This window comes from Triticum aestivum, chromosome 3D, assembly GCF_018294505.1.
Source record: "Triticum aestivum cultivar Chinese Spring chromosome 3D, IWGSC CS RefSeq v2.1, whole genome shotgun sequence".
In the NCBI taxonomy this organism is placed as follows: domain Eukaryota; kingdom Viridiplantae; phylum Streptophyta; class Magnoliopsida; order Poales; family Poaceae; genus Triticum; species Triticum aestivum.
The window spans coordinates 606616422-606688510 of NC_057802.1; the positions used below are offsets into that span (position 1 = coordinate 606616422).

The following is a 72089-nucleotide window of genomic DNA, read 5'->3' on the forward strand; positions in this document are numbered from 1 at the left end:
GGCTCAGAAGATCGTCGAACTGAAGAACAAGATTGACCATGAGAAAGCTCAATTCAAGAGGAACATGGCCAAGCTCAGTGTGGCTGATGTTCAAAGCTTCAAGCAGATGTTGCATGACCTCAAGGAGGAGTTTCACAAGAAACGTGAAGAAGCAAAAGGTTCAAGAGAGCGGATGAAACTCTCCGCAAGAAAATGTTTCCAAGTTCACAATGAGGCCGAAAAGCGCAAGGCACTTGGGCGTCCTGGCATTGACCCCAAGATGGCTGCCAAATAGAAGAAGCCTGCTGTGGCCGAAGCTGAAACATCAGGGCGGGAAGCACCTCGCATTGTCTTCCCTACCAGCATGACAGGCTCGAAGCCTAAGGTCCCCACAGCAGCTTCAGAACTGAAGAAGACAAGGGCAGCTGAGGCCGAAGCCAGAAAGCGCAAGCACAAGAATGCCCCTGATGATGCTCCGTCAACCAAGAAGCTGAAGACAAAGTCTTCGCGGAAAAATCGTGCTGTTGCCACAGAGCCACTTGTTGTCGAGCCCATCTCAGTTGCTCGTCCTGCTTCCACAAACCAAGAGCGTCAGCTAGTAGTTCATGAGCCTGCTACCACAGAGGCTCCTGAAGCTGAAGACATTCCAGCTGTCGACCCCATCACAGCTGAAGACATTGGCCATCACGACAATGTAGATGATGATGAAGTCCTTCCTCAGATGGAGCACCAACCGGTATCATTGCCTGTTCTCACGAACAGCAAACTCATCAGCATTGGTCGTCCCCTCACGCCAATTGCTCAGGATGCATCGTGGGCAGATCACCCCCAACAAGACACACCAAGCCAAGACACACCCAGTACTCCCCCTCCTCAAGTCACCACTCCGGTATTTGACGATGACAATTACATGGTGCAGACCACCACATCTCCAAAGGCATCGCCCACATTCCGCAGGCTTCGCAAAGGCCCTAGGCTACAGGTCGCCATGCCGAGCGTTCCAGAAGGAGAAGTGCAACACAACTTAGTAGCACATCAAGTGTTTCCTGACGTCACTCCAACTGCGAATGTCTCTGAGTCTGAAGCAACAGCTGCTGAAGACATTCCGGCTGCATCAGCCGATGACAACCAAGAACTGCGTCATGAAGAAGAGAGAGTTGCCACACCCCCCATCACTCAAGAAAATGTTCTTGAGGAGAACGTGTCTGTGCCCGACCCTCCAGCTACTCAAGTGGAGGTTGAAAACACTGAGGCGGCCACAAACAACACTACTGAAGCCAATGACGTTGTCATGGCTGAAGCTAATGTGGTGCCTGAAGTGAATATGGCGCCTGAAGCTAATGTTCCGCCTGAAGCCAGTGTGCAATTTGAAGCCCATGTCAATGATAATGCTCCTGTACCGCCTCCAAGGCCTCACACCATTGAGCAAGCATTTGATCGCGGCCAACTTGTCACTATCCGATGGCCTATTCTGGTTCCTCCGCCTGCTTGATGACCCACAAGTATAGGAGATCTATCGTAGTCCTTCCGATAAGTAAGAGTGTCAAACCCAACGAGGAGCAGAAGGAAATGATAAGCGGTTTTCAGCAAGGTATTCTCTGCAAGCACTGAGATTATAGGTAACAGATAGTTTTGTGATAAGATAATTTGTAACGAGCAACAAGTAACAAAAGTAAATAAAGTGCAGCAAGGTGGCCCAATCCTTTTTGTAGCAAAGGACAAGCCTGGACAAACTCTTATATAGAGAAAAGCGCTCCCGAGGACACATGGGGATTATCGTCAAGCTAGTTTTCATCACGTTCATATGATTCGCGTTCGGTACTTTGATAATTTGATATGTGGGTGGACCGGTGCTTGGGTAATGTCCTTACTTGGACAAGCATCCCACTTATGATTAACCCCTATTGCAAGCATCCGCAACTACAAAGGAAGTATTAAGGTAAACCTAACCATAGCATGAAACATATGGATCCAAATCAGCCCCTTACGAAGCAATGCATAAACTAGGGTTTAAGCTTCTGTCACTCTAGCAACCCATCATCTACTTATTATTTCCCGATGCCTTCCTCTAGGCCCAAATAATGGTGAAGTTGTTGGGGAACGTAGCAGAAATTCAAAATTTTCTACGCATCACCAAGATCAATCTATGGAGTAATCTAGCAACGAGGGGAAGGGGAGTGAATCTACATACCCTTGTAGATCGCGATGCGGAAGCGTTGCAAGAACGCGGATGAGGGAGTCGTACTCGTAGCGATTCAGATCGCGGTTGATTCCGATCTAAGCACCGAAAGTACGGTGCCTCCGCGTTCAACACACGTGCAGCCCGGTGACGTCTCCCACGCCTTGATCCAGCAAGGAGAGAGGGAGAGGTTGGGGAAGACTCCATCCAGCAGCAACACGACGGCATGGTGGTGGTGGAGGAGCGTGGCAATCCCGCAGGGCTTCGCCAAGCACCGCGGGAGAGGAGGAGGAGGGAGAGGGGTAGGGCATCACCAAAAGGAGACTTTCTCGTGTGTGTATGGCAGCCCAAACCTCAAGTATATATAGGGGGGAAGGGGGCTGCGCCCCCCTTAGGGTTTCCACCCCCAAGAGGAGGCGGCCAGCCCTAGATCCCATCAAGGGGGGCGGCCAAGGGGAGGAGAGGGGGAGGCGCCCCACTAGATGGGCCCTAAGGCCCATCTGGACCTAGGGTTTGCCCCCTCCCACTCTCCCATGCGCCTTGGGCCTTGGTGGGGGGGCGCACCAGCCCACCTGGGGCTGGTCCCCTCCCACACTTGGCCCACGCAGCCTTCTGGGGCTGGTGGCCCCACTTGGTGGACCCCCGGGACCCTCCCGGTGGTCCCGGTACATTACCGATTTCACCCGAAACTTTTCCGGTGACCAAAACAGGACTTCCCATATATAAATCTTTACCTCCGGACAATTCCGGAACTCCTCGTGACGTCCGGGATCTCATCCGGGACTCCGAACAACATTCGGTAACCACGTACATGCTTTCCCTATAACCCTAGCGTCATCGAACCTTAAGCGTGTAGACCCTACGGGTTCGGGAACCATGCAGACATGACCGAGACGTTCTCCGGTCAATAACCAACAGCGGGATCTGGATACCCATGTTGGCTCCCACATGTTCCACGATGATCTCATCGGATGAACCACGATGTCGGGGATTCAATCAATCCCGTATTCAATTCCCTTTGTCTAACGGTATGTTACTTGACCGAGATTCGATCGTCGGTATCCCTATACCTTGTTCAATCTCGTTACCGGCAAGTCTCTTTACTCGTTCCGTAACTCACATCATCCCGTGATCAACTCCTTGGTCACACTGTGCACATTATGATGATGTCCTACCGAGTGGGCCCAGAGATACCTCTCCGTTTACACGGAGTGACAAATCCCAGTCTCGATTCATGCCAACCCAACAGACACTTTCGGAGATACCCGTAGTGCACCTTTATAGCCACCCAGTTACGTTGTGACGTTTGGTACACCCAAAGCATTCCTACGGTATCCGGGAGTTGCACAATCTCATGGTCTAAGGAAGTGATACTTGACATTAGAAAAGCTCTGAGCAAACGAACTACACGATCTTGTGCTAGGCTTAGGATTGGGTCTTGTCCATCAAATCATTCTCCTAATGATGTGATCCCGTTATCAACGACATCCAATGTCCATGGTCAGGAAACCGTAACCATCTTTTGATCAACGAGCTAGTCTCCTAGAGGCTTACTAGGGACATGGTGTTGTCTATGTATCCACACATGTATCTGAGTTTCCTATCAATACAATTCTAGCATGGATAATAAACGATTATCATGAACAAGGAAATATAATAATAACCTATTTATTATTGCCTCTAGGGCATATTTCCAACAGTCTCCCACTTGCACTAGAGTCAATAATCTAGTTCACATCACCATGTGATTAACACTGACAGGTCACATCACCATGTGACCAACACCCAAGAGTTTACTAGAGTCAACAATCTAGTTCACATCTCTATGTGATTAAAACTCAATGAGTTCTGGTTTGATCATGTTATGCTTGTGAGAGAGGTTATTTTGTCAACGGGTCTGAACCTTTCAGATCCGTGTGTGCTTTACGAATATCTATGTCATCTTGTGGATGCTACCACGCGCTATTTGGAGCCATTTCAAGTAATTGCTCTACTATACGAATCCGGTTTACTACTCAGAGTCATCCGGATTAGTGTCAAAGTTCGCATCGATGTAACCCTTTACGACGAACTCCTTTTCACCTCCATAATCGAGAAAATTCCTTAGTCCACTAGGTACTAAGGATATGTTCGACCGCTGTCATGTGATCCATTCCCGGATCACTATTGTACCCCTTGACCAACTCATGGCAAGGCACACTTCATGTGCGGTACACAGCATAGCATACTGTAGAGCCTACGTCTGAAGCATAGGGGACGACCTTCGTCCTTTCTCTTTCTTCTGCTGTGGTCAGGTCTTGAGTCCTACTCAATACTCACACCTTGTAACACAGCCAAGAACTCCTTCTTTGCTGATCTATTTGAACTCTTTCAAAATCATGTCAAGGTGTGCGTTCTTTGAAAGTATCATCAAGCGTCTTGATCTATCTCTATAGATCTTGATGCCCAATGTGTAAGCAGCTTTATCCAGGTCTTCCTTTGAAAAACTCCTTTCAAACAACCCTTTATGCTTTCCAGAAATTTTACATCATTTCGGATCAACAATATGTCATTCACATATACTTATCAGAAATGTTGTAGTGCTCCCACTCACTTTATTGTAAATACAAGTTTCTAATAAACTTTGTATAAATCCAAAATCTTTGATCATCTCATCAAAGTGTACATTCCAACTCCGAGATGCTTACTCCAGTCCTTAGAAGGATCGCTGGAGCTAGCATACCTTTTAGCATCCTTAGGATCGACAAAACCTTTCTGATTGTATCACATACAACCTTTCCTTACGAAAACTGGTAAGGAAACTTGTTTTGACATCCATCTGCTAGATTTCACAAATGCAGATAATGCTAACATGATTCCGACGGACTTAAGCACCGCTACGGATGAGAAAATCTCATCGTAGTCAACTCCTTGAACTTGTGGAAATACTCTTTGCCACAAGTCGAGCTTCATAGACGGCAACATTACCGTCCATGTCCGTATTCTTCTTAAAGATCCATTTACCTCAACAGCCTTACGACCATCAAGTAGTGCTCTCAAAGTCTATACTTTGTTTTCATACATGGATCCTCTCGGATTTTATGGCTTCTAACCATTTGTCGGAATATGGGCCCACCATCGCTTCTCCATAGCTCGTAGGTTCAGTATTGTCCAACAACATGATATCTCAGACAGGATCACGTACCACTCCGAAGTAGCACGCATCCTCGTCGTCCTACGAGGTTTGGTGGTGACTTGATCCGAAGTTTCATGATCACTATCATAAGCTTCCACTTCAACTGGTGTAGGTGCCACAGGAACAACTTCATGTGCCCTGCTACACACTAGTTGAAGTGACGGTTCAATAACCTTATCAAGTCTCCACCATCCTCCCACTCAATTCTTTCGAGAGAAACTTTTCCTCGAGAAAGGACTCGTTTCTAGAAGCAATTACTTTTGCTTCCAGATCTGAAATAGGAGGTATACCCAACTGTTTTGGGTTTTCTATGAAGATGCATTTATCCGCTTTGGGTTCGAGCTTATCAGCCTGAAACTTTTTCTCATAAGCATCGCAGCCCCAAACTTTTAAGAAACGACAACTTAGGTGTCTCTAAACGGTGTCGTCTCAACGGAATTGCGTGGTGCCCCTTTTAAAGTGAATGCGGGTGTCTCTAATGCCTAACCCATAAACGATAGTGGTAATTTGATAAGAAACATCATGGTATGCACCATATCCAATAGGGTGCAGTCATGATGTTCGGACACACCATCACACTATGGTGTTCCAGGCGGTATTAATTGTGAAACACTTTCCACAATGTCTTAATTGTGTGCCAAACTCGTAACTCAGATATCTCTATGATCATATCATAGACATTTTATCCTCTTGTCACGACAATCTTCGACTTCACTCTGAAATTACTTGAACCTTTCAATAATTCAGACTTGTGTTTCATTAAGTAAATATTCTCAGCATCTACTCAAATTATCTGTGAAGTAAGAACATAATGATATCCACTGCATGCCTCAGAACTCATTGGACTGCATACATCAAAATGTATTACTTCCAATAAGTTGCTCTCTTGTTCCATCTTACTGAAAACGAGGACTTTCAGTCATCTCGCCCATGTGGTATGATTTGCATGTCTCAAGTGATTTGAAATCAAGTGAGTCCAAGCGATCCATCTGCATGGAGTTTCTTCATGCATATATACCAATAGACATGGTTCGCATGTCTCAATCTTTTCAAAAACGATTGAGTCCAAAGATCCATCTACATGGAGCTTCTTCATGCGTTCTATACCAATATGACTCAAATTGCAGTGCCATAAGTATCTGGAACTATCATTACTATTTTACATCTTTTGGCACGAACATGTGTATCACTACAATCGAGATTCATTTTAGGTGCAAGACCATTGAAAGTATTATTCAAATAAGCAGAGTAACCATTATTCTCCTTAAATGAATAACCGTATTGCGATAAACATAATCCAATCATGCTCAACGCAAACACCAAATCTCGATGGTAGAGGGAGCATGCGATGCTTGATCACATCAACCTTGGAAACACTTCCAACACATATCGTCATCTCACCTTTAGCTAGTCTCCGTTTATTCCGCAGCTTTTATTTCGAGTTACTAACACATAGCAACCGAACCGGTATCTAATACCCTGGTGCTGCTGGGAGTACTAGTAAAGTACACATTCATATGACGTATATCCAATATACTTCTGTCGACCTTGCCTGTCTTCTCATCTACCAAGTATCTAGGGTAGTACTGCTTCAGTGACCGTTCCTCTTATTACAGAAGCACTTAGTCTCGGGTTTGGGTTCAACCTTGGGATTCTTCACTAGAGCAGCAAACGACTTGCTGTTTCATGAATTATCCCTTTTGCCCTTGCCCTTCTTAAACTAGTGGTTCTACTAACCATCAACAATTGATGCTCCTTCTTGATTTCTACTCTCGCGGTGTCAAACATCGCGAATAGCTCAAGGATCATCATAACTATCCTTGATATGTTATAGTTCATCACGAAGCTCTACTAGCTTGGTGGCAGTGACTATGGAGAACTATCGCTATCTCATCTGGGAGATTAACTCCCACTCGATTCAAGCGATTGTGGCATTCAGACAATCTGAGCACACGCTCAACGATTGAGATTTTCTCCCTTAGTTTGCAGGCTTAAGAAACTTGTCAGAGGTCTCATACCTCTTGACGTGGGCACTAGTCTGAAATCCCAATTTCAGTCTTTGGAACATCTGACATGTTCTGCGACGTTTCAAAACGTCTTGGGTGCCACAATTCTAAACCGCACTGAACTATCACGTAGTTATCAAAACGTGTATGTCAGATGTTTCGCAACATCTACAGACGACGCTGAGGTTCAGCACACCGAGCGGTGCATTAAGGACATAAGCCTTCTGTGTAGTAATGAGGACAATCCTCAGTTTACGGACCCAGTCCGCATAATTGCTACTACCAACTTTCAACTAAATTTTCTCTAGGAACATATCTAAACCAGTAGAACTTAAAGCGCAAGACATAATTCGCAAAGACCTTTTGACTATGTTCATGATAATGAAGTTCGTCTGATTAATGAACTCCCACTCAGATAGACATCCCTCTAGTCATCTAAGTGATACATGATCCGAGTCAAACTAGGCCGTGTCCGATCATCACGTGAGACGGACTAGTCATCATCGGTGAACATCTCCATGTTGATCGTATCTGCTATACGACTCATGTTCGACTTTTCGGTCTCTTGTGTTCCGAGGCCATGTCTGTACATGCTAGGCTCGTCAAGTCAACCTAAGTGTATTGCGTGTGTGCCGAGGCCATGTCTGTACATGCTAGGCTCGTCAACACCCGTTGTATTCGAACGTAAGAATCTATCACACCCGATCATCACGTGGTGCTTCGAAACGACGAACCTTCGCAACGGTGCACAGTTAGGGTGAACACTTTCTTGAAATTTTAGTGAGGGATCATCTTACTTACTACCGTCGTTCTAAGAAAATAAGATGCATAACATGATAAACATCACATGCAATCAAATAGTGACATGATATGGCCAATATCATTTTGCTCCTTTGATCTCCATCTTCGGGGCACCATGATCATCTTTGTCACCGGCATGACACCATGATCTCCATCATCATGATCTCCATCATTGTGTCTTCTTGAAGTTGTCACGCCAACGGTTACTTCTACTTCTATGGCTAACGCGCTTAGCAATAAAGTAAAGTAACTTACATGGCGTTATTCAATGACACGCAGGTCATACAAAAAATAAAGACAACTCCTATGGCTCCTGCCGGTTGTCATACTCATCGACATGCAAGTCGTGATCCCTATTACAAGAATATGATCAATCTCATACATCACATATATCATTCATCATATCTTCTGGCCATATCACATCACATAGCACTTGCTGCAAAAACAAGTTAGACGTCCTCTAATTGTTGTTGCAAGTTTTTACGTGGTTTGTATAGGTTTCTAGCAAGAACGTTTCTTACCTACGTAAGACCACAACGTGATATGCCAATTTCTATTTACCCTTCATAAGGACCCTTTTCATCGAATCCGTTCCGACTAAAGTGGGAGAGACAGACACCCGCTAGCCACCTTATGCAACTAGTGCATGTTAGTCGGTGGAACCTGTCTCACGTAAGCGTACGTGTAAGGTCGGTCCGGGCCGCTTCATCCCACAATGCCGCCGAAACAAGATAAGACTAGTAGCGGCAAGAAGAATTGACAACATCGACACCCACAACTTCTTTGTGTTCTACTCGTGCATAGAAACTACGCATAGACCTAGCTCATGATGCCACTGTTGGGGAACGTAGAAGAAATTCAAAATTTTCTACGCATCACCAAGATCAATCTATGGAGTAATCTAGCAACGAGGGGAAGGGGAGTGAATCTACATACCCTTGTAGATCGCGATGCGGAAGCGTTGCAAGAACGCGGATGAGGGAGTCGTACTCGTAGCGATTCAGATCGCGGTTGATTCCGATCTAAGCACCGAAAGTACGGTGCCTCCGCGTTCAACACACGTGCAGCCCGGTGACGTCTCCCACGCCTTGATCCAGCAAGGAGAGAGGGAGAGGTTGGGGAAGACTCCATCCAGCAGCAACACGACGGCATGGTGGTGGTGGAGGAGCGTGGCAATCCCGCAGGGCTTCGCCAAGCACCGCGGGAGAGGAGGAGGAGGGAGAGGGGTAGGGCTGCACCGAAAGAGAGACGTTCTCATGTGTGTATGGCAGCCCAAACCTCAAGTATATATAGGGGGGAAGGGGGCTGCGCCCCCCTTAGGGTTTCCACCCCCAAGAGGAGGCAGCCAGCCCTAGATCCCATCAAGGGGGGCGGCCAAGGGGAGGAGAGGGGGAGGCGCCCCACTAGATGGGCCCTAAGGCCCATCTGGACCTAGGGTTTGCCCCCTCCCACTCTCCCATGAGCCTTGGGCCTTGGTGGGGGGGCGCACCAGCCCACCTGGGGCTGGTCCCCTCCCACACTTGGCCCACGCAGCCTTCTGGGGCTGGTGGCCCCACTTGGTGGACCCCCGGGACCCTCCCGGTGGTCCCGGTACATTACCGATTTCACCCGAAACTTTTCCGGTGACCAAAACAGGACTTCCCATATATAAATCTTTACCTCCGGACCATTCCGGAACTCCTCGTGACGTCCGGGATCTCATCCGGGACTCCGAACAACATTCGGTAACCACGTACATGCTTTCCCTATAACCCTAGCGTCATCGAACCTTAAGCGTGTAGACCCTACGGGTTCGGGAACCATGCAGACATGACCGAGACGTTCTCCGGTCAATAACCAACAGCGGGATCTGGATACCCATGTTGGCTCCCACATGTTCCACGATGATCTCATCGGATGAACCACGATGTCGGGGATTCAATCAATCCCGTATTCAATTCCCTTTGTCTAACGGTATGTTACTTGCCCGAGATTCGATCGTCGGTATCCCTATACCTTGTTCAATCTCGTTACCGGCAAGTCTCTTTACTCGTTCCGTAACTCACATCATCCCGTGATCAACTCCTTGGTCACACTGTGCACATTATGATGATGTCCTACCGAGTGGGCCCAGAGATACCTCTCCGTTCACACGGAGTGACAAATCCCAGTCTCGATTCGTGCCAACCCAACAGACACTTTCGGAGATACCCGTAGTGCACCTTTATAGCCACCCAGTTACGTTGTGACGTTTGGTACACCCAAAGCATTCCTACGGTATCCGGGAGTTGCACAATCTCATGGTCTAAGGAAGTGATACTTGACATTAGAAAAGCTCTGAGCAAACGAACTACACGATCTTGTGCTAGGCTTAGGATTGGGTCTTGTCCATCAAATCATTCTCCTAATGATGTGATCCCGTTATCAACGACATCCAATGTCCATGGTCAGGAAACCGTAACCATCTTTTGATCAACGAGCTAGTCTCCTAGAGGCTTACTAGGGACATGGTGTTGTCTATGTATCCACACATGTATCTGAGTTTCCTATCAATACAATTCTAGCATGGATAATAAACGATTATCATGAACAAGGAAATATAATAATAACCTATTTATTATTGCCTCTAGGGCATATTTCCAACAGAAGTGTCATGTAGTTGACGTTCACATAACACCACTAGAGGAGAGACAACATACATCTCATCAAAATATCGAACGAATACCAAATTCACATGACTACTAATAGCAAGACTTCTCCCATGTCCTCAGGAACAAACGTAACTACTCACAAAGCATATTCATGTTCATAATCAGAGCAGTATTAATATGCATATAGGATCTGAACATATGATCTTCCACCAAATAAACCAACTAGCATCAACTACAAGGAGTAATCAACACTACTAGCAACCTACAGGTACCAATCCCAGACTTAGAGACAAGAATTGGATACAAGAGATGAACTAGGGTTTGAGAGGAGATGGTGCTGGTGAAGATGTTGATGGAGATTGGCCCTCTCCCGATGAGAGGAGCGTTGGTGATGACGATGGCGATGATTTCCCCCTCCCGGAGGGAAGTGTCCCCGGCAGAACAGCTCCGCCAGAGCCCTAGATTGGTTCCGCCAAGGTTCCGCCTCGTGGCGGCGGAGTCTCGTCCCGAAAGCTTGCTTATGATTTTTCTTCGGACGAAAGACTTCATATAGCAGAAAATGGACACCAGAGGGCCACCAGGGGGCCCACGAGGCAAGGGGCGCGCCCAGGGGGTATGGCGCGCCCCTCACCCTCGTGGCCAGGGTGTGGGCCCCCTCTGGTATTTCTTTTGCTCAATATTTTTTATTATTTCCAAAAATAACTTTCGTGGAGTTTTAGGACTTTTGGAGTTGTGCAGAATAGGTCTCTAATATTTGCTCCTTTTCCAGCCCAGAATTCCAGCTACCGGCATTCCCCCTCCTTATGTAAACCTTGTAAAATAAGAGAGAATAGGCATAAGTATTGTGACATAATGTGTAATAACAGCCCATAATGCAATAAATATCAATATAAAAGCATGATGCAAAATGGACGTATCAACTCCCCCAAGCTTAGACCTCGCTTATCCTCAAGCGGAAGCCGATAACGATAAATATGTCCACATGTTTAGAGGTAGAGGTGTCGATAAAATAAAATACAGACATGAGGGCATCATGATAATTCTTATAACAGAAACATATATGGATAAAGTCATATGATTTCTTATGCTCAAGTAACAATCTATTCACAATGCAAATTATGAATCAGAAACTTCATTGAGAACTAACAAACTATAATCTTAGTCATTGAAGCAATTGCAATTTATCATAACCTGAGAAAGAGTCTATGTCAGAGCTTTTCAGCAAGTCCACATACTCAACTATCATTTAGTATTTCACCATTGCTAACACTCACGCAATACTTGTGGTTACGGAGTTTTAATTGGACACAGAGAAAGATAGGGGCTTATAGTTTCGCCTCCCAACCTTTTACCTCAAGGGTAATGTCAACAATAATAGCTCATGCTAACTTACATCCAATTAGATATATCTATCAGGATCTTTCCAACATACTGTGCTTGCCAAAGGATAAAATGTAAAAAGAAAGGTAAAGATCACCATGACTCTTGCATAAGGTAGAAGATAAACGTAAAAGATAGGCCCTTCGCAGAGGGAAGCAGAGGTTGCCATGCGCTTTCAGGGTTGGATGCACAAAATCTTAATGCGAAAGAACGTCACTTTATATTGCCACTTGTGATATGAACCTTTATTATGCAGTCTGTCGCTTTTATTTCTTCCATATCACAAGATCGTATAAAGCTTATTTCCTCCACACTAATCAATCATACATATTTAGAGAGCAATTTTTATTGCTTGCACCGATGACAACTTACTTGAAGGATCTTACTCAATCCATAGGTAGATATGGTGGACTCTCATGGCAAAACTGGGTTTAAGGGTATCTGGAAGCACAAGTAGTATCTCTACTTGGTGCAAAGAATTTGGCTAGCATGAGGGGGAAAGACAAACCGAACAGGTTGGATGATCCATGACAATATACTTTATCTCAGATATAAGAAAACATAACCCATTACGTTGTCTTCCTTGTCCAACATCAACTCTTTAGCATTTCATACTTTAATGAGTGCTCACAATCATAAAAGATGTCCAAGATAGTATATTTATATGTGAAACCTCTCTTTCTTTATTACTTCCTATTAATTGCAACGATGACCAAAGCTATGTTTGTCAACTCTCAACAACTTTTAATCATCATACTCTTTCTATGTGAAGTCATTACTCTCCATAAGATCAATACGATCTCTTTGTTTCTTTTTATTCTTTTCTCCCCCTTTTTTTTCCTTTATTCACTCAAGATCATAACAAGATAATCAAGCCCTTGACTCAACACTAATCTTTATTATATAGCTCACGGACTCGATTACATAGAGGGATCATAAAGCAAAACGCAAAACTAGATCATACCAAAAGCTTTATTCTACTAGATCAAGATACCACTAAAAGGATCGAACTAAGAAAAAACGGTAAAGATAGGAGTGTGATGGTGATACGATACCGGGGCACCTCCCCCAAGCTTGGCAGTTGCCAAGGGGAGTGCCCATAGCCATGTGATTATGTCTCCTTTGCTGGTGAAGAAGGTGGTGGAGTTGTTGATGATGTGGGCTTGTCATCCATCTTCCAAGGCATAGGCTCACCATCATAGAAGGATGATCGAGTCTCTGGGATCCTCAAATCTGTAGCCAAACTCATCCTCTTGAATCTATATTCATACTCACAGTTTTGGTTTTGCAGGTCATAGATTTGGGCTTGGAGGTGCTCGATCTTCTCGTGAAGCTTGAATATGGTATCCCCAATGTTCTTGGCATCCAGCTTGTGGTTGTTGGTTAACTCCGCGATCATCATGTGGTTGGAGTTGAGTCCACGTTCCACCATCCCCTGGCACTTGAAAACTTGTTGCTCCATTGCTTCGAGCCTCGTCTCCACGCTTCTGGTCCCTTTCGGTCCCTCAACATCGCGGATGTGCAGCAACCCATCACGCATCTCAATGGTTTGAGGGTGTTGCAGCACCTCCGCGAGGTAAGGGTTGATGACCTTCTCGAAGAACTTGTCCTTAGGGGCACTTGGAGACGTCATGATGATCTAGATCTTTCAGAAAAACAGCTCGAAACGAAAATAGAAGATATTTGCGTGATACAGGTGGCAAAACCTTCGGGAGAATATATAATGAATTTTTACCGACCAAAGTACGTATCGTGCAAGAAAACGGAGTCCGGAGAGCGCACGAGGTGCCCACGAGGCAGGGGGCGCGCCCAGGGGGGTAGGGCGCGCCCTCCACCCTCGTGGAGCCCTCGTGTCCTTCCCGGACTGCTTCTTATTTTTCTATTTTTCTAAATATTCCAAAACGGAGAAAATTGCCATTAGAACTGTTTTGGAGTCGGTTTACTTACCGTACCACATACCTGTTCCTTTTTGGAGTCTGAAACGTTCTGGAAAGTGTCTCTTATGTACTCCTCTGGGGTCACGGTTTCAATAACATTGGTTTGACATTTATAGGATTACCTGAGATATAATGTTTGATTCTTTGACCGTTCACCACCTTCGGATTTGTGCCCTCGAAGTTGTTGATTTTTATGGCACCGGAACGATAGACCTCCTCGATAACGTAAGGGCCTTCCAATTTAGAGAGAAGTTTTCCTGCAAAAAATCTTAAACGAGAGTTGTATAGCAATACATAATCACCTACATTAAACTCACGCTTTTGTATTCTTTTGTCATGCCATCTTTTAACTTTTTCTTTAAACAGCTTGGCATTTTCATAGGCTTGGGTTCTCCATTCATCAAGTGAGCTAATGTCAAATAACCTCTTCTCACCGGCAAGTTTGAAATCATAATTGAGTTCTTTAATAGCCCAATAAGCCTTATGTTCTAGTTCGAGAGGTAAGTGACATGCTTTTCCATAAACCATTTTATATGGAGACATACCCATAGGATTTTTATATGCAGTTCTATAGGCCCATAATGCATCATCAAGTTTCTTGGACCAATTCTTTCTAGATCTATTAACAGTCTTTTGCAAGATTAATTTTAGCTCTCTGTTACTCAATTCTACTTGACCACTAGACTGAGGGTGATAAGGAGATGCAATTCTATGATTAACATCATATTTAGCAAGCATTTTACGGAAAGCACCATGAATAAAATGTGAACCACCATCAGTCATTAAGTATCTAGGGACTCCAAACCTTGGAAAAATAACTTCTTTAAGCATTTTAATTGAGGTGTTATGGTCAACACTACTAGTTGGAATAGCTTCTACCCACTTAGTAACGTAATCAACAGCAACTAGAATATGTGTATATCCATTAGAGGCGGGAAACGGTCCCATATAATCAAAGCCCCAAACATCAAATGGTTCAATAACAAGTGAATAATTCATAGGCATTTCTTGACGTCTACTAATATTACCAATTCTTGACATTCATCACAAGATAAGACAAACTTACGGGCATCCTTGAAGAGAGTAGGCCAATAAAACCTGGATTGCAATACCTTATGTGCGGTTCTATCTCCAGCGTGATGCCCTCCATAAGCCTCGGAGCGACACTTGCGTAGGATTTGTTCCTGTTCATGCTCAGGTACACAACGTCTAATAACACCATCTACTCCTTCTTTATAAAGATGTCGGTCATCCCAGAAGTAATGTCTCAAATCATAGAAAAACTTATTCTTTTGTTGGTATGTGAAACTAGGTGGTATAAATTTAGCAACAATGTAATTAGCATAATCAGCATACCATGGAGCAGTACGAGAAGCATTTATGACATTTAATTGCTCATCAGGATAGCTATCATCAATAGGTAGTGGGTCATCAAGAACATTTTCTAACCTAGACAAGTTGTCTGCAACGGGGTTCTCAGCTCCCTTTCTATCAATAATATGCAAATCAAATTCTTGTAGCAAGAGAACCCATCTAATAAGTCTAGGTTTAGCATCTTTCTTTTCCATAAGATATTTAATAGCAGCATGATCAGTGTGAATAGTTACTTTAGAATCAACAATATAAGGTCTGAACTTATCACAAGCAAATACAACTGCTAAGAATTATTTTTCAGTAGTAGCATAATTTCTCTGGGCATTGTCTAGAGTTTTACTAGCATATTGAATAACATTTAATTTCTTATCAACTCTTTGCCCTAGAACAACACCTACAGCATAATCACTAGCATCACACATAATTTCCAAAGGTAAGTTCCAATCAGGTGGCTGAACAATAGGTGCAGAGATCAGTGCTTTCTTAAGTATTTCAAATGCTTCTACACAATCATCATCAAGGACAAATGGTATATCTTTTTGCAATAAATTAGTCAGAGGCCGAGAAATTTTTGAGAAGTCCTTAATGAACCTCCTATAAAAGCCGGCATGACCAAGGAAACTTCTTATACCTTTGATGTCTTTGGGACACGGCATCTTTTCAATAGCATCAACCTTAGCTTTATCAACTTCAATACCTTTTTCAGAAATTTTATGCCCCAAGACAATACCTTCATTAACCATAAAGTGGCACTTTTCCCAATTCAAGACAAGATTAGTTTCTTCACATCTCTGCAAAACTCGATCAAGGTTGCTCAAGCAATCATCAAAAGAGGATCCATAAACGGAGAAATCGTCCATGAAAACCTCACGAATCTTTTCACAAAAGTCAGAGAATATAGCCATCATGCATCTTTGAAAGGTAGCAGGTGCATTACATAAACCAAAAGGCATACGTCTATAAGCAAAAGTACCGAAAGGGCAAGTAAAAGTGGTCTTAGCTTGATCATCAGCTCACACAGGTATTTGAGAGAAACCAGAATAACCATCTAGAAAGCAAAAATGTGTATGTTTAGATAATCTTTCTAGCATTTGATCAATAAAAGGTAAGGGGTAATGATCTTTTTTAGTAGCTTTATTTAATTTGCGGAAATCAATTACCATCCTATAACCTGTAATAATTCTTTGCGGAATTAATTCATCTTTATCATTAGGAACGACAGTAATACCTCCCTTCTTAGGAACACAATGGACAGGACTTACCCACTCACTATCAGCAACGGGATAAGTTATACCTGCTTCAAGGAGCTTTAGTATTTCCTTTCTTACCACTTCTTTCATCTTAGGATTCAACCATCGTTGATGATCAATAACTGGTTTGGCGTCTTTCTCCAAATTTATTTTGTGTTGACATAGAGTGGGACTAATGCCCTTGAGATCATCAAGAGTATATCCAATAGCAGCACGATGCTTCTTCAGAGTTTTCAATATTTTTTCTTCCTCCTTCTCTGAAAGGTTAGCACTAATAATAATAGGATATATCTTCTTTTCATCAAGATAAGCATATTTAAGAGTATGAGGTAATGGTTTAAGTTCAAACATGGGATCACCCTTGGGTGGAGGAGGATCCCCTAGGATTTCAACAGGCAAGTTGTTTTTCAGAATAGGTCCTTGTTTAAAGAACACTTCATCAATTTCCCTTCTTTCATTCATAAACATCTCATTTTCATGGTCTAGCAAATATTGGTCTAAAGGATCACTAGGAGGCACGGCAATAGAAGCAAGACCAATAATTTCATCTTTACTAGGCAATTCCTCTTCACGGTGTTGTCTACGAAACTTAGAAAAGTTAAACTCATGAGACATATATCACCCAAACCAATAGTAACAACATCCTTTTCGCAGTCTATCTTAGCATTAACAGTGTTCAAGAAGGGTCTACCAAATATAATGGGACAAAAGCTATCTTGTGGGGAACCAAGAACAAGAAAATCAGCAGGATATTTAGTTTTCCCACACAAGACTTCAACATCTCTAACAATTCCCATTGGTGAAATAGTATCTCTATTGGCAAGCTTAATGGTATAACATCAATATCTTCTAACTCAGCGGGTGCAATATCATGCATAATTTCTTTGTGTAAGTCAATAGGTATTGCACTAGCACTAGCACCCATATCACATAAGCCATGATAACAATGATCTCCTATTTTAACAGAAATAACAGGCATGCCTACCACAGGTCTATGTTTATCTTTAGCACAAGGTTTAGCAATTCTAGCAGTTTCATCACAGAAATAAATAACATGCCCATCAATATTATCAGCCAAGAGATCTTTAACAATAGCAATATTAGGTTCAACTTTAACTTGCTCAGGAGGTGTATAAGTTCTAATATTGCTTTTACGAACCACAGTCGAAGCTTTAGCATGATCCTTTATTCTAACAGGGAAAGGTGGTTTCTCAACATAAGCAGTAGGAACAATAGGATCATTATAAGTGATAGTCTTTTCTTCAACTTTAATAGGGGCAGCTACTTTTAATTCTATGGGAGGATGATATTTAAACCACTTCTCCTTAGGGAGATCAACATGAGTAGAAAAAGATTCACAGAGAGAAGCTACTATCTCAGAGTCAAGTCCATATTTAGTGCTAAATTTACGGAAAACATCGGTATCCATAAAAGATTTAACACAATCAAACTTAGGTGTCATACCTGACTCCTTACCTTCGTCGAGGTCCTAATCTTCAGAGTTGAGTTCAATTCTTTCCAATAAATCCCATTTGAATTCAATAGTCTTCATCATAAAAGAGCCAGCACAAGAAGTATCGAGCATGGTGTGATTGTTATCAGAAAGCCGAGCATAAATTTTTTGAATAATCATTTCTCTTGAGAGCTCATGATTGGGGCATGAATATAACATTGACTTAAGCCTCCCCCAAGCTTGAGCGATGCTTTCTCCTTCGCGAGGCCAAAAATTATATATATAATTACGATCACGATGAACAAGATGCATAGGATAAAACTTCTGATGAAATTCCAATTTCAATCGTTTGTAGTTCCATGATCCCATATCATCACATAGCCTATACCATGTCAATGCGTCTCCCTTCAAAGATAAAGGGAAGACCTTCTTCTTAATAACATCATCGGGCATACCTGCAAGCTTAAATAATCCACAAACCTCATCCACATATATTAGGTGCTCATCAGGATGTAATGTTCCATCTCCTGCAAAAGGATTAGATAGCAGTTTTTCTACCATACCCGAAGGAATTTCAAAGTAGACATTTTCATTTTCAGTAGGTTCGGTAGGTTGAGGAGCAACTCTTTGCTCTACTGGTCGGGGCGAAGATACCCCGAACAAGCCCCTCACAGGATTACTTTCCATAGTAACAAGTGCCAGTGAATTTCAGCACACTATATAAATTTTTCCTTACCAAATTCCACCTACCAAAGGCGCTTCACTCCCCGGCAACGGCGCCAGAAAAGAGTCTTGATGACCCACAAGTATAGGGGATCTATCGTAGTCCTTTCGATAAGTAAGAGTGTCGAACCCAACGAGGAGCAGAAGGAAATGATAAGCGGTTTTCAGCAAGGTATTCTCTGCAAGCACTGAAATTATAGGTAACAGATAGTTTTGTGATAAGATAATTTGTAACGAGCAACAAGTAACAAAAGTAAATAAAGTGCAGCAAGGTGGCCCAATCCTTTTTGTAGCAAAGGACAAGCCTGGACAAACTCGGATATAGAGAAAAGCGCTCCCGAGGACACATGGGGGTTATCGTCAAGCTAGTTTTCATCACGTTCATATGATTCGCGTTCGGTACTCTGATAATTTGATATGTGGGTGGACCAGTGCTTGGGTGATGTCCTTACTTGGACAAGCATCCCACTTATGATTAACCCCCATTGCAAACATCCGCAACTACAAAAGAAGTATTAAGGTAAACCTAACCATAGCATGAAACATATGGATCCAAATCAGCCCCTTACGAAGCAACGGATAAACTAGGGTTTAAGCTTCTGTCACTCTAGCAACCCATCATCTACTTATTACTTCCCAATGCCTTCCTCTAGGCCCAAATAATGGTGAAGTGTCATGTAGTCGACGTTCACATAACACCACTAGAGGAGAGACAACATACATCTCATCAAAATATCGAACGAATACCAAATTCACATGACTACTAATAGCAAGACTTCTCCCATGTCCTCAGGAACAAACGTAACTACTCACAAAGCATATTCATGTTCATAATCAGAGGATTATTAATATGCATATAGGATCTGAACATATGATCTTCCACCAAATAAACCAACTAGCATCAACTACAAGGAGTAATCAACACTACTAGCAACCTACAGGTACCAATCCCAGACTTAGAGACAAGAATTGGATACAAGAGATGAACTAGGGTTTGAGAGGACATGGTGCTGGTGAAGATGTTGATGGAGATTGGCCCTCTCCCGATGAGAGGAGCGTTGGTGATGACGATGGCGATGATTTCCCCCTCCCGGAGGGAAGTGTCCCCGGTAGAACAGCTCCGCCAGAGCCCTAGATTGGTTCCGCCAAGGTTCCGCCTCGTGGCGGCGGAGTCTCGTCCCGAAAGCTTCCTTACGATTTTTCTTCGGACGAAAGACTTCATATAGAAGAAGATAGACAGCGGAGGGCCACCAGGGGGCCCACGAGGCAGGGGGCGTGCCCAGGGGGTAGGGCGCGCCCCCTACCCTCGTGGCTAGGGTGTGGGCCCCCTCTGGTATTTCTTCCACTCAATATTTTTTATTATTTCCAAAAATAACTTTCGTGGAGTTTCAGGACTTTTGGAGTTGTGCAGAATAGGTCTCTAATATTTGCTCCTTTTCCAGCCCAGAATTCCAGCTGCCGGCATTCCCCCTCCTTATGTAAACCTTGTAAAATAAGAGAGAATAGGCATAAGTATTGTGACATAATGTGTAATAATAGCCCATAATGCAATAAATATCAATATAAAAGCATGATGCAAAATGGACGTATCACTGCTCCCAGACCACAATGTGGAGCACAGGCCTCAGGTCCAGAAGCCAAAGCCCCAACTGCCGAGATTTCCTGGTGCTACAACTTCGCGAGGATCATTCAATGTCAATATAGCTTCAGGGCTCACAATACCTTCTTTGACAGTGCAAAAAACCCTTACTCAAGGCCAAGAATCTCATCTGATTGCTTCTGGAGCTATCAGCAGCGCAGCTATTACTCATGCATCTTTTACAGGCAAGGGCGAATCTTTCCTCACATGCGTCTGGATTGTGAAGCCATTGCTGGTCTGCCCTGCTTGGAAGAAGCTCTAGACTGCTTCAGAGATGCTGGACTTCTGCAGTTTGTCACTGACAAAGAGCATTGGAATGAGGAGCTTCTGCTACAATTCTATGCCACTCTTCACATTCGTGGCCACAACAGGGATCCGAAGACTTGGGTCCTAGAGTGGATGACAAGTGATGTACACCATGAAACCAAAGCCCAAGATATCATTGAGCTTACTTCCCTGCCCACTCCAGGTGAACTCTCTGAACCTGGTTGTCAGCTACACCGCAATGCATTAGAGAGCATATTTCAGAAGCCTGAGCCCAACATGAGTCAGATGCTCAGCATGATGAAGCCACTGCCACGAGATGCTGAATATTCAAAGGAATTCTTTGTCGAAGACTTAGAGTATCTGCCCAGCACCATTTATCATATTATAAGGCGAACTCTATGGCCTGTCAAAGGACATTCTCCTGCAGCCAAGCTTGAAGGCGCAATGAAGACATTGGTTTTCTATATCCTCAATGGCATCAGCTTCAATGCTCAAGATTTCTTCATCAGGCAACTTGCTGCATCTGGAATTGATCTCTTTGGCCTGAAGTTTTATGCTCCATGGGTGATGCGCTTAATCAAGCTTCACTCTTCTATCAACTATCAGCCCTCTGCGTGCAACCATCTTATCTTCTTGCCAGAGGTTGATATGTCTGTCGAAGCTATCTACCCTGAACCTGCCAAGGAGCCAATATATCTTCACAATGTCGATCGCCAAAGCTTCACGCAACCCATTGAAGGAGTTCTTGCTGCAACTCGTGTTTATCCTCTGGCTGGTAACACACATGCACCTCATCGTGCAACTACTGAAGCCACTGAAAGCACCATTTCTCAAAGGCCTCGGAAGCGATCTCGCGTACTCTATGACCGAGAGCTTCTCGTGGCCTTGCATCAGAAACAGGATAAGCACCATGACTGGCTGAAGCGTCAGATGCAGAGCCTCTTGGTGGATGTTAATCACATTCGCAATCTTGCCACCAAGAATGCCTTCGTATCACATGAAGCCTGTCAGAGGTCATGGAAGAGTCTGACTTTGCTAAGCTCCGAAGATGATATTCGCAAAGATGGCTTCACTGAGCGCTACAAGTTTGATTCCACGCCTCCCCGCAATGCCGTCTTGCGTCGTACTCCTTCCTTAGAAGACTCAGAGTATTCATCCTCGGCTGCCACAGCTAATGCAAGAGTCGTTGATGACAAAGACGATGCCACTTCTCCAATCACTACTTCGCCGCGTCTCAACACTGCACCAGGCCCCTCTACACACCGGACTCCAACGTTGACCCTGCACTTTCTTCTTCTCCCGAAGGGAACGAGTAGATGCTCTATGTCTTCAAACCTTTTTGGTCCTTACTGACAAAAGGGGGAGAAGCATATGAGTTGATAGTCTTCAAGCGGGTCCATATGGGTGCGGGTCCATATGGGTGGTTGTTTTATATTTTGTCAAGTGGTTACAACTCTCGTTTTTGATACATTTGGTTCTTTTGGGTTGTAACACTTAAACTTGATGGTCGCCTGCTACTTTGCTTTCTTCTATGATGCGATGATAAATTCCGCATGAAGTCATTCCGCAGACGTCCATTTTTCATTATGCATGTCATTATCCTCATTATATATCCATATGCATGATGAATTGTCTTCTTAAGTTGAAGAGGATCTCCACAAGCAAAACTTGCCATGTGCATTTGCATTCAAAAGCAAAATACTTATATGCACATCTTCAGGGGAAGCCTTTTGCTACTTATGAAGACAATACCTTAATCCTCACAATTTTACATACTTTTATCCCCGTTGAAAACTTCAACCAGTTTGTCATCAATCACCAAAAAGGGGGAGATTGTAAGTGCATCTAGTGCCACCCCTAGTTGGTTTCTGGAGTATTGACGACAAACTTGGTTGAGGGACTAATGTGTTTGTGAGAATTGCTGGAGAACACATGTAGTAGTCCCTCTTTGATTCGATTTACCTACCGGAGATGACCCCTAAAAATGTGTGAAGAATTGAAGACAATGGTGGTGTGTGAAGACATTCACAACAAAGATTATGACTTGAGAAGACATTCACGTGAAGACTATGGAGTGCGAAGACATAGCCGTTTCGTAGTTTCCTTTTTCTTCTTTGTTGAGTCATAGGAACCACCGCACTGTTAAGTGGGGTCCAAGTGAACAAAGTCAGAGTGACTGAAGTGATGCTCAACCAAATCCTATGTCTTCGATCGAAGACAATGAGAGCAAATCTTATCCAGAGCTAGATAGTTTTACTTGTAGCCCAAGTCAAGCTGCCGCGTGTGTTTGAAATCTGACCGTTAGACAGTTCCTTAGTGGCCCAGGGTCATTTCGGACAAATCAGGTCGGGTTGCATCCTAGCTATAAATAGCCCACCCCCTACACCATAAATTGGTGGCTGCTCAGAGTTAGTGCACGGCTTTTGTCATTTGAGAGCAACCCACCTCCGAAGCATTTGAGAGAGAGATCCTTGCGAGGACAAAGCCCAAAACACCCAAAGCCAAAGAGTGTTAGGCATCACTGAAGTATTTCTGTCCGCGTGATCTGAAGACTTATTACACTTGAGGACTGTGAATCCTCCAGCCGGTTAGCCGTCGCGTTCTGAGCATCCAAGAGTCATTGTGGATTGCCGGTGAACGAAGTCTGTGAAGGTTTCGAAGTCTACCTTGAAGACTTACCAGAGTGATTTGGCGAGGACTAAGTGTCCTTAGCTCAAGGGGAATAAGGTGAAGACGCGGTCTTTTGAGTTGAATCTCAGCCTCCCTAACCAGACGTACAGTTGTCACAGCAACTGGAACTGGTCCAACAAATCCTTGTCCTCACCAAGCAACTGGTTCTATCTCCTCCCTCACTTATTTACAGTTTGTCTTCGTGAAGTCATTTGCCTGCTTGTCTGATCTGTTTGACTTCACTGTGTGACAACTATTATTGTTTGTCTTCACACTATCTTCCATCCTGATCTATTCTACCTAGCTGCTAATAGTCTTCGTGCTTTCACTTCTTTGCTTACTTGGCTATGGCTTGTCTAGTGTAGTCTACCTTTCGCTGCATGTCAATAGGCTCATTTGTACTGTTTGTCTTCGAAACTCCCATGTTTTGAAGACTCTCATAAAAATCGCCTATTCACCCCCCCCCCCTCTAGTCAATAACTAGCACTTTCAGCTAGGCAATCCTCACGACCCATTTGTTATTCCTATGAATTACCCCATTAATCAATATAGTGTCCTTTATCGCTAAAAAACACTAGCTTTTTCAACCATAAGAGAGTAATGTACTAGTTAATTGTCTAAAAAAGTTAATTATCTAAAGAAGTTAGTTGTCTATGCATTGCCACGAGGCATATATATTGCATTAGTGATTTAATATCAATTTTATCACACTAGTCATCAGCCCGTGCCGCTGCACGAGCTAGAAATTTTAGGTGTTGCTTAAATATTTATATCATTTATTACTTGTGAAAATTTACATTAATAGAAACATATTGAAATTAAGTTCAGGATTACACATTGAAATATACCTCCAAAGCATGAGTGGTAAGCTATACCGAAAAAAATTAAGTTTAGAATTACACATGTGAAATATACCTCCAAAGCATGAGTGGTAAGCTATATCAACAAAAAATAAGTTTAGGATTACACATGTGAAATATATCTCCAAAGCATGTAATATTTTATATTCCTTTACTAGTAAAAGTCTCTGTGGTCAACATGTATCTAATAGGATCCAATGCATATTTGTATCAAATATTTGTCACGTGATGTTTTCTCTTATTGATATTCAAAATACAGTACATATTATACATGGCATAAATCAATGCTAGTAGGAATGATTAGCTTAACAAATAGAGATGATACCTAGAGCAAAGAAATTGTACATACAATGACCGCTTGTTTTTTGAACCATAACTAAAAAATGTTCAACATGCAACATCTTAAGTTATGAATAAATGGGATAACCAAAAGTTCCATCCAATTGGGTTCGGTTGGTGGACCATGGACTTTATATATGTAATACTACCATTCAAAACAAAAGGCATTAAAATTGATGTTGAAATGTTGAAGCACTGTCACAATTCCAATGCAGTCCTACAGACATCACCAACTGAACATCTCTCATCACTAACCACAAAGCCATGTGCAAACTTTCCTCTCAACCCAGATTAGAGGTCGAGTAGTTGTACTATTGTTTCCATCAAAAGATATTTTTATAATTGTTGTGTTTTTATGGGAGAGATACAGGGAGCAAAAGAAGGACCTGCATATGGTGTTCATTGACTTAGAGAAGGCCTACGATAAGATACATCGAAATGTCATGTGGTGGGCCTTGGAGAAACACAAAGTCCCAGAAAGTACATTACCCTCATCAAGAAGATGTACGATAATGTTGTGACAAGTGTTCGGACAAGTGATGGCGTGATGACTTCCCGATTAAAATAGGACTGCACCAAGGGCCATCTTTGAGCCCTTATCTTTTCACTCTGGTGATGGATGAGGTCACAAGGGATATAGAAGGAGATATCCCATGGCGTATGCTCTTTGCGGATGATGTGGTGCTAGTCGATGATAGTCAGACGGAAGTCAATAGGAAGTTAGAGCTTTGGAGACAAACCTTGCAAGCCAAAGGTTTTAGACTTAGAAGAACTAAGACAAAGTACATGGGGTGCGGTTTTCAGTACTACTAGGCACGAGGAGGAGGAGGAGGAGGAGGAGGATGTTAGCCTTGACGGGCAGGTGGTGCCTCGGAAGGACACCTTTAGATGTTTGGGGTCTATTCTGCAGAAGGATGGGGATATATATGAAGATGTGAATCATCGAATCAAAGCCGGATGGATGAAGCGGCGCCAAGCTTATGGCATTCTTGTGACAAGAGAGTGCCACAAAAGCTAAAAGGCAAGTTCTATAGGACGGCGGTTTGACCCACAATGTTGTATGGCGCTAAGTGTTGGCTGACTAAACGACGATATGTTCAACAGTTAGGTGTGGCGGAGATGCGCATGTTGAGATGGATATGTGGCCACGCAAGGAAGGACCGAATCCGAAATGATGATATACGAGATAGAGTTGGGGTATAGCGCCGATTCAAGAGAAGCTTGTCCAACATCGTCTGAGATGGTTTGGGCATATTCAGCACAGGCCCCCAGAAGCGGCAGTGCATAGAGGACGACTAAAGTGTGTCGATAATGTCAAGAGAGGTCGGGGTAGACTAAACTTGACATGGGAGGAGTCCGTAAAGAGGGGTCTGAAGGAGTGGAGTATCACCATAGTACTAGCCATGGACAGGGGTGCATGGAAGCTTTGCTATCCATGTGCCAGAACCATGAGTCGGTTGCGAGATTTTATGGGTTTCACCTCTAGCCTACCCCAACTTGTTTGGGACTAAAGGCTTTGTTGTTGTTGTTGTTGTTGATGTCGTTGTTTTTGTGTTTTTTAGTTCACAATCATTCATGTGACAATACATATACAAACTTTTACCAACGAAGACAACTAAATTGAATACAACTAAGCAATAGGTAACGTTAACATTTTGAGCATCTAACGCAGGACATTAGAAAGTGATGCAATTACAAATTTACAAAACCTAAACTCTGTGAAATGCACTTTTACCGATCTATAGAAGGAATGCACTCATTAATAGAAAACTAAAAAATTATCCAAGAACGAACTAATTAGTTGGAGACAATAAAGTTGAAGGTTTACTATTACAAAAGACCATTTGCAATCCAAATGGATTATGGCCATGAAAACTTGTTAGGCAAGTGAAAGGGTCTCTATTGACCATATTCATCAATTATGATTTTCACGGAGTAACACCGGTTTATTCCACCATTATCTAACAGCACCTCTAGGCTCTTCTCCTTCATATGTAGCATCCTCTCACAATGAGTAAGCATTGACTTTTCAAAGTGGTTTGAACATGAAATGATGGTTCTCATATAATAACATCATATATAGAGAGAAACTTTGTAGCCAGCACCAATAGTCCATCAAGAACACACCAGCTTCTAGATTCACTCGTCCATGATCCAGTTGCAGAAGGATCTAGAAAAATGGTTGCAAATGTCATACGGAAGTTTCCTTCTAAAACATGATACTCATGTTGGGGGAACATATATTTAGAATGCATTTTTGGCACTTGGCATAATCTATCTATCTATCTATACCTATACTAATTAGACACTCATTATAAATTTCCACGTTGATTAGAAAGTACGAGCCGTTCATCTGGTGGGACTGTGTTATTACAATGTAGATTAACTCATATAATTCCTAGTTGAATTTTCATTCAAATTAGAGACTCCCAAAAAATTCCTACATTGATTAGAAAATATGAGCCATTCATCGGGTGGGACTGAGTTATTATGATGTAGATTAACTCATATAATTCATAGCTGAATTTTGTTCAGAAGTGCAACAAAAAAATTGATCATAAAGGCCCAAAGTCCTTTTCCACAAAATCCAGCCTGGAATTTCGGTAAAGCAAAAAATCCTCAGGAGGCCTACAACTATTCAAGGTTGTAGAAGAAATTGAAACGAAAGGAGACAAAAGAAAAAAAAAAGTCAAAAGAGATATCCCTTCCTTTCCACGTAAAAAGCAATCTCTCTGCATGGATTCTCTACTCCCCACTTCATGTAGAAGAAAAAGAAGTCAAAAGAGAAACGATTCACCCATCTCAATCGATCTCAAAATCTGGCTACTCAACCATCCCTTCCTCTCCACGTAAAAAACAACAAAAAGCAATCTCTCGACTTGGATTTTCTACTGCCCCCTCTCTCTATCTATCCCTTGTGGAAATAAATTCATTTATCTCAATCTAGAACAAGCATTGTGTTATAGATTATCTACTCTTTCTCTCTCCCCCTCTCTGTGTCCCTTTCCCTCCATGGAAAATAAATCCATGTCTCTCAAAGTGGAGAAAGCATTGCAGCGTGGATCTTTTAATGTCTCCTCTTAGCCCATGGAAATCAAATCCATGTCTATCAAACTGGAGCAAGCAAGTTTGGGCATGGATATGGTATCCTGAACGATACTGATTCATTTTTTTTCTATCATGTCCTTTGACAGTGTTGTTCTATCCAGGATTCAATCACCACTCTTTTCATGTATAATCTTGGGATACTGCATGGAGATCTGGTCGTAGCACAACTATGCCCATCAGTTGATCTTCACTCTTTAAAAGTTTGTGTTCTTTACTTCAATTACATGTCAAATTTGGTTGCTTTTTTATGTTCCTTTTTACAACCAAACTGCAATCCTATTTGTTTAGTTGACCGACTTTGTTTTGCTCAAGCTTTGCAAATACAGGTCAAATCTAGGCCGTTATAATTAGGGCCATGATATAATTAGCGCTAATTAGTTATATCCAGTTTGCTTTCTTTTCAGCAATTTAAGCTTTAAAACAATTAATTTCATATAATACACTCAGTGGGATTAGCCATGAGAGGGATTCCTAGAAAGTGTAGGTTAGAGTAATTAGGCTATGGTATGCCATTAACCTCAACTAACATGATACTACTTGATGAAGAGGTATTTCTTATCAGTAAAAGTGTACAATTTTCTAAAATATCATAGAACTTTTTTTCATACACACTAAACATTTTTTCTAATATATGGTGAACATACTTTTAATATACACTGATTTTTTTAAAAGTTCACTATACATTAAAATAGAGAGAATATCACATGAAAATCAAGTTTCAGAGAAAACTTCGTCGAACCCATGTTTGTAAGTAAAAATAATAATCTTCTCTCTCAAAAAGTATAAAAAAATCTAAAAATATACTCGATGTTAAGAGGGTGATGTTTCATTGCCATACAAAATTACAAGTTAAACACATTACCATTTACGAGCTATGAAAAGAACAAATTCAACAATGACTAGCAATGTTTATTGTTCTACACAGTTCAATGCTGATTTTTCTTTTTTGGTATATCATAAATGATAACTTTTTTGAATTTGGGAATTTCACATGGCAATAGAACACCATACTCTCAAATTATGTAGTTTTATTGAGGTTTGTCTGAAACTTCAAGACATCGTTTCCACGTGGTTTTCATCACTTTGCACCAAAACTTCTTTGTGATACTCCCTCCACTAAAAAAATATACACGAAAATGTTCATGTATATTAAAAATAGTCATTCCGCATTAAGAAAAAATCGTTTTGTATTGAAAAGTTCTCATCATATATTAAAATAAAAAATTCTTCATACACTAAAAAAGTTCACTATTTATAAAAAAATGTTCATATTATATTTATTTTTAGGGGAAATGTTCATATTATATTATATCCCTCCCTTAAATAATACAAGATGTTGTTACAACCGATATATGCATAAGATGTCATTAAACCTGATTATTTGTAATTGGTTGTCCTAACATCTTATATTATGTGATGGAAGGAGTATTGAAAAGAATGATTATAGTATATAAATCTATAAGAAGGGGAAAAGCAAAAAAAGAAGAAGGAAAACTAAACCTGAAGAATAAAAAGAAAAAAGAAAGGAAAAATAATAAAAAAGAGAAGAAGCAAACAGAAAAAAAGAGAAGAAACAAACAGAAAACCGAGACACAAAACGAGAGTGGCGTTTTGGCACATGGGAGCACGCGCTCCTGGTTTTTAAAATGTGCTTTAAACATATTTTGAAATGTCAGAAAATTTCAAACAAAAACTTGACGTGTACATCTCGATATTGTACATGCTCACAAAGTTGTGTCGCGAAAAACCGACAACTTATGTGTCGCGTGTGAGAAAGACAAAATCCGGTGTTAAAAAGCTTTTCACAAGACATCCATTTGTCTTTTTTACACAAGTCACAAAAATGACGGTTTTCTCCGAAACTTGACGTGCACACACATATAATGTCAAATTTTTGTTTGGAATTTTTTCACACTTTGAAAAAAAAATCGCGTGCAGGAGGACGAACGGATTTCCGGACACAAAACCCACAACAGAAAGAATGAAAAAACAACAACAAGCGAGCGAACAAACGCAAGACACGCGATCCACACCGTTGATTGAGGGGGGACGTGTGCATGGAGCCCCGACAGCGGTGGGCCGGGCTGGGCTCCCCACAACGCCAAGGACCAAACAAAATCCACGAGCACACAGCCACACCTCGCTCACCACCGTTCAGACTACGGAGCGAAGAGGGCTCCCGAAATCTCGGCGGCGGCGGCGGCGGCGGAGGCGGCATTGGTACCTGGCGCCTCCGGGTAAGCTGCCCCTACTCTCTCACCCGGTCTGCACGTGCCGATCATCACTCCTGGACTGATTTGGAGCAGCATACGCAGCCTATCAGGAACAGGCCGGCTCCCAAGTTCGTCGTCGTCGTCGTCGTCGGCAGCGGCGGCGGCGGCAGTCGCTGGAACATCGAGGTAGGGCATCGCGGCCTTTGGTCCTCCTCTACACTTGCTGGATCTTCCATTTGCTTCACTTTGTGTGTAACCCTAGCTAGGTGACGGGGCTGTATCGGGACCGGTGAGGACGACGGCAGCTAGGCCAGCGACTTTCGGCAATTCTCAGGTATAATAATCCCTACCTGGAGGTTGGCGTGGTCCTATTCGATGTTCGGCTTGCTAATTTACCGGGAATGCATGTGATTTGGGGCTTGCGATTTGTGAACTCTGAAGCCAATTTTGCTACAGATCTCAAAAGACAACTTGTTTGGCAATTGTGTGAAGGTCTTAGCTTAGCCTAGGTTTGTGTTTGTGCTTCACTTGCTGTACCAGAGTACCTTTTCAACTACGGAGTTGGGCAGTTTCCCCCTGCCTTACGAGTTACCAAGCCTGACTAATGTGGAGGAACATGCGAAAACTTGTTGTTGCTTCAGATTAGTCAATGCTTGAATTAATTGGAGGGCACAGTAAGCTGACTGTGAATGCGCAGTGTGGTTTCACATTTACTACTAGCAGTGGTAGGAGTACTACCACTCCATTTTCCTTTGTTGGCATGCGCGTTCCGCATTAAACACACACACGCCCATCTCTCCATGTTTATTTATTTTTAGGGATGTTGGCATGCAAACCAGCATTAAAGACACACACACACACACATCCTCTGATATGCTAGTAACTTTATACTCTACTCTACACATTGCAGACATGGCATCATCCACTGATACAGATATGCTGGAAGAGAATGTGCCCGCCAAGACAACTACTGTTCAAGTGAAATGGTGTGGCAATGATTATGATGTGGTGGTACAATCTGATGCCGATGTTGGAGAGCTAAAGCGACGTGTCGAACAAGATACAGAACTTCCTTCCAAGAGGCAAAGACATATAAACACTCAGACAAATGATGAATTGGCTGATAATTATCGTGTTTCTCTGTTGGACAGTCCACCCACGACGTTTCTCATTGGGTAATGTTTTTTTTCTCATTGTCCTTGTAAATGCACAAGGATTCAAGTGTCAGTCATGTACGCATTTTTTACATGTTTCTAATAAATATATGTTGTACTACTCCCACTTCTTTTTATCGGCTGAAGCATAATGCAATTTTTTTTATCATATCTCATTTGTTGTCAAATTCTGAGTTCGTAGCATGATATCATCTAAACACTAGATATTTCTCATGTAGATTCCTGTATATTCCTATTAGTTTAAAAATACAATGTTTCCTGTATATTCCTATTAGTTTAAAAATACAATCTCATACCTCACTACAAACATTTCGAATCCAGGTTGAACAAACCGGACCTTTCACTCTACTCGCGGTATTTTTCTTATGACAACGCAAACCGCAGCTGCTCTGTCAAGGCCATTAAGCTAGCGAAGAAAAAAGACTTCCTTTCTGATTTTCATGAGATGCCTACTGCCTTCTTCAGAGGAACCTACACTCTAGGGAGTTTCACCACTGATTGCCTCTTGAAGTGGTATGATACTAAAGACAAAGTTCTTTCTTCGCTCCGACTGATGAGCACCTGGAGGCACCCAAATGTGGTGGTGTTGCAGAATATCTACAAGCTGCACCCAGATTATCGTCTTGTAATATCCACCAGCTCTTTTGATGGTACCTTAAATGGATGGCTCAAGCATGGTGAAAAGAACAAGATTGAAGAGAACAGGATTTTAAATATGGATGGAAAATTCACCCCTGTTTTCAGCAGAATCACACTGTAAGTATTTTCAGCAGAATCACACCTTCAATCTTATAATAGGATCTGGGTTGGCGACGGTCCATTCACTTCGATCGTTACTATGTTTTGAATTACTTACAATTGGCGTATTATTATCTAAAACATATATACTGCTATATATAGTGGGTATTTATGTCTTAAATTACTAAGAATCGTTACCGTAACTATTATATATAGATGGGCTGGATATATTCTACAACCATTCTTTAGACATACTCTACAACTAGAAACCCACCGAACCAGCATATGCCATCATCCATCTCACCTCATCCATATGCGGAGCGGAACCTGCATGGCGCAAAGGGAGGCAACAATAGCGATGTGAGGCACACAGTTTAGTGGCATGACACAGTTTTCAAACTGCTATTAGGCCGTAACGAATTTGAAAAAACATTCTACATGAAAATTGCGCCTAATCGATTTATTCCCAATGTTATATCATTTATGTCATTCCCACAAACCATTCCATCTATATACAACTGGTTGTTGTACAACCAGCCCTTTGTTTCTGTTTCACAAGAAATTTTCAAACCATATTTTGGAATTATGCAAGTGAATACCGTTAGAAAGATATTGATTAGGCGCAACTTTTTCATGCAGCATATTTTTCAAAATTTAAGGTTCAAGAGCAGTTCTAAAAATTGTGCAATTCATATCAAATGACATGGAGCGCATTTTTATCAAAATGTTCAAACCACTTATCGAAATGATGCAAACAAAATACCGTTGGAAAGATATTTACTAGATGTAACTTTTCTTTTTGTATGGAACACTTCATTCAAATTCCTTGTGATTTAAGAGAAGTTTAAAAAATGGTTAGATTCGAGTGTTATTTTTGGGCGAACCCCCAATGAACATGTGAACTGTCCCTACGAATAACTAGATTGCCGAAAGTTAACTAACTTCTCACATAGTATAAGGCCAACTTCAGCATGAACAACGTGAATTGCCGAACAAAAAATATTTTTCCCAACATTTTTGTGAACTTCCCGAACGAACGAACAGAACTTCCCGATTCATAAGTACTCCTTGTGTGAGGAAGTGAACTTCTTGACAAACGACAAGCTTCCCACAAGCGGAGAAATTAACTTCTCATCTATATCACTAATTTTTGCAACTCTTTGACGAATGTTTTTATTTCCAAATGTGTGGAATGTCGCTAATGATATGACGACAGGGTTGAGAACTAACTGTCCACGTGTCAACTGCCGCGGGATGGGGGTGGAGCCTTGGAGGTGAACCAGCAAATTGGCTTGGCAAAAAATGAACCATCACGAGGCAACTAGCAGACCTCCTGCAACAAAATATGCGAACTTCTCGCAAAGCAGAAACTACACAAAAATAAACAGGGATAGAAAATCAAACATCGACAATCTGCGGAGCATTCTCATTGTAGATGGTGGGTGTTGCAACATGTGGTAGGAGAGTGATCCTGCTCCACACTCCGCCCTGCTAGCTGTGGCCATGGACATCAGTTAGGGGACGTCATCGTGTGTGGAGCGAATTTAAAAGTTGTGCATGGGCGTCCGTGTGCTTGATGATCACCAGCCTGCCGAGGAGAGCAGAGGAGGGGGACTCGCCTAATGGACCTTTCTGACCGTACCAAGGTGGAAGACCTCCTCTAGCTGAAGCAGTGCCGTAGACGAACATCGTTGGCTGCCTTTGACCGAGGAGAAGGTGGCGGCGCGGGGTGGCTGGTCGAGGCTAGGTGTGGCGGCGGCGCGGTTCCTATGTGGCTGCACGGGAAGGTGGATTGGATTGGAGGGTAGATAGGGCTGATGCAAAACTATGGCGATGAGGTGTGATGGGGAGGGGAGGGTGTGGCGGCGCGGTGGCCTTGGGGTGATAGGGGCACAATGCTGGGAAGATGGGTCTAGTGCGGCGTTTTTTCTTTTAGTTTAGGGCGGTGGGGTTTGCTCCTGCAGTAGTTGTTACTTTCGAGTGGGTTTGGCTGATCTAGGAGGGTTGGTTGTAGAATATTTCATCTACAATTCTCAAGGGGTGGTTGTAGAATGGACCACGTTACACATGTATATAATCACCTTTTATTATGCTTTAAATCACTGGTAATTATTGTGATCACTATCCAACCTATATAATAGACATATATATCACAATCTTATGATTAATTGATCCTATATTTTGGAATATATTCTCTTTTGCCCAAAATTTGGGATTATTCTTTTTGAGAAAAAAATAAGTACCAACGACACAATCATTTAGACAATGCATGCAAGAACGAAGAAATTTCGGAGTAACGCACCGGCGATCTGCTAGTTTGTACTAATATTTTATTTCCACTGCACAATAACTAATATAATGTTTTTACTTCCACTGCACACTAACTGAGATACTGTTTCACAGAGATCTACTTGATATCTTGGACAAGATGATTAGACGTAAGATGTGTCCGAAAGACCTTACAGTTGACAACCTATATCTGAAGACTGTGAATGGTCAACCTCAACTTAAAGTATTCTTCGATGATGGTAATTTCTTTTTTGCACTCTCCTAAGATAGTGCGTCTCTAAAATCTATACAAACACTATAATTTTATTCTACAAATGAAAAAATATTGGGTTATGTTGTGCAAAATTTTGTTTTGTGGAGGTTATTTATAAGCATATTTTAATTTAGATATAATGTTGCATATTTGCTTACACGAAAATGTGCATATGTTCGTAGGACCATCTGAATCAGATAGGATTTTCTTTTTGGAAAAGTAAGACATTTTTAAGTTCCGGAAATATAGGAAAATTAATCTTGCATGTAGATGATGGATACAAGTATGTGCACCCAAAATTTTAAAACTTCAACATTAACATATGCGACCTTTATGTTTTTTTATAGGTTGCATACAAAATTATCCGCTAAGAGTGTTTCTTAATATCAACTTGTTATTGTCTAATTTAATTTATCGCTCCTGGCCACATCTGTCTGATTCACCAACTCCCCTAATTCGCAGTTGAGGATCTCAGGGGTAAGGCTCAAACGTATACGGAAAAACTATATGTGAAACTATGTGCGGAGATAAAGAAAATTATTGCAGCCGACGTTTTGATACAAATGCACACAGGGACCAGGGCGTACTGTGATTTCATTGAGAAACATGGTCCTGACTGCATTGGCAAAAATTTGGCAAAACTTGCCAAGTTTTATCCCATTGAGTGGAATGATGAAGACAAGAGCAAGTATCTCATTGACATATTCTCATCAACTCGAGATTGTAGTGCGGCTCTTAATGCTTGTGGAATAAGATGGCCAAGAAATGAGTCTGAAGATGACATGTGTCAGGAGCTGAAAACATTAAAAGAAATGATGGAAAGAGCGAACATAGAGAACAACAAAAGGAAGGCGGAGCTGAAACTTCAAGGAGCCGAGGGTAGAGCTGCGGCCAACAAGATCAGGGAATACATATGGAACTGTGATATTGACTATCCAAATGATCTTGTCAGGCTCGTGAGGAACCTATGGAAGCATTTCTCCACGTACCCTCGCTACATTAAGGTAACTAATTCTCCATCTAGCTTGCATGCCAAACAAGGTGTTAATATTGATTAACCATTTGGTTAACTGCAGACGCACCTTGGGGGTAGCCAAAGTGCTGTTTTGCGCAAGTTCGAGCAGTGGTGCCCTGATGCCTGGACGTTGATCTACAACACCGTGGGCCAACCATGTATGTTGTCTTTCCTGTTTAGATTTAAACTCCTTTCTCTCGTCATGCATGTTTTTATTTTTCATTGTGCTGCTACGACATGCTTACATGGTCTTGTGTTGTGTGCTACTTAGCTCATACCACACCATGTGGTTTCTGAAAGGCGTATGTGACCAGAGTAGAGCTGGTCTGTTGGGTCAAACATTGGCTTCCTACAGTCTCCCCATAGGTCCATGGCCAGTTGGTGTTCACAGCAGAAATTGCTAAGTTTTAGTCTTGTGTAGTCTGACCATATATAGGTCCATGGCCATACCATGCAATGCAGACAATGGAAACTGGTTTGTAGGAGTACTTTGTAGCATGGTGAATAAATTGTTGCTGCATGAATATATCTCAAATCATTAGCAGGGACAAAGAGTTCAGTGCCTCCATGTCAAATGTCCTGACCTAGTACATTATCAATAAATGCTCTTGGCATTTGAAGCAGTGGTGGTATGTCCAGAGAGTAGAATCAGGCGGTCAGCCAGGCATCATGCTGTGACTTGTGAGCAGGGCACCTTTTGGTCCAGTGAGCTAGTCGTGCCTGCTGCTGTAAACTCTGCCCAAGTAACTAGCTAGTACTAGGAGATTATGATGCACTTGACATGGCTCGGTCTAGGCTTTGCAAAGTCAAGTGAGACCACAACCTTATGTTTAACCCAATCTGGGGTGTCCTTTGTTCCAAAATTTTATAAATCAATCAATCATAAAGCTTATATGGTTATAAATACTCTAGATGAATTTCTCGGGCGATCTGCTTTACATGCATTGGTTTGACATATTTTGCAGGAAGCAAGGAGACTGGTGGTGGTGGAGGCAGGGCAAGGAGATTGCAAGCAAGGAGGAGGATGGAAGCAACGTTTTTGGGAAATTCAGTAGCATGCATGGAACTGACGAGAGCACTGGGTATTTTTTGACGGTGCAAAACACTGGTTGGTAAACTGCGCGTAAGAAACCAAACGAAAGATTTGGCGGTGCAAAACACCTGATCTTTTTGTAAGATGGAAAACTGCGCTGGAAGTGTAATTTTTTGGATAGGAGCGCTGCAAGTGTAATTTTCTGGATGGGAGCGCTGGTCGCTGGAAGTGTAATTTTCTGTATGGGCGCGCTGGAAGTGTGCGTGCGTATGAGACCAAAAGAAAGATTTGGCTGAATACCGCGAAAGCCTAGCTGGCAGGGTTTGAGACCAAACGGATGATTTGGCCGCCGGCCGGATTCTGTAACCAAATGCTACGAGTAGGAACCAAAAAACATGGATTTGGTCTTGTTTTGTTCTGTTCCTGTACTAGTGTAGTGCGAGGTTTGGCTGTCAGCAACCTTCCACGACCGGAAAAAACAGGGGGATCCCAACCAAATTTTGCGAATCGGCGAAAGCTCCAACCAAAAACACCATGAGAGAAGGGGAACGATAAGAAGATCCAAACCTAGGGAATTAGAAGGATGGATGGGATGAGACGGCCGATCGAGGATCTCATCCATCGTTCTCGGCCGTCTCATCTCCTCGGCTGCGTCCACCTCGATGGATCGGCCGTCTCATCTCCTCGGCTGCGATCGATCGCCCGCGCGGCACAACCATCGTCCGTCCCCCCTTCCCATTCCGATCGATGGCGCCATCACCCACCCCTCGTGAGATGCGGCGGCCGCTGTTTGTGGCCGCTGATGTATTCCCACGGCCACGGCCACGCGTGAGGAGAGGAGGACGCGTCTACTAGTACTAGCGTGGGATGTGGCGTGGCGGCGGCACACCCCACCAGTGGTATACAGATCGACCGCATCTACTAGTCCTAGCGCTTCCTCGCACGGCACGGTTGCTATAGCTTGCCCGTTTTGTTTTCTGGGTTGTTGGCTAACTAAAAGATCTAGTAATTTCTTTTATATACTATATAAAAAGACTCATTTATGTTCTACTAGGACTCTTTCTTTTTTTTCTTTTGACGAAGATAAAGGCCTGCCGTTGATTACATCGATGCCCCAAGACACTCGTGCCACTCAAGCATGCAGGCACAAGGCACGCGTCTAACAACAACAACAACTGAGAAACACGATCGGCGCCACCCTAGCAACCAGACATTAGGCGAAAATAATTTCGCCAAGCATCTGCTACGGGATCGCAGCAACTCCTTGCGTCACGCCAGGATGTGGTAACGAGAGGCGGAGGAGAATTGCGTGGGAGGAAGAAGAAGCACAGATGAAGGATTGTATTAGAGACAATAATGCTTTACATTGCCAGTCCCCTTTCCGCTCCTCCACACGCTAGCTATATAATGGGTCTGTTACAAGCCACACCGGGCCGGCCCAACGGCCACCCACACACACTAGGCACGGCCAGGCCAAGGTCGTTGCATGCCCCTCCCCTTAAGCAACAGGACGCCCTCGGACTGTTCATCATCACGCCGGTGTCGTTCGTGCCACATCCGACGCCCACTCCCAAGTTGCCATGGACACAGGAAGACCTCTCCATGTAATCTTCAGTTGCTGTCGCGTGTGTCCACCAACCTGCACCAAACAAGATTGCAATACCTGTGCCGGTGTCAGAGATGTTGACAGTAGCAGTGTATCAAGTGTCTCTGTCGGAACTGCAGTTTGCTCTGGAGGCTTGGCCGGCTTCAACAGGGACACATGAACTACAGGATGGATTTTGCTTGATGCTGGAAGATCAAGTCGGTAGGCCACTGTTCCGATCTTTTCCACGATCCAGTAGGGTCCAAAGTATTTGAACCCAAGCTTTTGGTTGGAGCGTCTCACCACTGATTGCTGGACATATGGCTGCAGTTTCAGATAGGCCCAATCTCCCACTGCAAACTGTCTGTCAGACATGTGTTTATCTTCTTGTGCTTTCATCCGGTGTTGTGCTCGAAGGAGGTGTTCCCAAATCAACCCTTGCATCATTGTACGTTCAGCCAGCCAGCCGGAGAGATCCGAAGATAGAGAACTCTGCAGATTGGAAATGCCCAAATGTCTGGGTTGATATCCATATAAAACCTGGAATGGTGTATGTCCCAGAGCTGAGTGGTAGCTTGTATTATACCAATATTCGGCCTGGGGCAGCCAGTAAGCCCATTTCTTGGGGGCAGAGTGCACCATGCACCTCAAGAATGTCTCCAGGCACTGATTGAGCTTCTCAGATTGGCCATCAGTTTCTGGGTGACTAGCAGAACTCATGTTCATCTTAGTGTCAGAAAGCTTGCATAACTCTTGCCACAAAGTGCTTGTGAAGATATGATCTCTGTCCGTTACCACTACTTGAGGAAGGCCGTGCAATTTATACACATGATCCATGTATAGTTGAGCCACTTGGAGAGCAGTGAATCGATGTGACAAGGGAATGAAGTGAGCATATCTGCTGAATTTGTCAACGACAACCAGTACAGTGTCAAAGTTTTTGCTCTTGGGAAGACCACCAATGAAGTCCATAGTGACCATGTTCCAAGCTTCTTTAGGGACTGGTAAAGGACTGAGCAGGCCAGGTTTTTTTATATGTTCAGCTTTGGCTTGTTGACATACAGTGCATTCCTTGACATAATTTTGAATATCTTGTTTCATAGCTGGCCAAGCGAACAGTGCCTTAATTCTCTGGTATGTTCCTTGAAATCCAGAATGACCCCCTACTCCACTAGAGTGGAGAGACAACATAATAGCCTGATGAGCTTCAATATTGTGACCAAGCCATACTCTGTCTTTATATCTGATGATCCCTTGGTGTAGCACATAACCTTTCTCATTAGAGCCAGTCAGAGCCAATTCTTGTAACAACGGCTTATCTTCTTGATGTTGTTGATACCCTTCAGCTACCACACTCAACCATTTAGGAGTGCAGAATGATATGGTATGCAGTTCAGCAGGAGCAGGTGATCTGGACAATGCATCAGCAGCCGTATTATCCTGACCTTTCTTATATATGATGTTGTATCTTAGTCCAAGCAATTTCAAGAGAGCTTTCTGCTGCATAGGACTAGTGATTTTCTGATCTTGTAAGTGTGTCAGACTCCTGTGATCTGTTGACAGTGTAAAGGGAGCATGCTGTGAGTAGCTTCTCCACTTATCCACTACAAGTATGACAGCCAAGCATTCCTTCTCATATGTTGAAAGAGCCTGAGCTTTCGGACCCAAAGCTTTGCTCAAATAGGAGATAGGATGTCCTTCTTGCGTGAGTACTGCTCAAATCCCATTGTTACTAGCATCTGTTTCAATCACGAATGTTTTCTTGAAATTAGGTAGAGCTAGAACAGGGGCTTGAGCTAGAGCAGTTTTAAGGCTTTGAAAAGCAGCTTCTGCAGTAGGTGTCCATTGGAATACCACATCCTTTTTCAGTAAGTCGGAGAGAGTTTTGCTGATAATTCCATAGTTTTTGATGAACTTCCTGTAATATCCCGTGAGTCCCAAAAATCCTCACACTTGCTTGACATTGGTTGGTACAGGCCACTTTTGGACTGCTGCAATTTTAGCAGGGTCAGTCTGAACTCCAGCTCCACTTATGACATGTCCCAAGTATTCTAGTTCCTGTTGAGCAAAAGAACATTTGCTTAACTTCACATACAATTGATTTTCTTGCAGAATTGTAAAGACTTGCTCCAAATGTTGGAGATGCTCCTCTAGAGTTCCACTGTAAATGAGGATGTCATCCATAAAGACTAATACACACTTCCTTAGTAACAATGCAAACAGGATGTTCATTGCAGCTTGGAATGTTGCAGGTGCATTAGTTAGCCCAAATGGCATAACCTTGAATTCATATAGGCCATGGTGAGTTTTAAATGTTGTTTTGTGCTCCTCCCCTGCTATCAATCTGATCTGATGGTATCCTGATCTCAAATCCAGTTTTGTAAAGTATTTGGCTCCTGCTAATTCATCCAGTAGTTCTTCCACTATAGGCATGGGATATTTGTGTTGGACTGTGGCAGAATTTAACATCCTATAGTCCACACAGAATCTCCATGTTCCATCCTTCTTCCTGACCAATAGAACAGGGGAGGCAAAAGAGCTGCAGCTGTGCTGAACAACTCCTTGCTGAAGCATAGTAGCTACTTGTTGTTCTATCTCTTGTTTCTACATTGGACTGTATCTGTAAGGTTTGACATTCACAGGTTTTGTTCCAGGTATGAGAGGTATCTGGTGGTCAAATTCTCTATGAGGGGGCAGGGTAGTAGGAGTATTGAACAGCTGTTGGTGTTTGTTGATCAGAGGTTGGACTGCATGTGGTATGTCAGTTTCTGACATAGGTCTTTCTGCCATGTGGCAGAGATGAATAACTTGCTCAACTGCTCCAGTGTTAAGCAGCCCTTGCAAGTGTTTCCCAGAAATAGCTTTACAAGCATTGAGTTGATCTTTAACTCCTCTAAGTGTAATTCTTGTTCCCTGATATTTGAACCTCATGATATTCTTTCTCCAATCCACCCACATGGGGCTCATAGTTTCAAGCCACTTCATTCCTAGTATGATGTCATATGTGTTGGAAATATGCCCTAGAGGCAATAATAAATTGGTTATTATTATATTTCCTTGTTCATGATAATCGTTTATTATCCATGCTAGAATTGTATTGATAGGAAACTCAGATACATGTGTGGATACATAGGCAACACCATGTCCCTAGTAAGCCTCTAGTTGACTGGCTCGTTGATCAATAGATGGTTACGGTTTCCTGACCATGGACATTGGATGTCGTTGATAACGGGATCACATCATTAGGAGAATGATGTGATGGACAAGACCCAATCCTAAGCCTAGCACAAGATCGTGTAGTTCGTTTGCTCAGAGCTTTTCTAATGTCAAGTATCAGTTCCTTAGACCATGAGATTGTGCAACTCCCGGATACCGTAGGAATGCTTTGGGTGTACCAAACGTCACAACGTAACTGGGTGGCTATAAAGGTGCACTACAGGTATCTCCGAAAGTGTCTGTTGGGTTGGCACGGATCGAGACTGGGATTTGTCACTCCGTGTAAACGGAGAGGTATCTCTGGGCCCACTCGGTAGGACATCATCATAATGTGCACAGTGTGACCAAGGAGTTGATCACGGGATGATGTGAGTTACGGAACGAGTAAAGAGACTTGCCGGTAACGAGATTGAACAAGGTATCGGGATACCGACGATCGAATCTCGGGCAAGTAACATACCGATAGACAAAGGGAATTGTATACGGGATTGATTGAATCCCCGACATCGTGGTTCATCCGATGAGATCATCGTGGAACATGTGGGAGCCAACATGGGTATCCAGATCCCGCTGTTGGTTATTGACCGGAGAACGTCTCGGTCATGTCTGCATGGTTCCCGAACCCGTAGGGTCTACACACTTAAGGTTCGATGACGCTAGGGTTATAGGGAAAGTATGTACGTGGTTACCAAATGTTGTTCGGAGTCCCGGATGAGATCCCGGACATCACGAGGAGTTCCGGAATGGTCCGGAGGTAAAGATTTATATATGGGAAGTCCTGTTTTGGTCACCGGAAAAGTTTCGGGTGATATCGATAATGTACCGGGACCACCGGGAGGGTCCCGGGGGTCCACCAAGTGGGGCCACCAGCCCCAGGAGGCTGCGTGGGCCAAGTGTGGGAGGGGACCAGCCCCAGGTGGGCTGGTGCGCCCCCCACCAAGGCCCAAGGCGCATGGGAGAGTGGGAGGGGGCAAACCCTAGGTCCAGATGGGCCTTAAGGCCCACCCTAGTGGCGCCCCCCCCCCCTCTGCTCCCCTTGGCCGCCCCCCTAGATGGGATCTAGGGCTGGCCGCCAGCCCTTGGGGTGGAAACCCTAGAGGGGGCGCAGCCCCCTCCCCCCCTATATATAGTTGAGGTTTGGGGCTGCCCAAGACATGAGAACGTCTCTCTTTCGACGCAGCCCTACCCCTCTCCCTCCTCCTCCTCTCCCGCGGTACTTGGCGAAGCCCTGCGGGATTGCCACGCTCCTCCACCACCACCACGCCGTCGTGCTGCTACTGGACGGAGTCTTCCTCAACCTCTCCCTCTCTCCTTGCTGGATCAAGGCGTGGGAGACGTCACCGGGCTGCACGTGTGTTGAACGCGGAGGCACCGTTCTTCGGTGCTTAGATCGGAATCAACCGCGATCTGAATCGCTACGAGTACGACTCCCTCATCCGCGTTCTTGCAACGCTTCCGCATCGCGATCTACAATGGTATGTAGATGCACTCCCCTTCCCCTCGTTGCTAGATTACTCCATAGATTGATCTTGGTGATGCGTAGAAAATTTTGAATTTCTGCTACGTTCCCCAACAATATGTGCCCAGTGGTAAAACCTTAAGCTGAGTGTTGAATGTCTGGCCCTGTCAGAACCACTGTAAATTGGGCACTTGAGTAGTGCAGGGCAGAGTGCCCCCATTGGCAACAGTAACAGTTGCTGCAGGAATTTCTTCTGTGGGGCATTTTAGTTCCTTGGCCAAATCTGCTCTAATAAAATTAGTGGAACTACCAGAATCTACCAGGATCAGCAGTTGGCGTTTCCCTACCATGCCCTGCAATTTGATACTTTCCTTAGAGGATGTCCCAGTGGCTGCTTGCACAGATAACTTCATACAATCATCACTGTCCTTGTCAGTTGGTTCAGTTGGTTGTTATTCAGTGTCAGAGTCACTAACAGCAGAATCTTGTGATTGCAAGGCATCCCATAGTTCTTCCATTACATGTAACTACACTTTACTAGGGCATCTGTGACCTGGTCCATATTTTTCTCCACACTTAAAGCATTCTCCTCTTGCTCTGCGCTGAGCTCTGAGATTGTCCACTTTATCTGATGCCCTTATTTGCTCTTTAGGTCTTTTGTCTGCTGGTGAAGAACCCATTAAACCCTGATGTATATATGGCTTGGAACTGAAACGTGGCTCCCATTTCTTGCTGTATTTTGTGGTGTCCTCTGCAAGCAGTGCCTCTTGTGTTTGAGCTAATGAGTAAGCCACATCGACTGAAGTTGGTTGCTGTAACTTGACAGGTGCTCTAATGGATGGTTTCAGCCCTTGTACAAAGCGATTGATGAAAAATGTTTCATCGTAGGAGTGATTGTACACCAGCAGTTTGTGCATCTGCTCCTCGAACACATGGACATATTCATCCACAGTTTTTGTCTGCTTCAGCACGAAGAACACATCAATAGCTAGCGTATATTTGTTCCCGTTGAACTTTGCAAACACTGCTACACATAACACTGCCCTGCATGGCTTCGTATGTTTGAAGCCATAGAGCTGCATTGCCTGCGAAGTGCATTGTGGCAAAATCAACCCACAGTTCCTGTTGGATCTTATACATGCGGAAATATTTCTCACACTGCTGCTTCCACCACTTGGGGTCCTCCCCATCAAACTTGGGAAAATCCGAGTGAGGAATCATGGGTTTGTACTGACTGTGATGTGCTCGATGAGCATGAGCCGGTGACAATTTGAATCCTCATCGGAGAAAACTTCAGTAGTATGTGGCAGAGACTGAGTTTGCTCACCCCCTATTGCCGACTGCCGATTCTGACGAGGCCTCTGTGCTCTGCAGCCGGAGGCATCTGGAGACTGCTCTGTCCTTCCGCGCGAAGCGTAGAGGAGCGCTGCTGCGGCTGCGAATGCGCTGATCCTGTTGGAGGTGCGTGCTCGAGTTGATCCACACGGCGCACAACACCATCCAGCGCCCGCTTCATCTCGGCCATCGATGCATCCAGCGAATTGTTGGCGATGAGGACATGGCCGAGAGTCGCTTCTGTGCGTCCCAGCGAAGCGGTGGTCGTCTGCGCCAGCGCATCGAAGGCCTTGGCGGAAGAGGTGGCGTACTTGTCAAGCGAGTCCTGGAGCTCGTTGACGCGTTCCGCTGTGGCCGCCCCGGCATCGGAAACCGCCTTGCTCTGCTGGATCGTGTCCTGCACCAGCTTCTGCAGATCCGGCAGGGAGAGCTCTGCTGCCGCCATGCGATCAGAGATCGTTGGCTTGTTGGAGCGCGCCGTCGGACCCGATCAATCTACTCAACCAAATGCAGGTACACCGAGGTGTTTTGTGCGAAATCACCCAAGGGGATCCGCACCCTTGCCTGGAATTAGGAGCTGATCGATGGATTGATCGCGAGATCTGGATGAAAATTTTGGGGAACAGAGGAAGCGGATCGATACACGGTGATACGTCTCCAACGTATCTATAATTTTTTATTGTTCCATGCTATATTCTGTTTTGGATGTTTAATGGGCTTTATTATACACTTTTATATTATTTTTGGGACTAACCTATTAACCGGAGGCCCAGCCCAAATTGTTATTTTTTTTGCCTATTTCAGTGTTTCGAAGGAAAAGAATATCAAACAGAGTACAAACGGAATGAAACCTTCGGGAACGTGATTTTCGGAACAAACGTGATCCAGAGGACTTGGATTCTACGTAAAGCAATCAACGAGGAAGGCATGAGGCAGGGGGGCGCGCCCACCTCCCCCAGGCGCGCCCTCCACCCTCGTGGGCCCCTCGTTGCTCCACCGACGTACTTCTTCCTCCTATATATACCTACGTACCCCCAAACCATCAGATACGGAGCCAAAACCCTATTTCCACCTCCGCAACCTTATGTACCCGTGAGATCCCATCTTGGGGCCTTTTCCGGTGCTCCACCGGAGGGGGCATTGATCACGGAGGGCTTCTACATCAACACCATAGCCTCTCCGATGATGTGTGAGTAGTTTACCTCAGACCTTCGGGTCCTTAGTTATTAGCTAGATGGCTTCTTCTCTCTCTTTGGATCTCAATACAAAGTTCTCCTCGATCTTCTTGGAGATCTATTCGATGTAATGTTCTTTTGCGGTGTGTTTGTCGAGATCCGATGAATTGTGGGTTTATGATCAAGATTATCTATGAACAATATTTGAATCTTCTCTGAATTCTTTTATGTATGATTGGTTATCTTTGCAAGTCTCTTCGAATTATCAGTTTAGTTTGACCTACTAGGTTGATCTTTCTTGCAATGGGAGAAGTGCTTAGCTTTGGGTTCAATCTTGCGGTGCTCGATCTCAGTGACAGAAAGGGAAATGAAACGTATTGTATTGTTGCCATCAAGGATAAAAAGATGGGGTTATATCATATTGCATGAGTTTATCCCTCTACATCGTGTCATCTTACTTAAAGCATTACTCTGTTCTTATGAACTTAATAGTCTAGATGCATGTTGGATAGCGGTCGATGTGTGGAGTAATAGTAGTAGATGCAGAATCGTTTCGGTCTACTTGTCACGGACGTGATGCCTATATACATGATCATACCTAGATATTCTCATAACTATGCTCAATTCTATCAATTGCTCGACAGTAATTCGTTTACCCACCGTAATACTTATGCTATCTTGAGAGAAGCCACTAGTGAAACCTATGGCCCCCGGGTCTATTTTCCATCATATTAATCTTCCAACACTTAGCTATTTCTATTGCCGTTTATTTTGCTTTCTTTACTTTTAGTCTTTATCATAAAAATATCAAAAATATTATCTTATCATATCTACCAGATCTCACTCTCGTAAGTGACCGTGAAGGGATTGACAACCCCTTTATCGCGTTGGTTGTGAGGTTCTTATTTGTTTGTGTAGGTGCGTGGGACTCGCGCGTAGTCTCCTACTGGATTGATACCTTGGTTCTCAAAAACTAAGGGAAATACTTACGCTACTTTACTGCATCACCCTTTCCTCTTCAAGGAAAAACCAACGCAGTGCTCAAGAGGTAGCACACGGCTCTTAATACCAGATGCTACGGTATCGCAGCAACTCCTTGCGTCACGCCATGATGTGGTAACGAGAGGCAGAAGAGAATTGCATGGGGAGGAAGAAGAAGCACAGAGGAAGGATTGTATTAGAGACAATAATGTTTTACATTGCCAGTCCCCTTTCCGCTCCTCCACACGCTAGCTATATAATGGGTCTGTTACAAGCCACACCGAGCCGGCCCAACGGCCACCCACACACACTAGGCACGACCAGGCCCAGGTCGTTGCAGCATCCTCTAGAACCAGAGGAACAAGATCTCTCTGACGCCAGATATCTTGGAGTAGAACCGCACACAACGGAGAGGAGAAGCCGCTTGGTTGGGCATGTCAGGGATCTCCTTGTGGAGATGTAGCAACTCCGCTGACCTGGTTGCGCCGCACCCGATGACCACAATATGACCCGGACAATCTTCATGCAAAACAGATGCTTTTTATTTAAACCGGTCCATGTTTTCGACATATTTCATTAAACAAAAGCAAACGGACCCTAACCTAGTCTAAATCTTCGCGGGCGAATGTTCTTCAAGCTCCTGTTGTTCCCCGCGTCCATGTTCGGCAGCCGTGAGCCTCGGGAAGTGAAGCTGCAGTCGCCGGCGAAGAAGAGTAAGAAATGGAACACGAACTGGCCCACATATAGGCGGGAGATACCGCCGTCTTCCATGTCATACTCTTCCTCGTCGGAGTCTGCGGGCTAGACGTCGCTAGTGGAGGTGAGGTTCGACATGGACGAGTTGGCCTTGTGTTTAGCGGAGCCAATGGCGTACCTGTCGAGGTTCCCATCCGCAACCGCCAGCGTCGCCTTCGCGTCCGAGACCACCACGCGAGCGTTGCGTGCAGCCTCCTAGAGTGTTCGCTGCTCCTCGACGAAGCTTGGGTTTTCCACGGTCATGGCCACCACGGCCTTCTCGCTCACAAACACAACGTAGATCTAGCCCTCCGCGAACCAGTGATTCGCGAGGAGGATGAGGTTGTAGCGCTGCTCCTTCTGCGCCTTACAAAACATCGAATCCAGTAGCGGTACCGACTGCTTCTTCATCATGACGGCGTCAAAGTGCACATGCGCCTGCTCCATGGTGACTCTGTCATCCGCCCATGCAGGGGCGTCACCATGACAGTGTCAAAGTGCTGCGCATGCAGGGGCATCGCCTCTTCGTCAGAGTATTCCTCCATCGTTGGGTCATCGTCGTCCACCTCGGCGAGCTCGCGGGCAAGCCTGCCTATATCCTCCGCGCACAACGACTCTATCATCCGCCCGCAAGGCTGGCCACCTCGTACTACTACTCCGTCGGGAGGCTGTTCCACATCGCTTTAGAGTTCACGGTAATGAAGAAGGTGGTGCACAACGGAAAGATGGTGCACGACGGAGAGGTCGTGCACGGAGGAGGATTGGAAGCGGACTGCAGATGGTGACTGGCGAGGCCACATTTAAATAGCGAGTGTCAGACAAGTGAAGTGGCGGACTGTGTCGGTACGGATGCTAGAGTGGGTTTCTTGCCCGCCGAACCTGTTTGATGTCGGCTAGCGAGCGGACGGGGCGGCCGGTTTGAATGCGGTAGATAGTTGTCCCATCCCTTCTAGTCATATCACTTTGGCATTGAACATCGCGAAAATTGGGCAGCGGCGCAGGCGGCGCTCTCGACCGACATGCTACTTCAATGCCAGCTCCGGTGAAAGGTTGCACCCGCTCTGGGCCGGCATAATGCGGTGCTGGTGCTCTGAACCGACCTGAATGTGCCGCATACGCTTCGCGCAGGGATGGGCACGGGTGCGGTGAAGATTTTTGGGTAGGTCCGGGATGACAAACACGTATGTGACAGCGGTCCGGACTTCCACAAAGTCCCCCGATTTGCGTCTGGTTTATGTGATTTCAGTCATCCAGATTTGTTCTCAGACCGATGGGTGCCGTGTTTGATGGCAAACTAGATGGAGTGGGCTTGTGGAATTTGCGGTGTGAGGCGGTTCTCGTCGACAGCCCGTGTGGCAACAAGCCAACAACTATGAGGAGGGGTGAGGTCGGGGTCACAAGATTGTACATACTAGTCAGCTCTTCAACATGTCCATGGTTTGTCGTGATCCCTTTTGTTGATGTGCGACGGATGGTCTCGCTTGGCAATCGCTCACAACACCTGGCTAGCATATTTCTCCTTCGTGGCTCGCCTTTTGGACTCGGAGTTGCGACACATGCGGTCAAAACTCGTGTGCTTGTCGTGGTGAGTGTTGCCTGGAGAAAAGTGACAACACAGACATTTTACAGACAAATCCGTGGTGTGGATCAACATGGGCAGCCTCATCGGCCAAAGGTGCCCTATATGAACGTGTTGCCGCCGTTTTCGTCCGGTTTGTCACAATTAAGTGAATAATTTACTTATTTTTGCAAGGCTAAAGGGATTTCATTGCTCAACTTGCTCAACTTGGAGGGAGATGCTCCATACAGAGTTGTGGTACATTTAGTAGGCCCCAAGCTGATCCAGAGAGCCGTAGGGGCTTCAACACGACCAAAATTAGCTTTGGTTCCTATTAATATGAGCAATTGAGCTATTCCTCTCACCAAGAAGCTTCCCCACTTCATTCACTAGCATTGCATTCATTGATCTGTCCGTGGAATGTGACTAAATGAAATCCACGGCGACTTTTGCAATCCATCTCAACATCGATTGGAAGAGTAGACCATTGCAGTGCAAAATTGAGCCCCTCCAGGCATGCCACTAGCTCAGCTTGCAATGGACTCACACAGTGCAGGAGATTTCTGCACGGTGAGAAGACTATCCCGCCGGTACTGTCACGGAAGATCATCCCCACACTGGCCTCGTCTGCCTCCTTGATGTAGGCGCCATCTACATTGAGCTTCATCTGGCCATGTACAGCCAGTCCATCTAGCAGCCAGGGTAGCATCAGACTTCTCATGCAATATCTCTAGTGGGCGTCCATCTACATCAATTGGTGTCTTTGCTTTTAACTGAACAACTTCACGAATTCCCAGTTCACCCTATCATATGCTTTTGACAGGTCCAACTTGTATGCGCAAAAACTACTTACAGGGTCCTTCTCCGGCTTAATGCCGTGGATACATTCAAAAGGAACGTAAGCATTATCAGTAATTAACCTTCCAAGTACAAAGGCACTTTGCTCTGGTGCCACAGTATCATCCAGTAAGGGTCTTAGACAGTTTACTAGGCATTTTGAGATTATCTTGTAGACCACATTACATAAGCTGATATGACGAAACTTAGTGAGTCTAGTGGGGTTAGGCACCTTCAGAATAAGCACAATGGGTGTGGATTAATTCACTTTGGCATAATACCTGACTCAAAAAAAAATAGCATGACAGCCCAATAACCTCCTACTTCAATTATGCCCAAGTGCTGCTGAAAAAACCTCGCAGGGAAGCCTTCCGGTCCTAGCGCCTTTAAGGACCTGATCTGAAAGAGTGCATTCTAATCTCCTTACGAGTGAAAAGAGCAGATGAGTTATCATTCATATCTGGCAGTGGCGGAGCTAGCCGAAAGCCACTTGAGGGTGAAACGTAAATCATCAGTATTTGGGGGTGCCAAATATTTTAAAAATTCTAATCTAAGTCTCCCCCCAAAAAAATTCTTCAGAAATTGATCTAAGGCTTGGGGGGGGGGGGGGGGGGGGCAGCGCCCCCTGGCCCCAACATAGCTCCGCCGCTGATATCCGGACTTATTTTTTGCTTGGAATAGGTGCATGATCTCCTCTGGATAGATATTTGGATCGGGCGTGAACATATTCTCAAAGTACTCTTTTGCCATGTTCATCATAACACTCTGATCCTGTTGCCATGCCCCATTGATATCTGTTAGGCCTTTGATCCTATTTTTCCTAGCACGCCAAACAACCTTGCGATGGAACTTTTTTTTGCCATTTTTGTCCCTCTCCTTTAACCAATCAATGCGAGACGGTTGGAGACACATCATTTCCTTCTTGTAGAGCAGTTCATTCATGGGGTCCATCTTTTTTTGCAATTCCGCGCGACCAGTCCCACATGGTTTAATTAAAATCTCAGTGAGTTTTTGGCATATGCTCATAGTCTTACATGGCTTCATTAAAATCTCCAACAAGCATCCATGGTAAGGTTACTCCGGTTGTGCAAGCGCCGCATTGCATCCCACACTTGGTGTCTATTTTCCGCGCGTGGTTCGTCATAAACAATGGTGATATGCCAGGGAGGCTCACTAGCCCGAAACAGGGACATACGCATCAATCCATAATTTACTTCTTCCATATATCTGATAATAATAATAAAAAAAGTTTTCTTAGTTCTCCATACATTTATTAATCTTTTTCCATGTGTTCTTACATAATTGGGCCGTCTATTTTGTTCCGTTTTTCCCGTTCAGGAGGAAGCGTTCTTATGTATCGGTACGATGCCGGGGTCGACCCGATCTTCTCCATCGCACGATCTCCTTCTTCCTCTCTACCAGGAGCACGGTGCGCTACCGCAGCAGACCCGATCTCCTTCCTCTTCTTTGATCCAACCCGATCTCCTTCTTCTTCTTTGATCCAATCCTTTTGCTTTTGATCCAATGCGTCATGTGCCCGTAATTGTCTCCGACACAAACTACACATCTACTTCCTGCGCCCACGGGGGTGTTCGGCAGGGACTTCTTTGGCCATTCCACAAGCCATTGTATGCACATATGAATGCACACCTACTCCCTCGGCAGAGGCCCCAGCACAACTTGTGTCGTTCCATTCTTGCTCGACATTGCTGTCTTGCATCTCGTCGTTTTTCGGCGCCGGTGATGGCAGTTGGCTGCCAATGGGGCTATGTCGATTCCTTCTTCCGTTTCCATTATCGTTCCTTCCTCCGATTCCGTGTAAAACTACACGCACAAATCACTTCACCTGAAAGTTCAAACTGATGGGGAAAAATGAGCTATGTAATTAATACTTCAACACAGACGCGTCGACCTCATGCATGGTACCGGCGCAGGCATCCTCATGCCAGGTCGTGGCGAGGCGCACTGACCTCTGGTTGCTCGCCATGCCGAGGAAGAACTGGTCTCGGACAATGTCGACAGCCGAACGTACAACAATGTGATGGCCTGCGTGTGTATCATGTAAGAGCAACTCCACCGGGCCGATCCAAACGGACGGCGATTTCGTCCGCTTTTTGTTCGTTTGGGTCGGCCAGACGGACAGGGATGCCCGCTTCCGCATTTGGGTCGGCGCGTGCGCCCAACGCTGGCCTGAGACCCATTTTGACGGCGCCAAAAAAAACGCATGCATATTTAAAAAAGAGAAACAACGTTAATTAAACATTAAAGCCGGCCACAAAGGCCGGCGAGAGTCCACACATCCACATTTGCATTTAAAAAAAACCAGCCTAAACTACGAGGCGCCGCGTTGCCCTAGGCATCGTCGTCGTCGTCCTCGGGGTCCGTGAGGTCGATGAGCGTCGGCGCCGGCCCGGCCCAGGCGAACGTCGTGTTCCAGAGCGCCGTCATGTCGGGCTGTGCCGGGGCGGGGGGGGGGGGTGCGGCCGCCTGTGCAGCCGCGGCCTGGTGCGCTGCTCCTCCTCGAGGCCGCGCTCGAGCATCTCCTCGTACTCGCCGCGACGGCGCTCCTCTGCCAGCCGGTGCTGGCGCCACATCTCGAGGTACGCCTGCTCCTGCGCCGGCGTCGCCCCCAGCCAAACCGGTGGCGCGGACACCCACTCGCGCACCACTCCCCTCCTGGAGAAGCGCGCGATGGGCTCGGGCTCCGGCTGCGGCTCCGGCTTGATGGGGGACGGCGGGGCCACCGGCGGCACCACGCTGTCGCCCGCCGCGGAGAGGGCAAGGGCCTGCGCCATTGCCGCCTCGTATCGAGCCTCCTCTTCCACCTCCGCCGCCTCCGCTCTGCGCCGCTCGTCCTCCTCGCTCTCATGGTAGACAGCCGCAAGGGCCGCCTGGTAGGCGTCATCCGCCGCCTGGTCCTCCTCGCGGACGACGAGCGCCGGTGGCGGCGACCTCCGGTCGACCTCGCACACTCCCCGTCGCCTCGCCTCCTCGTGCTCGAAGGCGAACCACCTCGCCCAGTTGGGCGAGTCGGTTGCGTAGGCCTGGTCGCGACGCTGCTCCGGCGTCAGCAGCGCCCGCCGGCGCCACACCTCCTCCGCGTGAGCACGAGCCGTCGCTGACGCGTGGGCCCGTCGTCATAAATTAAGCTGACCGCGTGGGCAGCGGGTAGTTGGACGGCCGCCATGTGGGGACGCGGCGGATAGCGAGAAGGCGCGTGAAGCGTCCGTTCGGCGTCCGCGCCGACACATTTGGGGCGCAAATTTGGGCCGCAAATGCGTCGGCGCGGACGTGACGCGGACGTGATTTGGGTTTGGGTCGGCGCGTTTGGCCGTCAGTTTTGTTCACGTCAACTCAAACAGACGCAGGCGAACGAAATGGATCTGCCCTTTGAAATTGCTGTAACCATGTGGATAGCCAACGAGGATAAAAGAAAGGCTGCAGAACAACGGCTGGCCAAACACAAAAAGAAAGAAACTTGCGTGTGTATCATGTGACTATCTCGTGTGTCTCCTCGCGTTGTCGCCATGCTCCGCACTCGCCTCGCCTCGCCTCCTCGGCATGCACGTGCACTCTCCCTCGCGATTGAGCATTCGTTTCACTGTGCATGTGCCGCTACGTCGTCCTGTCCGTAGCACGTAGGAGGCGAACCTGCGCCACGGCGGCGTCCGTTTTCTGACGACCGGCGGTTTGAGAGTGGATGGCACGCTGCTCCACGATGAAATTGGAGTTGGCCGTTGTCATGGCCGCCAAGGCATCCTCGGTCGCGCGCTGGCCGTCGATCTAACCCTCTGTCAACCGGTGTTGTTCCAGGAGGGACGCCGGCGCAGGCTGCACCTCCACCATGGCGGCATTGTAATGCGCATGTGCCTGTTTTATGGTGAAGCCGGCGTGCACAAAAGGCGCGGGAGCTGGGGCGGTGTCGTCGGAGCCTGTCTCCATTGTGGGTGAACTGGCCGGCAAGCCGGCCTCGATCCACCAAGCACGGCGGCTTTGCCAGGCAATGGAAAGGGTGGCCGCGACGTGCTTCATCTCCGTGGAAAAGCTCACAGAGCTTCGCCGCCTATAGTCATGACGAATGCAGTGAAGGGAGGAGGATGAGGAGCGGCTTGTGTTGTGGTATGGAGTTAGTCGGGTGTGGTCGCCTTTAAATAGCGGGTTTTGGTGAGACGAGGCGTCCAGGTGCGTCAATGCGCGGCGTCGAGTAGGTTTCTCGACCGGCGAGCGGCATATGGACGGATGGGGCGTTGAACGGGCGTGGTAGATATCCGTCCCGCCCCGTCCAATCACACGTCTCCGGCATTGAACATGCGCGAACACCGAAGATGCTTCGCGGGCAGCGCGCTCGGCTAGCGCATCGTCCCAATGACGAGACAGTGAGAGGTCGCGTCCGCCCTGAACCGTCTTCAATGTGGAGCGGCGTGCTCTACAGCGGCATGAATGCGCGCAGCTGGCGCCGCGCGGGCGAGGAAGGAGGGGTTTAGGTCGGCCAGGGTGGTCAGAAGCGGACGTGGGAGTGGTCCGGTCTCTCATAAAACCCCCGCATTTGTTTCCGGTTTGCGAAAGAAAGTAGGTCTGAATCATGCTACGGATCGATACAGCCCCGCGTTGAATGACTTTCGCGGTTCAGAGTGACACGAGAGTGGAGATGCCCTTAACCAAGCTTTTGTTTCCAATTTGTGCGAGTTGTACATAGTAGTCGATGTAGAGCATAGACGACCATGCATGTGAATGTGGTGTCGGCCATGCTCTAGCCCGAGTCACGGGACACCGTTGCGTCCTTGAACCGCTGGGCTGGGCACATCGGCCAGCACAAGCTAGCTAGCATGATGGAAGGCTAGCCTAGGCACGGCGGGGTGGGTGAAGAGACAGGACAGGGCCGCGCGTGGGGAAGCGCGCGCACGCCGACGCCGGAGTGGACGCGACGGCGAGCGACATAGTATATCCCAGAAAATGCGGCAAACGTGGTAGCGTAGCGAGAATGAGGGGCACCGTTGCTCCGGTCAACCAGCTCCGACGAACGCCGTAGAAGCCAGTTTTCTACTGGCTCTGCCTCTGCACCCCACGTTCTGCTCCCGTGATCCCGTCCGTCAAGGGGCCTGCGGCGTGGCGTCCTCGGCTTCGCGGTCAACCAGCCCGTTCTCCAGCTCGACGCGTTCGGCGGCCGGCTGCGGCCCTGCCAAGTGCCAAACATCAACATGCAGTGACCGCACTTTGTCAAAAAAAAAAAAACATGCAGTGACCGCACCTCATCAAAGTAAAGCTCTGTTGAACGTTTGAGGAATTTCCTATTAAGTTTAGATGACAGCCAAAGCAAGCGACGGGTGGTTGAAGCCAAGCTAGTGATGCGATCGAGAAACTTCTCATGCGTCTTAGGCAAACTTGTGTTACTCATGTTGTGAGAGCCCAGAATAAAGCTAGTGATAGTCTGGCTAGATTTACTCGTGTTGAGGGGCGAACTATGACCTGGCTGGGATCTGGTCCAGACGAAGTCTTGGGTATTTCCCTTGATGATTGTAAAGACATTATTATTTGAGTAATACAAGTGTTCCCGCAAAAATAAATAAATCGATTTGCTACTATCAGTGAACCAAACGCCAACTCTAACAGAGAGTATAAGATGACACACGGAGCAGCGGGAGAGGATGCAGATGTGTCGTTCGTCGAGTCACTTAGGTGGTGGTCGACGTCTGGGATGTCGCCGTTCGCAGCCACAATGAATAAGGACCCAACAGTCACGCAAGGGTGTTCCCCGCAAACCTGGTCGTCCCTCTCCCGCACCACACCACCTGTCATGCATGAATGAGCCACGTGAGCCTCTAGAATTAACCAACATGCTTAAAGTGACGTCACCTCATCAAATCAAACACCAACATGCTTATAAAGAGGAACATTCTCCCTTGTTAAAGTTGCTAACGTAGAAGAAGGCGACTTGATTGTATGTAATTTTCATATATTGTCATTTTCTTGTAGTTGTTGTCCATCTATTTGATGATGATTTTGCTCTCGCTGACTGGCATCAACCGTATTATACGGTGCGCATCCGCGGATGCAAAGTCTAGGAGGTATAATCTTTCTTTTTTTGAAAAATACGTAGGGGTGTCACACTTGTCATTTGCAAAACATATGCCTCCATATACCTTCTAGTCTTCATTTGGAGAGTAGTCCACATTGTATCGAATCCAAATTTTGATAATAGATTTAGCGCCTTCGGATCACCATTTAGTCAGCATGCCCCTTCGGTTTTAGAGGACCTGTTCCTCCCAAACCACCATTTATAAAAGAAAATCATACTCCCTCTGTCTGTGTGTACAAGGCCACCTCATAATTTGGGTCCATATTTTAACCATCGATTTGACCAACAAAATACTACATGTCACTTGTCTAGAAAATATATCATTCAAAACTTTTCTCAACTACAAATCTTTCAGCTGTTCCTTTGGTAGCTTACCAAGCCAGACGGTTGGTAACTATGAATCTAATACTATATTCTAGTGATATACATATATTTCCCCCCAAACGATAAGTGCGAGACGAGTGGCATGAAGCACTCCGGCCCTGGCGTCTTTTACTACTAAAGTTGTCATTCAAAAGAAAAACAAAACCAAAAAATTAATGGCCAAAGTTAGCTGTCGATTACAAGATGATTTTTTTTCAAGGCATTGTGAGGTGGCATTGTATTCGTGGACGGAGAAAGTACAATTTTTTTTCATTTAATCGAGAGGCTACTCAAAACATAAATTCGTCAGCACGTATCCAAGATCATGGAGTCCACAATTCTAGGAAACTTAGATGGAGAAACAGTAATTAGTAAATTAAATTTTGGCGATGAGACGATGTATGCGCACGTGGAGAGAACACTCAATAGTATGTTCACCAGGAAAATACTTTCAGAGAAATGGAATGGCGTAAGAAATTCAGTCCACGGCATCGACGATGGACGGAACCGTCGATTTAATCCGTCATTTTTCTCTTCTTTGGAAAAATTCCCACTGACCGACGGATCGATCGATCGGCGCGTTTGTGCAGCACACCACGGTAGAAAAGATCTCCTCGAACTGGTTGAGCCGAACCATTCCCCCCCTCCCCTCTCCCCCACCCTCTCTCCCGCACCCAGACCTAGCCACCACCAATGTCAGCGGCGCCGCCGCCGCCCCGCCGCCGGACGAGGTCCCCCTCCGCCTCCCGCCCGATGGCCCAGTACGCCTCCTCCGCGCCTCCATGGTCCGCAAGACCTGGAGCCACACCGTCTCGCAACCGGGATTCCGACGCCGCCTCCGCGAGCTCCACCCGGCACCCCCCGCGCTCGGGTTCCTCCACAACCGGGCCGACGAGCGCAGCCCCTGCTTCATCCCCACCGCCGCCTCGTCCTTCTCCCTCGTCGCCCCGGACCGCCGCTTCCGGCGGGCCCCCGGCTGCCGCCACGGCCGCGCACCCCTTCCTCTGCAAGGACGGGTGCGACCACCTCGTCCTCGACTGCCTCGCGGGCCCTTTCCGCGTGGTCTTCCTCTTCGCCGTGGAGGAAGGCACCGACAACGACGCGTATGCTCGTCGGAGACTGGCGGCTGGGGCGAGCTTCCCTCGATGCGCTGCCAAGGCGAGTTCTCCATGGAATTCGCAGAACATCCCAGCGTTCTCGTTGGCAGGTCTCTGCTCTACTCCATGTCCACGGGGACAGTGCGTCGATCGTGGATCATGACCTGGGAAGCCGCGACATGACTCGGTTCGGCCCACCAGACAAGTACTACAAGCACGGATGCTGTCAAGGATGGGGATTTTGTCAACGCCTTTGAATGCGTTAGCCACAACCTCATGATCAGGTTAGGGATCTACTCTTGCACGCCTCGCCTATTCGGAGCCACACACAAACATTTGTATGGATGGCATTGTGGAAAGAAACTTTTCTAGTTCGTTACTCTTTAGGATCAGCCTTGGTTTCTATTTGTCCTTAGTTGCTTTGGTCTTTTGAGTTTTGTAGTTTAGGAGATGAGTGTAGAGCAGTATTAGATGTTCTACGGCGAGGTGGTTGCCAAGTGGTGTTTGTCTTTCTTTTGTTCGGGGGCAAGCCTGATTGTGTGTGTTGGCGTTTGAGGGGTTCAGTGGGTCGAATTAGTGTTATTGTTATTCGATAGAAATACTTCAGAGTTCAGAGTTAGGACCTGTCATCTTTTGGCATGATATGTGTATTCTGATGAACATTCAGTCAAAGTGCAATTATTGGATTAAATAGATGTTATACTATTTGAGAAGAGTTATATGCCTCTGGTGTTGCCAGTTATAAAATGTGTCGTTTATTTGTATGGTATCTTGTAATTGTACTAAATAATTTGTGCAAACACTAGCCCGTTGTTAGAACGGAACATAGCACCTTGGGTCATTAAAACGGACGATGGAACAATTGTAGCTGTGCCACAAAACTTTCATGGCCTTATGTTATTTCTAACCTTAAAATTATAGACTGAAAATTTACACCATTGTTTTCACCTAGGGCTCCTTGTTATGGAGAAGGTGCTCTCGAGGGTGTAGCACACTCAACAAACATGGATGTGCCTTGCTACCCAAAGATTCTCCTAGTGATGTTCCTAAGAGGGCACCAAATGAAGAATCGGCGAAGGGTACAACCAGCAAAGATGATGCTGGGAACCTACGACCTCTGATAGCAACGTTGATGGTGCTTCACCTTCAGAGAAGGTGAGTCCGAATAATGTACTGTATATTTTTTACTTTCTTGAGATCATTGTCGGTGCCAGGACTGCACCATTGTGTGGTGAAATGTGTGAATTCCACTGAGCTTTGCATTGTTCATTAGGTTCTGTATGATTTTTCACTGGTATGGGGTGATTTGTCAAAGAAGTGGCATTGCAATATCCCCTAGACACTCATATTACCCACATAGAACATGTTCATGTGCTTCTGTATGTGCGAAGTAACAGTCTTGTGTGGGACTTGGAACTCAATAGAACTTATCTCTTGAATTTACATCATCATTCTTTAAGGGGCCATTTAATTTTGGGTTTAAAACCTGTCTAGCAAGTGGCTGGGTGTTGGATGGATTGGCCAAGCGCACAGCTAAAAAGGGAAATGTGCTGTCCATGACGACCCATACATACTAAAAGTAGTGTCACCTGGTCTCCGCACCCCACTGCCTTTTTTTTTCTCGAGAGTACACAAAATGCATACCATATTTATATGGGAGGCAGCAAAGTGTGTTACAAGAATAGCCTCTTCACATTGCAACCAATGCCACAGGTCAACACCACACCACAAGCCTAAGAAGCTACTTTGTCACAAAATTTTGTAAACACACTGCTCCAGCAGCCATCCAAGTCTGGAGTTCATCACGAATGTGAATCACAAGAGCCGGGATGGATCACTGCTGTTTCCTAAGTTTCCAAACAATGAGGATGACCACCGAGTCGAATTCCTTCTTGATGATCTTTGGTAAGGGTTTTCTAGATCTCAACCACAACTCCTCAAGGTAATCATCAGTAGCCACTAGCCAGGATGGCCACCTGGATCCTAAACTCCGTGAAGCATCTGTGGCTTGATTCCCAGAGTGTTGCGCTAATTAAATATGGTCCAGGTGGCTCAGTGTCGTTTCCTTCTGTCCTTTGATGCCTTATTTCACATTACATCTAATCTGCAGCTCCAGCTGCCGCCAAAGGTCAAGAGAGGAGATCCCTCGTGTGGACTGAAACACGAGAGGGGTTCGATCTCTCTTCCGCGCCAACAGTTCCCGCCCTTTTCTTCCCACGCTGGACTCTGTTTCCTGCCTGAAGCCCCAGCCCCTGTCTGAGGCGTCTTGATTTATCTAAGGCGGGCAGAATGGCGCCTAGGCTGATGACTTGGACGCCCTAAGAGTTAAAGTGGACGCCGTAGACACATGACTAAGGCAAGGCCGTCGCCTTGTGACCAGGGAGCGCCCTGACGCTTAGGCATCGCCTAAGACACCTTAGGGACGCCTTAAAAACCATGTTTTCCTGTCTCCTTCCAATCTTTCTTTTGTCAACTGCATATTTCACCCTATGGAGAATTTTACCCCCCCCCCCCTAAAGAATTGCAGTAAAAAAAGGTTATTTTGGTAGTAGAATTCAAATCCTGTTGCATCTCCAAACACAAAAACAACTACTCCCTCCGTCTGGTAATACTTGTCGGAGAAATGGACGTATCTAGATATATTTAGTTCTAGATACATCCATTTTTATCCATTTATGCGACAAATAATTTCGGAGGGAGGGAGTAGGTAACTGGTTCTTAACCTAGGCCCCTCCCCATGCAAGAAATAGTTGCATGTTTTTCATGGGTATGTAGCGCAACAAAAAAAATCTGCAATTAGAGGAACAACATGCATGACGTATGTTGACAAAATGAGAAACGGAAAGCAAGTTTGAAAGATGAAATATAGCCAAGTTCTTTTTTTCTCGAATACACATGAGGCCTCTGTATAATTGCATTAAGGAGAAAGAAAATATTTACAAGGAAAACCTGACACACCCCACTCACCCCTCTGCTAGAACAGGGAAAACACGTGCCTGTTACAAAAACAAAATGACCTGAGCTACCTCAAAAACTACCATTAGGTGGCAGCAGCTAACAGCTGCACCAAGCCCCTTGCTCCGGCCATGCATTAGAGGTGTCCTTCCTCCCAAATTCGTCTAAGCACCAGCTAGGCACTCGATGTAGCACCATTAAACACACTGTCATTTGATGCTTCCACAACATCCATGCCCGCATGTGATCAGTGAGTTAAGCCCCTGTTTGAAGTTTCCCAGAGTCAAAGAATTGATTCTCAGCCACCAAGCACAGAACACATCATTCTTGGCGTGTGGTGAGGAGTCTGGTAAACCGGAGCAATAGAAGATGATGCACCAAACTTGTTTAGAGAAGACACAGTTTGTCAAAATGTGTTAGATTGTCTCTGTCTCTTGATTACAAAGACGTCATTGGCTCAGGTGGGGCAGACCCTTTCGTGCTAATCTGTCGGCAGTCTAGCATCTATTGTGCGCTGCTGACCAGAGGAAAAACTGACACTTCTTTGTCGCCCAAGACTTCCAGATAAGCTTCCATGGCTGAAAATAAACAGCCCATGGAATAAGGCCTTATAGGCCGAACTGGTTGAGAACTGTCCGGACTCTGTGAATTTCCGTGTTCATCTTGCACATCCGGTGGCAGCTGCACAACCGAGATCAACTCCCAAATGTGCAAGAACTCAGCCAGGGCTGCGACCATGAGGTCACCAACAATGTCCTGCATCCACCTATTGTCCAAAAGAGCCTCCTTCATGGTCCACTTGTCCACTCTTCGCTTAGGGATTACCGGCTAACTGAGTCATGAACATGTATAGAGAAAGCAGCCCATGACTTATCCGGTTGTGTCTTGGGCAGCCATAACCATCACATCCTCTGCGCCAATCCTAAGGATTTTAGATCATGGATACCAAGCACCCCCGAGCTCTTTAAGGTGACAAACTTTAGGCTAGGCAACCAAGCAATGTCCACCATTTGCCTCTTTTCTACCTCTCCAAGGAAGCCCCGCCTAATTTTGTAAATCTCTTTGATGGTGCACGGGGGTAGATCAAGGGAAATAGTAAGACAGACCGCGTGGAGGTCATGGCATGTTCCACTTGGACCAATCTAAAATCCCCGATTCATGAGGTCAGCCTTCCATCCCGGCATAAGATCGGCAATACGATCAATGAAGGGCTCCACTTGTGCCTTGGCTAATTTCCTTCAGGCCTTGTTAGGTTGAGGTGGTTTTTGAAGGGGAATGGCAGGGTTTGAGGGGGATTAGATCCCCTACAAGCCAAAATCCTCTCCAATCCACTCCAATCCCCTTGGGAGGAGGATTAAACGAACAAGGCCTCAGGAGAGGGGAACACTGAGATATTTGAAGGGGGGACTCCTTGATTTCACAAGGCATGAGCTGCTGCACCAAATTAATGTTTTCCTCGGAGGATTGGATGGGGGTGACACTGCTCATCTGAATGTTAGTTTTCTGACCTGAAGCAACACCAAAAACACGGAGAATCTCCAAAATAAGATCAATGTCTGAGGCAACCAGTCTCAAGAACAAGATCACATCATCTGCATAGAGAGAAACTCAATGCCAGAGTGGGCGAGGGCAAGTGGTTGCAGGAGACCAGCATCACTTTCTCTTCGAATGATAGCATTTAGGACAGAATAACAGACAACATAGGGGAGAGAGGCCTGTTTGGTGCTGAAGTTCTTCTCTGGGCATCCCATTTAGCAAAACTCTAGTAAATGAAGTGTAGAGTAAGGCACTGATCAGGTGACACCAGATAGGCCAAAAACCCTGGTGTTGCATTACCTTCAAAAGAAACAACCAAGAAACCAAATCGAACGCCTTGGCATGTTCCAACTTAAGAAGAATGCGAGGGAGTTTCCTTTGATGAAGGTATCTCCCTGTTTGCTGCACGAGCGTAAATATAACCAAGTTGTTCATCACATAGCAGAATAAACATGTATGATTTGTCGATTTCGGACAGCATGCAAGCATTCAGTAGTAAACTTCCACACACGTTGCATATGTACTCTATAAAAACCTAAAAGATCACATTGTCGTCACACAAAGCTCCGGATGCACTTTTTAACCATGACTGTTGCTCATTTTCTGTTGCAAGTGGCATGGACCTAAGGATGGAGAGAAACAGCAGTATATGCTAGGGAAACGAAATCTTGCTTGAAGTTTGCGATGCCTCAGACAACTGATCAAGCCATTGGTTAAATTCATATGTATTAATGAACATAATCCAAACATAAAACTGTATCTTAAACCTCTGATAATTAACTAGACAGATAAATTTATAGGCAACTTAATATGAAATAGTACTCAGATTTACAAATTATTAGCTATCTAAACCCAGTGGCGAGTGTGCTGAACTACAGTTAGGAAAATTAATGGTATTGCTAATCAACATGTATGTACTGGTACAAAATATTATAATGGGACGTGTTTTTCGTTCATATGCCTAGAAACTAGAAACCACGAAGTTGGTAACCAATGCTATCAAGGAAGGGGACTTTGTCAACACCTTTCGGACCAGTAAATCAGGCACATAAGCAGCTGTTCGACGAGGGAACCAATCCTATCAAGGAAGGGGACTTTGTCAACACCTTTGAATGCGTCAGCCACGACCTCGAGATCAGGTTAGGGCTCTACTGTTGAACGCTTCACCTATTCCGCGGCACTCAAACATTTGTATGGATGGCATTGTCGAAAGAAACTTCTCTTTAGTTTGGTACTCTTTAGGACCAGCCTTGGTTTCTATGTGTCCTCAGTTGCTTTGGGCTTTTGAGTTTTGTAGTGTGGGAGATGAGTTTAGAACAGTATTAGATGTTCTAAGACGAGGCGGTTGCCAAGCAGTGTTTATCTTTCTTTTGTTCGGGGGTGAGCCTGATTGTGTGTGTGTTGGCGTTTGAAGGGTTCAATGAGTCAAATTAGTGTTAGTGTTGTTCTATAGCAATACTTGAGAGTTAGGACGTGTTATATTTTGGCATGATATGTGTATTGTGGTAAGCATTCAATCAAAGCGCAATTATCGGACTAAATAGATGTTATCCTATTTGAGAGAGTTATATGCCTCTGGTGCTGCTAGTTGTAAAATGTGCCATTTATTTGTATGGTACCTTGTAACTGTACCAAATAATTTGTGCAAACACTAGCTAGTTATTAGAACAGAACTCAACAGAACATAGTTAGCAGCTTGGGTCATTAAAACGGATGATGGAATAACTGTAGCTGCGACACAAAACTTTCATGGCCTTATCTAACTAGTAAAGGTTGCTGCTCTACCCGGCCATAGGAGGCACTTGCGCTCGTTTCACCATCGTGGACCGTTAGATCCTTTTACTGTTGTACATTTTGACTGTGTGGTGTCTCCTTAGCCATCCGATCTTGTTCACGTTTGCACAGCCTCCAGGGGTAGATGACCGGTGGACCCTTTTACGTCCTTTTTACCACTATCCAGAGTTGAATAGATCTTCTACTGTTGTATATTTTGACTGCATGGCATCTCCTTGGCCATCCGTTCTCGTTCACGTTTGCACAGCCTCCAGGGTAGGTCACTGGCGTACCCTTTTATTCACTATACAGAGAGTTGAGTAGCTTCCTCGGTCACTTAGATATTATCACAGTGAGAAACCGCGGTGGCGACCAATCCCTTTCCTTTGTCGAGCCCTGCGCCCCCTCCCCGTTGTCCTCTGCCTCCCCTGCTCTAGAAACCCGGCGCTCCCCTCCCCACATTCGCCTTCCCTGCACCACGCTGTCCGGCCTGCCTCGTCCTCCATATTCTCCTGCAATCGATTTTAGCTATTTGCCTGGTTTAGGTGGAGGATCTGCCTGCTGCGTGCTGTTTGGCTGGTTAAGGTGAAGGATCTGGTAGGGGGCGCACAGATGGCATTGTGAATTTGGAGAACTAAGGCTATTGTGTGGCGTACATTTGCTGTTTAGTATCATGTGCAAATTATATCTTGTGGGGTTAAACGTGTCATAAATGTTGTGTGCTAATCACTTTTGATTTGTGTGTTGAAGTAGTAAGATCTCAAGACCAGTTATTGAATGGGCAGTAGTATCTTTTTTGCCATGCTGAGAAACAATGTTCGACATGTGTGTGGATGTTGGGGTGGGGTGGGGGCTGGCAATACGATCATGCCATCCTTTCTAGTAGTAAATAAGAACACGCAAAATTGAACTCAACTTTCCCATGCTCGCCATATATGGTAACGCTTCTCCTAAATTTCTTTTTAACTTTCAGGCTGGTGAGTTTTTCTATTCAGCTCAAAGAAGCGCTGTAGCACAAGAGAGGCAATTGGTAGCAAATCAGTCTGGTCAGAATTCACCGGAGAGTCCTTCCTTAGAGCAGGTAAAAATATTGTTTCAGAAACAGCATCCCTCCTTGCCCTGTTCTTTTATCTCTTCCTGATAGTTTGTTGGCCGAATGTATAGGATTCTCAATCGGCAGGTCAGGAATCATCTCCCCATTCAGCTAAGCTACATGTTCTTCGGTCGGTTTCGCATTTTTGTATTTTTTATAGTGATACTGAACCCCTTTTTGTACAAGCTATAAATAGAGCATCAGAACATAAACATCATGCTGATAGACCAGAAGGGGTTCAGTATCGCTATAAAAAATGCAAAAATGTACATGTCTTTTGCTTATATTCTTAATTGGCAGCTAGGCATGCTAATAGACCAGGATTCTAAAAATTTGTTCCTAAAGATACATGATGTTTATGTTCTATTAGATAATTTTATTCCTTTGTAATTTGGTTTTAAAGATATAGTTTCAGAATGTAGTCGTTTTGCATCTGTCAAGCTTGCTGTTGTTACAAATAACTGTTCTTTTGTCCTCGATTGTTACTTTCACAGTTTTTTAGCACTACAAGCATTATTGTTCCATTTTTTTAATGTATTTATCATGCCATTGTTTTTTCTGCCTTTGTAGCTGAAAGATTAGTGAGACTGACTGATGCTGAACATGTACCATCTGTTCCATGCGAGAGAAATAGCATGTCGATATCATCTTGAAATAATCACAGCTGGGGGGACGAGGTTGGTAGCTGAGGGTGATGTGCAGAGCGGGAGGAAGGAGGTGTGAGGCTTGGAACTCTCCTTGTGAAGTGCTCAGGGACAGCGGTGAGGAGCATGGCAGGTGTCCAACTTGACCTCCTCGGCCACAGCAACAACAAGGGTGGCCGTGGCGACAAGGGAGGAGACAACAACCAGCAGAGCAATGAGATCGCTAAGTCTCTGATCCCGCCACTTCCTGCTCGATTCGCTTGGCTCCTGCGCTGATTTCTCTTTGTTTTCCCAGGTTTGTTGTGGTTGCAGAATGGCGCAGAGCAACTGGGAAGCGGACTACGTCTACGGACATGATGTGAGCTATCTTGATGTGTTTTTGGGATGCTTTTGCTACTTTTTCTTGCTGTTCTACTTCGGTTAATTTCTGGTGGTGGGTCTTGCAGGCGTGATGTACACATCCATCACTACTATTTGCTCAAGTGGATCATCCAAACGGCCAACCTGTTCATGGTGGAGGGGGCGATGCCTGCTAAGTCCTCCAATTCGTAAGTATGCACTGCTGCTGCTTAGGTTTGAATATACTTTATATTTGGAAGATTCACAAAATGTCACAAGCTTGCCCGATGCACTTTACTATTGAAAGATGCATAAAACGTGAAGGAAGAAGTCACATTTTGTGATTAGTCGTTTTGATGATTGTACTAATTTATCTCTTAACTTCACTAGATTCTATTGATGTTTTCTTCGAATTTAAAGGGATCCTATGGATGGCTCTAAAATTTATGTTCTAGATAACCAAATATTTTCTACTTGACTGCTCTGCAGATGCTCAGGTGCAACCTGGAATGATTGGGTTTATGACATTGGGTGGCAGTATAATTCTCATGCTGACGACAATTATTTTTTTGACGAGGATTCAGTGGTTGTCTGTGGCATGTGGTAGGTTTGTTCCCATCCTCCAGCCTCCCCATAGATACTTCATTTGGAAAACTAATGGCTTTGATTGTGGATATCATAGATATTGTAGATTGTGCCTCAACTTTGCTGCTAACCTTAGATCACCCTTTTGGCATCGGCACAGTTCACTCAATTTGATGTTGCAAGCCCTAGGTCAATACCTTTTCTATTTGATTTCTGCTAGGAGCGCTTATAACGTTTATTTTTCATGTGCTTGGATAAGAACTACTTTAAATTTATATCGTTGTTTGATTGTTCCTGCCTCATCTATCTTATCTGCTTGCTTGCTTCCATTTCGGCTCTAGCTAAACAGATAAAATATTCCTTTGGCCCAAGTGTTAGCTATGTATGTGCGTTTAGTTAAGTCTTCTTTGTATGGTCTTGTCAAAGCCTTGGCTGCAATGTTGTGTCTTAAACGCTTTCTAACTGAAAAGCAGCCTCTAAAAGTCTAAATGCAGTGTGAACCGAAATGGAAATTTTGGATAATATATACGTGTAAGGATTCAGTTTTGTGCTATTTATGATAGTCCACCGCATCTACCAGTAAGGTGTGCTGTTGAAGCTTTTGTTGATCAGATGATACAACCTTCTGAAGAAGATTTGAGGGGCTGCACTTGTTCATATAGGGTGCTTATAGCTTCTGTTCTTTCAATCAGGCATTTATATTTCTGTCTCTTTAGCAGATCGTTCTCATGTTACAGCAAAAGTAGATTAATTAGGAAATTTGCAGCATGTCATGTGTTGCAAACTGTTTTCACTATCCATGCACAAATGAGATACTCTCATATTTCTACAAAAGTACCTGAAGATTTGTTTGGTTTGCTCTGACAGGTTTTGATCATTTCAAACTACTCCAGAGCATACTGTTTTGCTCTCTCCTAACAGTGATGCCTTTCAGTTCAACTAGGAACTCATCATTATTGGAGTATTTCATCTGTATATACCAAAGCAAGGCGGGAGAAGAAGCAGGTGAGTGGCCTTTATCGTGTTTCTTTATGGCCCTCTCCTCTATTTAATGGTCGATACAGTGTATACCTTGAAGCATGTGATGTTTCTTTCAGTTTATATTGTGCCTTGCATCATTTGATAGACATATAGCTGAACCTCTTATTCCATCCCTCCGTCCTTGAAAGAGTGTACTTCCAACTTTGTTGGAAAGTCAAACTTTTTTATATTTGACTGTATTTATACAATAATACATCAACATTTATGCCATCAAATTAGTAGCATTAGATTCATGATAAAATATATTTTCATCATATACCTATTTGGTTTCACAAACATTGATATATTTTTGCACAAACTCAGTCAAACTTTGAGATAGTTTGACTCTCCAATAAAGTTGGAAGTACACTCTTTGAAGGACGGAGGGAGTATGTAATACTTTGCTAAAGAAGAATATATTAACAGTTACTGTTTGAAGGATTTTTACTGCTTCAGATAGCCATTGTATAGGTATGGTGCTCTATAGATGGTGTATCGAAATGTGTTAATGATCACGATATGTTCAGCTTTTTCCACCACATACTCCTATTATAGTTTGCTCTATTGGTTAGTTTTAAACATTTTTAGGCGCACATCAGTCAACATCTCCTGCGTGGCTTTTTAAACCTCAGTTTTGCTCTGAAAGGTCTGCGATGATTTTTTTCTTTAGTTTTGTGTTGATTCTGTTTTTTGTAGTTAAAATAAGTGTGGTGTTAGTTCACCATGCTGCTATTCATTATGGAGTATACGAATTTCACAAGAATAGGGTTGCTTCTTCAAAACTGATTTTATGCCTCTTGAAGCACCTTACGTGATTAAATTTACAAAAAAGACGTTGGTTAAGTGGCACCTACAGGCCAATGGGCAATCCAAGTATCACTCACTGTAACTCTAATCAACTGGAACGCTTAATTGTACTTAACTTCTTCCAAACATTAATGTTGATTATAGTACTGGATGGTTATTTTGCATCGCAATTGATGTGTGATTAGTAGCATGAGAGGTAACTCGGGCAAATCACTTAAATTTACCATGGCGGGTGAATATTGGTTTTTAGTTTTTATGTTTTGTTTTTGCACAGATTGATTGATGAAGGAAACACATGAAAAAGAGGAAAAGAGCAGCTAAATGATTGATGGGGCCTGTGACCTATCCCTGTCGGTTCTCCTTTCCGCAAATTAAACCAATAATCGATATTGTCAGTTTGAGAGTATGCTGGATGTGAGAGTTAATGAAGAAGATCACTCATGCTGTTGAAAGTACACAAGCAGTCACTGTTAAGGTCTACCGAAAAACATGTAGGTGAGGCCATTCATGTACAGCACCTTTCTCTTTCTTTCTCCTTTTCTTTACCTTGATTCAGTCTGTAACGAGAGTGCTTATTTAGATTGTGCACATTGAGCAGAATTATTGGAGCAGAATTGATCTATATCTGCGTTTCATATCATTTTGCTTTGCCCTTCTCTTGCCCCTTCTCTTGCACCAAAGAAAGAAATCTTTGTTTATAAACTTGCGATTTGGTATTGTTTTCTGAAGGCAGACCACAGATTTTCATGGTCATGCACATTTAGTGTTGTTGCCCCTTCTCTGTTCCAAAAAGACCCCATTTTCACTGAATAATAAATTGTTTTCCCTTATTACCTTTATGCTTTTCTCTCTCTTTTCCATTCCAAAAATAGATTTTATTTTGAACAAACGGCAAAAAGGTTTTGCTTTATTCTTGCAAGGATAGAGTATTTGCTTGATTAGTTGTGGGAGTATATGATGATGATTTAATCATTACACGCTCAAGTGATTCCAGGTTTGCAAACTTCAAGAGTCAAATGATGGATTTGTTCAAGATGCGTGTTCTTGGATTGTCATCCTAGTATTTGATCATTGAAGTTGCTCAAGGCCCAGATGGTATCACACTTTGCCAAACATGATATGCCTTGAAAATTCATGAGAAGGCAGGGATGTAAGTTAGATTCCAATGGAACCAAAACTGAAGCTACACAAGTCAAAAGGATGAAGAGATGGTGCATCTTACAATGTAGAGGAGTCTCGTAGGCAGCCTGAGGTATTTGTGTAACACCAGGCCATATCTTGCTTACTCAGTGGGAATTGTAAGTAGATCCATGCAGGAACATACAATGTCCCATATGGTTGCTATAAAGCGGATCTTGAAGTACATAAAAGGAACCACTTCCCTTTGTTGTCATTACAACAGAAAAAGGAAGAATCACCAACACTTGTGGGATACAGTGATAGTGATCTAGCGGGAGACATCAATGAGTTTAAGAGTACACGTGGTAACGTGTTCTTCCTTGACTCGAATATCATCTCCTGGGTCTCACAAAAGCAAAGAGTAGTTGCTTTTTCATCTTGTGAAGTAGAATACATTTCTGCATCATCAACAGCTTGTCAGGGCTTGTGGCTAGCCCGTGCTTGGTGATTTGAGGTGCAAGGAAGTGGACTGTGTGAACCTGAAGGTTGACAACCAATCCGCCATCTCTTTGAGCAAGACCCCGGTTTTTTACGCCTACAGTAAACACATTCAAATTGATATCATTTTATTCGTGATTGTGTAGAGTAAGGCACTGTGGCTGCAGAGCATGTGAGAACAAGGACCAACTTGCATATATACCGACGAAGCCATTGCCGCATTTGAAGTTCATCGAGCTGCAAGAGGGAATTGGTCGTTCAGTACCAAACCTTGGACAAGCTTAGGGGGGGGGGGGGGGGGGGTTGTTAGATTAATCATGCCATCTGTTATTTAAGCTTTGCTTTCTTCTTTGAGTTTGTTGCAATAACAAACATGTGCATTGGCCATGAGGTGTAGGCGATGCCCTGAACACTATTGCGTCCTTGACTTGCTGGGCATAGTGGTCCGCAGAAGTACTGGAGGCAGAGTGGGTGAGCGGGTGCAGTCGGTGGGCGTGCTCCTGAGTGTATGCAGTGCCTACCAAAACTCTCCTCTTGGTTCTCTCGCGCTGCTATTCCTCTGCTTCTTGGTTGTAGTTTCAGTGTGCACTCGGCCCGTTTGAGCTTTTGCCTGATTCAGGTTCCTATGAGATTGAGCGTACCATGGTGTCCACTGTCATAGTGAGGTTGAGGGAGGCTAGTAGACCATCGGTGGGCACTGGTCGGGGTCGAGTGACATGAAAACATGTGAGGTGCGGGAGATTGGAGATCAGGGAACCACTAGTGCAGAAAAGCCTACTAGCGGCGTTGGCAGAACGTCATTAGTGGTACTCGATCCCCATGTCGCAAGTATGACGCCACTGGTAAGGGTCACTATTGCCGGCCTCCCACACCACTAATGTCACCCACTTTAGCCCCGTTGCGCGTGGACGCCACTAGTAAGTTGTACACATTGGCGATGATGCGAGCACGCGCCACTACGGGCGGTCTTACCAGTGGTGTCCGATGGGTACCCGCGCCATTATTGGATGGTGTCGTTAAAGGATCTTACTTGTTTTGCCATGCTATCGGTCTCCTCGATTTTAGTGGTGTTTCTTTATTTGTTTGCGCCGTTGGCCGAGGAGCGTATCCGTGGTGTTCTCTTAATTATCCACGTCACTAGCCTCTATTTTGCATTAAGCACAAGAATGACAAGATAGCATGCATATTTAAAACACAAGTACGATTAGAGTAAACTCAAAAAGAACGCACGTTAACAAAATGAGAACCGTATATATTTAAAACAACCGAATCAGGTTTGTGCATATGTATCTTAAAAAACAGTGATTGATCAAGTGTTGACAAACGTGAAGACAACCAGAAATGTATTTTTGTGCACACCAACTGAACGAAGCATCTTCACCGTCGTTTACTATCTAGCGTTGGCTTCAATTGTTGCAATCGAAACTGCTGGGATGATGATCAGCGTCTGCTACCGTGGCAAACAGTAAGGAAATGTCTTACCATACTCCCTTTGAGCGCCCCACTCTCTCCGCTGGAGTTTCTATGCCGCCATGGAATATCCCTCTGGCGTCGATGACATTCTTGTTAGTTACATCGTGAGGATTGCAAGCTTCCGTTGGATGCGTCAAAACTCTTATGTGTGTTCTTCAGTTGAGATGTCCTGTATGCCTTTACCCACGTTGTCATGTCAACCTCCACCTTGAAGGCTCTTTGCACCCTTAAGTATTCCGCCATATGGTGAATGATGTAGTAGATGCCCATCACATTGTTTTCTGGTTGTTACATGGAACAGAAGGTGGTGTTGAGATCGAAGCATCCCACGCCGAATTTGTTCCTCTTTGACATTGACCATGATGTATCCTCCCCTGTATTTATAATTAAATAGAGCATCATCTTTAGGTGGGTGTAGTCATTCTTCTCGTGTCTCAACGAATCCAGGTCATAAGCGGTTGCCGACTTAGGGGATACGATGGTGACCTAGTTGGTTTTGCACAAACACAAAAATGCTTGGTTAATTAACATTGATATGATACGTGCAATCATAATGGAATTGCACGAATTCATATTGGTGCTAGACTTGCATGAAAAAGTAGAGCACGAGAAGGTGGTCCTTCTCCCTATTGGTAACCATGAAGTTCAAAAGGTACTTTTCCCAGTCACAAAATTTTAAGGGTTGCAAAGGTTGTCCTCATTCATGAGGTAAGGGCCCCGCTACCGCGACAATCCAAACATTTTGGTGTGGCCAGATTGGCTTGATAGAGGGCCATACCCTAATGAAGGATGGGCTGAGCCGGAAGAAGCTGAATATTTTTAACATGTCCTCGCAATCCAGATAGAATTTTTCCACTGGAAAAACAACCACGAAGTCAAGACCCGGTCGCACCTGCACCATGAAAAATGGGCGGTCTTCATCTCGACGTGAAATATCGTCCTTCTATCGAGCAAGAATGTCATGCAGAATCATCATTTCTGCGTCGGGATGTTATGAAAATTCCACGGTATGACGGGATGACCGGGAATATGATTCGGCCGCAACAGAGGAGGACTAGTACCATCTGGTTGGTTAGATCCTGAGGATTTGTTAAGTGGTTTTTGAATCGGTTTCTGGCTAGTAGTGCTCTGGAATTTTTTTCTTTCTAGTAGTATCATGCTTTCTCTTCCAGGGTACCGGGCCCACAATATCATCTCCGGCCACATTCTGCAGTGTGTTCGGAGTCGGCACCGGTAGGCTGGGTTGTTGCTCGTCGATGCAATTATCTGGCGGCGTCTCAAACAATAGACCCTTCCGGCAAGCAGTTGCAGGAGCAAACATGGCATAGTCATGATTAAGAAACG

General features: G+C 44.9%; 1 protein-coding gene and 2 long non-coding RNA genes across 20 annotated transcripts; 2 read left to right on the forward strand and 1 right to left on the reverse strand.

Moving 5' to 3' along the window:
* The first annotated feature begins 29856 nt into the window (after positions 1 to 29856).
* LOC123080902 (uncharacterized) lies at positions 29857 to 36900 on the forward strand. 5 transcript variants are annotated; one of them, XM_044503848.1, is made up of 10 exons: positions 29861 to 30007; positions 30077 to 30169; positions 30246 to 30317; positions 30894 to 31158; positions 31480 to 31914; positions 34300 to 34424; positions 34901 to 34915; positions 35012 to 35442; positions 35515 to 35611; positions 36419 to 36900. In XM_044503848.1, coding segments are annotated over exons 4-10 (1368 nt in total). In that variant the 5' UTR covers positions 29861 to 30007; positions 30077 to 30169; positions 30246 to 30317; positions 30894 to 30895; the 3' UTR covers positions 36421 to 36900. The 5 variants fall into 5 exon arrangements, with proteins under 5 accessions (XP_044359780.1, XP_044359782.1, XP_044359783.1 ...); XM_044503845.1 differs by having other exon boundaries at positions 29857 to 30007; positions 30086 to 30169; positions 34901 to 35442; XM_044503847.1 differs by having other exon boundaries at positions 29857 to 30007; positions 30086 to 30169; positions 30250 to 30317; positions 34901 to 35442.
* Positions 32005 to 37532, reverse strand: LOC123080903 (uncharacterized). The gene is made up of 2 exons (XR_006438566.1): positions 37054 to 37532; positions 32005 to 32223 (listed from the first exon to the last, which is right to left on the reverse strand). It is a non-coding gene; the product is annotated as an uncharacterized lncRNA (long non-coding RNA).
* An 18920-nt stretch (positions 37533 to 56452) lies between these two features.
* On the forward strand, positions 56453 to 69847 carry LOC123080904 (uncharacterized). 14 transcript variants are annotated; one of them, XR_006438573.1, is made up of 12 exons: positions 56453 to 57187; positions 57856 to 58058; positions 62360 to 62533; positions 64141 to 64248; positions 64332 to 64347; positions 64831 to 65262; positions 65351 to 65452; positions 65733 to 65846; positions 66696 to 66833; positions 67930 to 68150; positions 68650 to 69319; positions 69419 to 69847. It is a non-coding gene; the product is annotated as an uncharacterized lncRNA (long non-coding RNA). The 14 variants fall into 14 exon arrangements; XR_006438575.1 differs by lacking the exon at positions 64332 to 64347; XR_006438572.1 differs by lacking the exon at positions 62360 to 62533 and having other exon boundaries at positions 64332 to 64390.
* The last annotated feature ends 2242 nt before the right edge of the window (positions 69848 to 72089 follow it).

Bases quoted from the DNA above. Each gene is read 5' to 3' on its own strand.
- LOC123080902 (XM_044503845.1), top strand. From the start codon at position 30,896: ATGGCATCATCCACTGATACAGATATGCTGGAAGAGAATGTGCCCGCC. The intron at 31,915-34,299 runs GTAAGTATTTTC...ACTGTTTCACAG, and splicing joins GTTTTCAGCAGAATCACACT to AGATCTACTTGATATCTTGG. The intron at 35,443-35,514 runs GTAACTAATTCT...GGTTAACTGCAG, and splicing joins CGTACCCTCGCTACATTAAG to ACGCACCTTGGGGGTAGCCA.